Raw genomic sequence first — 72,089 nt, 5'->3', positions numbered from 1 at the left:
TATTAGCATCCACCTAAAAATGGTAGTTTCTTATCTTATGGAACTTATACCTCTGTTGAGGATGCAACATATATATATATATATATATATATATATGGATAATTAAATTCAAGATAATTATAACTATTGACCAACCTGATATTCATGACTAAATTTTAGGGGATGATTATAAAGCAAATCAAAATTTAAAATATGAACTAAAATTCTCACACCCCACTTTAGGAGTAATCAATATGAGTTTCAAATAAAATATATAGAAATATCTTTTCTAGATTCTAAGGTCAAGATGAATCAACTGTCTGGCATGGAAGCCAAAAGAATGAAAATGTGACTGTTAGGGAATATAAAGGGAGGAATTATATGAGAAAAAAAAGAGATGATAGTATCATTTTCCTCAGCCGTGATTAAGTCACATCAGTCTGAATATCAAGTAAGAGATATTTATGAAGCACTTATCATATACCCAGAATTCTGCTAACTTCTTATAATCCAAGAAAGGTAAAAATTACTCTTGTCCCGAAGAAGCTAACATTTCAATGGAAAACACCACAGGAAAATAAATAGTGTAAATACATACCCAATATATGAAGGAATTAAAATTTTCTTTTTAAAAATAAATTTGAGATTATGTGTTGATACAGTTTTCAATAGTTATTGTGTAGTATTTTCTGAGCCATGTTCTTTCCCTACACCACAAACTCCTCCCCCTTCCTCAAGACTGTAGCTATTATGATATGGATCATACATGTATTATCATACAATATATATTTCGGTGCTTGTCAAGTGTATAATAGAGAAAAATTATGGAAGAAATAAAGGGAAGAATGACATTCACTTTGCATTCAGATGTCATCAGTTCTTTCTATATCAATAGACAGTCTTTTTTGTCATGACTTCCTTGGATCTTGGCATTGCTGAAAACAGGCCAATCATAAGTAATCATTACACTTTATTGCTATTGGTTATATAATGTTTTCCTGGTCCTGATCATTTTATTTTGCATTGCTTCATATACATCTCTATGTTTATGTTTGTTTGATTTTTTTCTGTTCATCATGTCTTTCTTTTCTTATGGCACAATAGTATTCCATTACAATCATATATCACAGCTTGTTCATAGACCCCTCTGGGGTGTTAGGGATCACTGTATTCCCACTAATGGAGAAATCCATTACATTCAATTGTAACACAGTGTATCAGTCTCTGTGTACAATGTTCTCCGGGTTCTGCTCCTTTCGCTCTGTATCACTTCCTGGAGGTTATTCCATTTCCCATGGAATTCCTCCATTTTATTATACCTTTGAGCACAATAATATTCCATCACCAACATATACTACAATTTGTTCAGCCATTCCCCAATTGAAGGGCATCCCCTCATTTTCCAATTTTTTGCCACCACAAAGAGTGCAGCCATGAATATTCTTGTACAGGTCTTTTCCCTTAGTATCTCTTTGAGGTACAAACCCAGCAGTGCTATGGCTGGAACAAAGGGAAAATGGTCTTTTAGCACCCTTTGGCCATAGTTCCAAATTGCCCTCCAGAATGGTTGGATCAATTCACAACTCCACCAAAAATGCATTAATATCCCAACTTTGCCATATCTCAACCAGAATTGATTATGTTCCATTGCTATCATGTGAGCCAATTTTTTTTCCACCAGAAAGGGAGCAGCTATGAATATTTTTTGTACATGTCTTTTTCCTTATTATCTCTTTGGGGTATAAACCCAACAGTGCTATGGCTGGATCAGAGGGCAGGCAGTCTTTTAGTGTCCTTTGAGCATAGTTCCAAATTGCCCTCCAGAATGGTTCCATTAATTCACAACTCCACCAGCAATGAATTAATTTCCTAATTTTGCCACATCCACTCCAGCATACATTATTTATCATTGCTGCCATGTTAGCCAATCTGCTAGGTGTGAGGTGAAACCTCAGAGTTGTTTTGATCTGTATCTCTCTGATTATCAGAGATTTAGAACACTTTTTCATGTGCTTACTAATACTTTTGCTTTCTTTAACTGAAAATTGCCTGTTCATGTCCCTTGCCCATTTATCAATTGGAGAATGGCTTATTTTTGTACAATTGATTAAGGTCTTTATAAATTTGAATAATTAGGCCTTTGTCAGAGGTTTTTGTTATGAAGATTGTTTCCCAATTTGTTGTTTCCCTTCTAATTTTGGTTGCATTGTTTATGTGTATACAAAAATTTTTAATTTGATGTAATCAAAATTATTTATTTTATATTTTGTGATTTTTTTCTAACTCTTGCTTGGTCTTAAAGTCTTTCCTTTCCAAAAGATCTGACATGTATACTATTCTGTGTTCACCTGATTTACTTCTAGTTTCCTTCTTTATATTCAAGTCATTCACCCATTATGAGTTTATCTTGGTGTAGGATATGAGATATTGATCCAAACCTAATTTCTCCCATACTTCCTTCTAATTTTCCCTGCAGTTTATATCAAATAGTGGATTTTGCTCCAAAAAGCTGGGATCTTTGGGCTTATCATAGACTGTTGAGGTCACTTACCCAAAGTCTATTCCACTGATCCTCCTTTCTGCCTCTTAGCCAGTACCATACTGTTTTGATGACCACTGCTTTATAGTATAGTTTAAGATAAGGTATTGCAAGGCCAACTTCCTTCTCTTTTTTTTCATTATTTCCCTGGATATTCTTGATTTTTTTTCTTCCAAATGAAATTTGTTATGGTTTTCTCTAATTCAGGAAAAAAGGTTTTTGGTTGTTCAATGGGTATGGCACTAAATAAGTAAATTAATTTGTGTAGGATTGTCATTTTTATTATGTTAGCTCATCCTAACCACAAGCAGTCAATATTTTTCCAATTGTTTAGATCTAGTTTTAATTGTGTGGAGAGTATTTTGTAGTTGTGTTCATATAATTCCTATATTTTTCTCAGCATATAGATTCCTAAGTATTTAATATTTTCTAGGGTGATTTTAAATGCTGAGATATCTTGGAAATATATAGAAATGCTGATGACTTATGTGGGTTTATTTTGTATCCTGCAACTTTGCTATAGTTGTTGATTATTTCGACTAGATTTTTAGTTTATTCCTTAGGATTCTTTAAGTAGACCATCATATTATCTGCCAAGAGTGATAGCTTGGTGTCCTCATTGCCTATTTTAATAATTTCAATTTCTTTTTCTTCTCTAATTGCTACTGCTAGTGTTTCTAGTACAATGTTAAATAATAGAAATGATAATGGGCATACTTGTTTCACTCCTGATCTTATTGGGAAGGCTTCTAGTTTATCTCCATTGCAGATGATGTTTGTTGATGGTTTTGGATAGATAATGTTAAATATTTTTAGGAAAGGCCCATCTATTCCTATACTTTCTAGTGTTTTCAATAGGAATGGGTGTTGTATTTCGTCAAAGGCTTTTTCTGCATCTATTGAGATAATCATGTGATTTTTGTTGGTTTGCTTATTAATATAGTCAATTATGTGGATGGTTTTCCTAATATTGAACCATCCTTGTATTCCTGGAATGAATCCTACCTGATCATAGTGCGTAACCCTCATGATCACTTGCTGGAGTCTTTTTGCTAGTATCCTATTTAAGATTTTTGTATCTATATTCATTAAGGAGATTGGTCTATATATTTTTTCTCTGTTTTTGACCTACCTGTCTTTGTAAACAGTACCATATTTGTTTCCTAAAAGGAATTTGGTAGATTCCTTCTTTGCATATTCTGTGAAATAATTTGTATAACATTGGGATTAGTTGTTCTTTGAATGTTCGATAGAAATCATTTGTGAATCCATCTGCTTCTGGGGTTTTTTCTTAGGGAGTTCTTTGATGGCTTGTTCAATTTCCTTTTCTGAAATGGGGTTGTTTAGGTATTCTATTTCTTCCTCTGTTAGTCAAGGCAATTTATATTTTTGTAATTATTCCTCCATGTCACCTAAATTGACATATTTATTGCCATATAATTGGGCATAATTTTTTTTAATGATTGCCTTAAATTTCATCTTCATTAGAGATGAGGTATCCCTTTTTTATCTTGGATACTGTCAATTTAGTTTTCTTCTTTCCTTTTTTAATTTAATTGACCAATACTTTGTCTATTTTATCTGTATTTTTCAAAGTACCAAAATCTAGTATTAATTATTAAATCAATAGTTCTTTGACTTTCAATTTATTAATTTCTCCTTTGATTTTTAGGATTTCTAATTTAGTCTTCATCTGATGATTTTTAATTTGCTAACTTACAAGTTTTTCTTTTTAATTTGCATGCCCAATTGATTGATCTCTTCCCTCCCTAATTTATTAGTATATGAACTCAAGGATATGAATTTCTCCCCAAGTACTGCATTGACTGCATCCCATTGATGTTGAAAGTATGTCTCATCATTGTCATTTTCTTCAATGAAATTATTAATTATTTCTATGATTTGTTCTTTAACCAATTGATTTTAGAAAAACATATTGTTTAATTATCAATTAATTTTTCATTTGCCTCTCCATTAACCATTACTAATTTCTTATTTTCATTACTTTCTGCTCTTAGAAGGTTGCATTTATTATTTCTCCTTTTTGTACTTGTTTGCAATGTTTTTATGCCCTAATACATTGTCAATTTTTGTGAATGTGCCATGTGCTGCTGAAAAGGATGTATATTTCTTTTTTGTCCCTATTTATTTTTCTCCACATATCTACTAACTCTAATTTTTCTAAGATTTCATTCACTTCTCATCTCTTTCTCATTTATTTTTTTTATTTGATTCATCTAGTTCTGATAGAGGAAGGTTCAGGTCTCCCATTTGTACAGTTTTTCTATCTATTTCATTCTTGAGTTCCACTAGTTTCTCCTTTAGAAATTTGGATGCTATGCCATTTGGTGCATACATGTTGAATACTGATATTTCCTCATTGTCCATACTACCTTTTATCAGAATGTAATTACCTTCTCTGTCTCTTTTAACTAGATCTATTTTTACTTTGGCTTTGTCAGATATCATCATTGCAACTCCTGCCTTCTTTTTCTCCATTGATTCTCAATGGTTTTGGCTCCATCCCCTTACTTTTATCCTATGTGTGTCTACCTTTCTCATGTGTGTTTCTTGTAGACAGCATATGGTAGGGCTTTGGCTTCTAATAAACTCTCCTATTTGCTTGTGTTGTATGGGTAAGTTCATTCCATTCACATCCTGATTCCTGTGCCCCAGCCCCCCCCCCCCGGGCACCATCATTGTGTTTGGGATATTCCTTGGGCATCCCCCTGAAGGGCACCTTTATGAGGGTCATTAGTACCTCGAGTATTTTTTGGACGAGCGCCATTTCTCATATATTATTGTTGTTCATTATCATTATAATTTTCTTCATTTGGAGCATTGTCATTATTTTCCCAATTCCTATTTCTATAATTCTGGTTTCTAAAGTTCTTATTTCTATATTCATTATAGTTATTTTCATAGTCATTATCATAATTTCTAGAATTCTGGTTTCTATGACCATTATCATTATTTCTATAGTTATTATTTCTAAAGCTATTATTAAACTGTGTGTTCCTTCCAATCATCTTAAGAAAGGTTCTACATTCCATCATTTTGTGGCTCTTCTTCTAACAGAAGTGGCAAGTAATGGATTGATAATTGGATTTCTGAAGAGGGGCAATTGTCGTTGGTTCATTATCATGCCCACTTTCTAATTTAGTTATCCTATCTATTAAATATCTCATTTTTTTCTTCATTTCCTCCATGTCATCATTATTTTCTTCCTCCTTTTCTTTGTTTCCCTTTAAAACATATATAGCTGTTTTTTGCAATTCTTCAAGGCCATATCTAACCATCTTGGGCATGTGTTCTAAAATAATTCTTAATTGCTTTGCAAGAGTTATTTACAAAGATCCTTCTAACTTGTCTTAAGCTACTCTCTTTAGTTAGGTCCCAATCTAAGTATCTGTCCCCAGACTCGTTTATTCTATCCATGAATCTGGAGGGTGTTTCTTCCTCATTTTGCTTAATTTTTTCAAGTTCCATCCACTTATCTGTACTGTCTGCACATTCCTTCATTGCCGTGAGGATGGCCTCTCTACAAAGGTATAGTTGTAGATAATCCTCAGGATTGTTATAGTCCCATTAGGGATCCTGAGTTGGCCAATGTACTGCATTACTCCCCCGGGTTTTGTTGACATGAGCAATTATTTTATTTTTTTGACGTTCAGTTAAAAAAGCCTGTAGCAAGTTCTCAACGTCCTTGTAAGACGGATTATACTGAAAAAATATATCTCCCATCTTTTTTGCTACTAGAAAAGGATCTTGTTCATATGTGGAGATATTTCGTGTAAATTCATTTATTTCTTGGGGAGTAAACGGTATCCTATGTCTTAAAGTCACCACATCCCCATTCCATCCTATTTCAGGTACTTCTCTTAGAGGAAACAGGCCTCTAGTTGAATTTTGTACCTGTGGGTCAGTTTGACAAGGACAGGTTTCTCTAGGAGTACAAGATCTCCTTTGCGTTGGAATTTGGTTTTCTATAGGAGAGGGAACATGAGAAACTGGGATTGCAGGGGAAGGGTTTTGGGGATTAAATTCAGTCAACATTTGCACTACACAAGAGAAGCAGTCTGTTGACTGGGCTATAGGGAAGGTGTTTTCCATCTCTATTTCAGGGAAGGAAATTTCCTCATTCAAAGGTTCAGAAACAGGTCTGTTTCTGGTAGAGTGGGTGTTTGCCAATTGATCCTGTAAGAAACATTTTAGATCTTCTAATTGGGCTTGCATTTTATCCTCAATTTTTTTCTATTTTATGCTCAATATTTTTTATTTTAGCATCTCTAAATATAGTATTGAGTAGTACAAAAATGACAGTACCTATTAATATAAAAATTTGGAGGTATCCTGCATTCCTCAATGCCCCTAATTCTTCAGCTGCCATATAAATGTCAAAGAATGTAGTACTCATTTATATATATATATATATATATATATATATATATATATATATATATTAATTATTTCTCTAACAGTCTTCACAAAACATGTGGGGAGCAGGGCAAAGCAACAAACTTTCCACAGGGTTTTTTCTTTTTTTGTTTTGTTTTGTTTTTGTTTCTAATCTAGAAAGTTGTACCTTAAGGGAAAGGATATTTAGAAACAGCTCTTCCAGCCAGGACTTTAGGGTCCTGTTGCTGAGATTTAAAACAGCTGTTTTCTATCAAACTAACAGAGTCACACAGCTGGGAAGTATCTGAGGTCCAATTTGGACCTAGGACCTTCTGTCTCCAGGCCTGGCTCTCAATCCAATGAGCTACCCAGCTGTCCCTTAAGATTTAAGGGAAGAAAAAGAAAAACTGCTGATTCCAATTTAACTTAAAGAGAAAAGAGAAGAGAGAAAAAGTTTTTTATACTCACGTGTTCTAGCAGCCTTGTCTTTAAGCCAAGTTTGCTGTTAAAAGGGACTAAGTGGTGAGAAGGTAAAGTAAAAATGCAAGGAAATTCAGAAGTTTATTGAGAGAATTCTTTAGACTCCCATGTGGTCAGCCACAATGTGATATGGAAATCACTTTAAAAGACTGATATATATTAATTTAAGGTCACCAAGGAATTCAGCTATGTAATTCCTAAATGAAAACTCAAGTCAGCAGTCAATCTTTTATAGAGTTTTTAATTACAAACAGGAAGAAGAAAGGTGAGAGAGAGAGAGAGAGAGAGAGAGAGAGAGAGAGAGAGAGAGAGAGAGAGAGAGAGAGAGAGAGAGAGAGAGAGAGAGAGAGAGAGAGAGAGAGAGAGAGAGAGAGAGAGAGAGAGAGAGAAAGGAGAGAGAAGGGAATAGGGCTTAAATACCCCCTCTGCTTAGGCTGGGACAAAGGCCCAAAGCCCTTAGATAGCTGAGGCAAAGAAAAGAGATCAGTCCCTATCACTCACGTGGCCAAAATGGAGAAACAGTCTCAGGGGCCTCCACCTCCAGCCTCCTTCAGAGCAAGCCCTCCTCTCAGACCTCTCCAGGAGCTCTCCCTTCAGGACCTCTCTCCTCTCAGACTCCTTCAGAGCAAAACCTCCCAGAGCAAAACCTCCCAGTGCCAAACCTCCTCCTCTGTGCCAATGGTGGCTCTAGCTTGACCCAGGACCTCCCAGAGGTCTGTTTCCTTTGCACATGTCTGTTGAAGGTCATATTCTCAAATAATTAAATCTTGATCTTTGCTGCAGCCCTTCCTAAATCTTGTTACTCTGAGTAGGGTGGAGATTGTAAGTTCCAAGACCTGGTTCTGTCATTCCAAGTATCTCTATTGTATCAATTCTAAAATCAATCATGACTCAAAGAACTTCCTGTTCTATGCTTAAGCATAGGTCAAAGCCCTTTCCATTGTTTAGCAAAAGGTTTCTGTCCTAAAGTAGTCTTAAGTAGGGAGGAGAAGGATCCTCCCATGCCAAGGAGTTTCACATTCCAATAGAGTTCTTACTATCAGCAGGAAATTTTTCAAGTATGAAATTTTCCAATGGTGAAATATCCAACATTCATAAGTCTAAGAAATTTTAAGGTTGACACTCTTTACCCTTCCAGTGTATTGATGTCCTCCTACCCTGGCACCGTGCGCTGTTGTGACATATAAATTTATCCCATTTTGTTTTTTTTCCTAATTTCTCTTTGTATTAACCTCTTTTTAAAAAAATTTAGTTGTATATATATGTACATATATATATTATTTATGCATACATATATCTATATACATACTTATGTTTTGGCATTTCATCGTATACAATTTGTCACTGTTCCCTCTAAGTATAATTCTTCTAGCTACTCAGGTGATAATAACCATTTTTAAGAGTTATCAATATCCTCTTTTCTTGCAAGGATACATATCATTTTATTTAATTGAGTCCCTTTGGAAAAGTTTGTTTGTTTTTTGTTTTGTTTTGTTTTGTTTTGTTTTTCCCCCTTATTATTTATTTTTTGATGATTCTTTTGAGTTCTGTGCTTGAACATCAAATTTTCTGTTCAGGTCTGGTCATTTCTTTACAAATGCTTGGAATTCTTTGATTTTGTTAAATAACCATACTTTCCCCTGTAAGAATAGAGTCAGTTTTGCTGGGTAATTGATTCTTGGTTGTAGACCTAGTTTCCTTGCTTTCCAGAATATCATATTCGATACCTTTCAGTCCTTCAGTGTAGATGCAGCCAGATCCTGTGTTATCCTCACTGTGGTTCCATGGTATCTGCATGACTTCTTCTAAGCAGCTTGTAATATTTTTTTCCTTGGTCTGATAGTTCTTGATTTTGGCTATAACATTCCTGGGTATTGTCAGTTGGGGATTAAGTACAGGAGATGATGTGTGGATTTTTTCAATCTCTACTTTCCCCTCTTGTACTAGAATGTCAGGGCAGTTTTCTTGGGTAATTTCCTGTAAGATGATGTCCAGGCTTTTTCGTTTGTCGTGATCTTCAGGTAAACCAATGATTCTTAAGTCATCTTTCCTGGAACAATTTTCTAAATCTTCTGTTTTGTGAATGAGATATTTCTTATTTTCCTCATTTTTTTTATTCTTTTGGTTATGTTTTATAGTTTCCTGCTGTCTTGTGAAGTCACTTGCTTCTAATTGTTGTATTCTGGTTTTTAAAGACTGAATTTCATCCCTAGCTTTTTGATCATTCTTCTTATTCTAGTCTGATTTTCTTTGGAGGTCATCTTTCATTTTATTTGCCTCATTTTTCATCTCCTTTGCCTCATCTTTCATTTTCGTTGCCTCACCCTTCATCTCCTTTGCCTCATTTTCAAGCTGATTAATTTTAATTTTCAAGACACTATTTTCTCATTTTAGTTCAGGTGCCTCTGTTTCCACATGACTTATCTTGCTTTTTAAGTTCTTTTCCCACTTGTCGTCAGCCTCTCTTAATTGTGTTTTAAATTGTATTTTGAGTTCTTCCAAATTCTGTGTCCAATTTGCTGGAGTTTCTATATTTTTGCTTGATGTTCCTTGATCCTCCTCTGTTACATTTGCTCTTTGTTTATTGCCTGGGTAGAAGCTGTCAATTGGAATTTCTTTTTCCTTTTTCTATTGTTTGCTCCTATTTGCCCCTTCTTTTCCCTCTATATTTGCCTGTACTCTTGCTCCTCTCATTGTGTGCTGGATTTGTGGGTTTGGGTTTTTCTGTCAGCCTTCACCTTTGGAGCTTAGGAAGGCACTCAGAGCATTCTGTCCAGGAGGAGTACTGGAGCTTAAGCTTCCTGGTCCTCAGAAGGATTGATGAGATTAAGCCCAGATGAGTTGAACTTGCTGAGCTCAATGTGCCATGAGGCCAAAACCTAAGGAAGGTGGTGGTGCAATATGGAGTGTCTCCACTGCTGGGACTAGACTGCTTTCTCTGTGCTTCTAAAGCTGCCTCCCAGCTGCCCTTATTTGGATTCCTGCACCTCACATAGCTTTTCCCACAAGGTACTCCCTCCAGAGTAGCGCCCTTGCCTGCCCAGGGATTCTAGCCACTGCTAGATGCTCAGTAATGTGGGAGGGGTCCTGTTACCTTCCCACTTCCTTCCCTATGAACTTGAGTGTTCTCAAATTCAGGAATATCTTTTAGGTTGAGTCTAGTAGGAGGGTTCCTTAGCTGTGTCCTGTTGTTAGGTTTGTTTTTCAGTCCTCTAGGAGCATTTGATTTTTAATAAACATGTAAGGGTTTTCAGAGGTCTGAACTTTCACTGACTCTATGCCGCCATATTGACTTCACCCCCAAGTAAATTCAGTTTTATAGCATTTTTGTTATGTTTCTAGATTGTTCTACAACATGATTTATTCAGTTCTCAGCTTCACATCAGTGTGTTGGTGTCTTAAAATTACACTTCCTTCACCAACATTTATAATTTTCCTTTTTTTTTTCATTTTAATCAGTCTGAAAGGTGTGAGGTATGGAAAGTTAATTTATGCCCCTTTTTGGACCACCAAACAACCTTTGGATTTTAAGGGAAAAAATGTGTTTAATCTCAAGACTGAATCTATAAACTGGCTTCATCACACTTGCTGAAGTAAGTAGATTCAAGATCTTTATTTATCTGTAAATGAGTCCTTTAAGTGGTAAAGTAATTAAAAGGACCAAGTAGAATCATGTTAAGAAATGTATATGTACACAATGTGTTTCTTCTGAATGTTGTTTAGTTATTCCTAGCATCCAGAAGACTTATCTCTAGTCCTGAATGATTTCAAAATACTCTGATCAAAGATACTTAGAAAAGGAAGAGCATGAAGAGCATAAATTAATGGAGGGGATAGGAAATTGTTATTTTTCTCTGGGTTAGGTTAGTCTGCTTAGGAATGTGTGGAGTGAGAAATTAATGTGCTGTTCTCAAGTTATTAAGAGTTATTGATATCTCCAAAAATTTAGTAACACCCCCAATCCATTTCTCTTCAAACTCCCTTCAAGACAAGATTACTCTACAATTATCCCTGTAGGACAAAGTATTTTGAGTTTGTTTGGGAACTTGCCTGAAGTAGGAGTCCCAGGCTAGACTGTTCTTAGACCCTGAAGTACCCAATATCAAATCTTAAATGCCAATTTTGCATATCCTTTTGTCTTAAAAGTCTCTCCTATTGGATCTGAAGCTTCTTCCAGGAGATCAAGTCCAATGGTTGGACTGATCCTCACATCAGCCCCTTCCTGATATATCAGGTATTTGGATCCATCCTCTGATTATTTCTTTAAAATGTTAAAATACTTGAATATATCCACTTTAAAGCTATTCTCCAATTTCTTGAAAATGTTAATTAGCTTGAATATGTTCATTGTGAAGTCATGGTAAAGTTTTTCATCATTCTGTCTCCAATCATTGTAAAAATGTTATAATTCCTTGATTGTTTCCAGATTCTCTTATAAATGTTATTTTGCAGTTATTTGGGGGACAATTGTCTTAGATCAATGATTTGAGACACTGCCCTCACATTTCTCTCTCTCTCTCTCTCTTTTGTTTTCTCTCTAAAGCATTACATTTTAAGTGATGGTTTTTCCCTGTCATATTTTTTAATAGTGTTGTACTTTAAGAGGGTATACTTAGATATTTTCAAAGTCCCCTCAAGTTCCACTTCACATGGAGAGGAGGCAGCTCAAAGAGCTAGTTGGCCACATATGGATCAAACTTTTCCCTTTATTTTTTGGTCAGGTCTAAATTATTTAATTAATAATAATTCAAATATTAAAATATGATTTCCAGGATATATTAAACATAACAAATGACAACCAATGAATAAGGATTCTAAATTCCTTTTTTCCCTTTTCTGTTTTGTTTTTTTCCCACAAGGAGTGGCATCTATATAATAGAAATTTTCAAGTTCCATGTTCCTGAGAAGCTGAGATTGCCAAGGAGCAACTTTGGGTAAGATTTATGTTCCTTGTATCTTTTATGTGTTTATTTCTGGTGAATGGGTCTCCTGTATGCTTGTGTGTTATGTTTGCCAAATATATGGCTTTTCTTTATGGTTGGAAGAGAAAAGTGAGTAAAGTCATAAAGATAAAAGGGAAAATGACTGTAAATTCAGCAAGGGAATTAAAAACACTGGAGTTTTAAAGGCAAAAGGAAATACAAGAGTGTTACTTTATTTTTAAAAACAGAGGAGTAAGAAAGAGATTTTCAGGTTTTTTGGACCCCAATTTTTAAAAACACAATCTAAGCTGTGTATAGACAGTTTTGCCAATCCACATGAGACCCCCAGAAAAGAGATTTCAAAGCCTTAGGAAAAAAGACTTGTGGAGGCAGTAAATCAATGGGGAAAAATTGTTTATGTTGTTTGAGAAATGAAAAATGTATGCTTTAAGAACCCTAGCCAATGAGATTCTCCTTTACATATGTTGCTAATCTCATGAGAACAAGAGCTATTCCCAAAAGAGCCTAGAATGACAAAAAAAGAAAGCCATCCATTTTAAAAAATAAGAAATGGCTTATAACTATAACTACACTAACTGGGGGTCTCCCTTTGGTCCCATTTTGTGTCTTTCAAATCTAAGATATTGAAAGTGTTTATATATATATGTATATATATATAGTATATACATATATATATGTATATAGTGTGTATGTATACCAAGTCATGTCAAATATTAATAAATTGTAAGAGAAAGAATCAGGAGTTTAGAAACAGAAACTGGAATAATAATAGAGGCTCTAGTAGAGCTTGCACTTCTCACAATAATGACCGTAGTGGTCATATAAGGGGAACTGTAGTCATTGCACGGGATGCTCAGGGAATCACTATTTATGATGGTGTGAGTGATGGAAGGGGCTTTGATATCTGAATGTAATGACTTTTCTTTTCTAAACCCTGATGCTTTAATACCACTTGTTCTAGTTTGTTACCCTGACCCTAGAAAAGAGTCTCATGTAACCCTTAAGGGTGGGGACATATACTCTGACTATTTGTTGGATACTCCTGCTTCCATATCTTTCTTAAGCAGCAAATCCATTCTAAATATTTCTCCATTGGGTTTTTAATCTGGTTGTGTGTCAGAGAAGCCTTACAATGTCTGTAAGCATTTCCTCATCTTGTGTCCATTCTTACCTTTGATGATAGAACACTTATTCCTTTTAATGTCTGTAGAGATAGAATTATTAAAAAAAAAAGATAAGAATGAGTTAAGTGAAGTAGAAGGTTGTTTTGCAAAGACTAGCATGGGCACATGCTAGGAATTCTGAAGAGATGATTCTGGAATGCAGGAGAGGGAGGAGAGAGAGTTTTGAAGGTACAACAGTTGACTTTTTTTCTCTTCCTGTTCTGAAACCTAAGAGGAAGGAGCTCCTTACTGCTGAGCCTTTCTAACCAAGCCTGTTGATGAGAGAAGGGAAACCTTTTGAATTTCTTTGGGAGTCCCTTTTCTCACAGAAGAAACCTACTTAAAGAAGATCTCTATACTATCAACCCTGACTGAAAAGAAGCATTATCCAGAGTCTGTTGGTGTGTGATGGCTGAAGTGTTCACCTCAGGTCCCTTCCAGCCTGGGGTTGGACTCAGTCCATTTGAGATCTCCCTTATCCAACTTGGAGACACTATTAACAACCAGATATACCAACAAGGGAGGATTTTAGTGTCAGGTAGTATAGAAAAGGTTTGGGAATAATTAGCCAGACTCAGGGAGTGATGGGGAGCATCAAGATCTCAGAGACTCCATCTTGCAGTGAACTTAGTGGGAAGAGGGAAGTAATAGAATTTAGAGATTAGGGCATCCTCATTACTATATCCTCCCTCCTTACCCTTTCTAACTAATAAATCTGTCACTGTTACATCAAGGAGTTTTGGAAAACAGGTTTGAATTTTGACCCTAGTGTGGTAAGGCCCAATCTGCCTTAGGAGCAACTGTATTTATAACCAGTTCCCTAGTTGGATAACAACATCCACCCACCTCAATTAACCATAATACTTTATGTCTGAATCCCCTAAAAATCTTTTAAGAAAAGATCTCTTATGTAAACTCAAAGCCAAAATATCTTGTTCTTCAGAATATTCTTTGTTTATATAATTACCTGAGGGTTATCTGTCTTTATTCCTAGTCCTTATTCCTGACAAGAGGGGTAAGCAGTCTATGAAATTCCACAGACCTCTCTAGGACTCCTAGGACTCCTAGACTTGTTTAAAGCTTTTGTTACTCTTCCTATTGTGAAGATTAAATTTAACTCTCCCCTGATTGTGAAGATTAAATTGTAACTCCTGCCCATTTTTAGATTGAATCACCAAAGGTGTAAATACTCCATTCACATTTGAGTGGGGGAGGTCTGTGATCCACCTGTGTAATAGTGGGTGATGAATCAGAATTGACTGACTGCCTCCTGGGCAGTTCTAAGCAAGTCTTTCAATTATGATTTATCCATGTAAAAAGTGGAGGAAGACACAGGAAGTAATGCAAAAGAAAGTGACTTTAAAAGGGAGGGACAACTTCCTGAGTTCAGTTCTACTGACAGTTCTTTCTTTTGAATGGTGGCTGGTAGGGAATCTGCTGACTGAACCTGAGATGTGGTAAGTGAAACACTGACTCTTTTTATATTGGATTTTCTGAAGATACTAAACTCAGGAGAGACTTCCCCAGGTCCTCGGCTTTCCTGAGGCCTAAGGACTAACTCTCCCTGCCTGGTGTTGAGCCAGATTTATCTTCCATTTGTCTAATTCTAAATTTTAGGAAGCCTCTTCCTTTTTTGAAGCTTTGTACTTAATTTCTTAGTAAATGATTTTCCTGTTTGAGGCATTGTCTTCCATTTTTAGAGAGCCATTCTTTTTCTGATTCATGGACTATTTAATTGTAGAAAATTATGTGCATTTTTAAAATAGGGAATGGGAAAATCTTTTACAATAAAATAGTACTCTTATCAAACTTAAAAATTTCTTGCTATGAAGAAATCAATACATAGCATGTATAAGATTAAAATTAATCTCCAATAATCCCAAGTACTATATTTTATAAGATTTATTAGTAATCACTTGAAGAAGGAGAAATAAAAGGACAAAAGTAAAAGCCTGAGTAAAGAAAAGTTTTCCCAGTCATGTTTGAAGGGAAAAAAGAGTGGGGCAGGGTCACACACAAATTTTATCTCCAAAACATAAGGACATAACGTGAAAGAAAGTGGCATGCTGGGATTTAGAGTCCTGAGGAGCAGATTCTAATTATACATATATTATATACTATATTTATAAGTGAAAATAAATTTAATATTCAACTGAATATGAGTATTACCCACAAATAAAATAATTTGTATTTTATATTAATTTATATTTAATATCAGAACTTATTTCTTTATCAATTTTTAAAGATAAACATTTTATATTTGTCTCTCTTAAGGATGCAGAAATTCAGTGTCTATGAAGACAAATAAAATATTAGAATAAATGTACTGCCTAATGATTCCTTAAATGTAATACAGAGTAAGTAAATTAAAAGCTTTATTATTACTCACTTCTTATACTGAAGTAGATAGATGGACTACATATAGCATTCTCCAGCCCAAAATCATATAATCCATTGATTGTCATAGATAATTTACAGAGAGTAAATTAATAGCTCTGTATTTTAGGAGAAAGGAGACTGAGCAAGATGTAGTGAAATTTAGGTACATTATAAAATATTGCTTTTTATGTTTTAAGATTCAGTTCCTTCATCCTCACTCTCATTATTTCTTCATCCTCCTAATCATCATCATCATCTTCTTCTCTCTTCTCTTCTTTAAAAAGATTAAGTTACTTGCAGGCTAAAATCTCCTTTGTTAATATATCTGCAAAAAATTGAAAAAATTCCAACTCTTCTTCAGTATTTGATAAATCACTATAAATATGTGCTTTGTTTACTTTTCCACTGATCTTTACTTAAATAAGTAACTAGATGGTAAACAAAGGGTTCCTTGGCCTTAAGCATGAGCATCACTATTCCTTGACTGAAATGGGACACTTCAGGGGAACATTTCATAATCATCTGGATGCAGGACAAGGGCAGCAAAATCAGCTGCAGTTAAATGCATTTCTGTATGCCACGGAAATATTCCACCATTTTCCTATTCCTGCCCTACCATTGTGGGCCAAAATTGCTGACTTCCACTGTTAATGCTGCCACCACCATGGCCCTACCCTCCCTGAGCTATCTGCAAGGTAGTTTGACCAAATTTTTTTTCAATATATATTTTGTTCCAAATTGTTGGGTTTTTTCCATCATTTTCTTTTCCATTTTTTTCTTCTATTTTTATTTCTTTTATCCTTTTATGGACCTCTTCCATAAGTTCTTTTGGGCCTGACATTTCTTCAAATTTTACATTGAGGCTTTACATATTTTCATTTTTATATTGACATCATATTCTGAGCTTTCATTTTGGTCATCTCTTTTGGTGAAATATTTTTTTTCCAGGGTCAAGCATTTTCTTTGATTTTGTTCCTTTTGGGGGTTATTTTTTCCCCTTTAATTTTGCCTATATGCTAAAGCTTAGCTCTGTCCCTGAGGTAGAGATAGTACTGTATCATGTTTGCATTGTAGTCTACTCCTGTGCTTGGGGTCAGCTCAGCTGTCTCTGTCCCAGTTTGATTACTCTCCAGACACAGCCTGCTTTCCTGCTGTGACATTTATAACTGTTCAATTCAGATGCCTTTCACACTAAGTCAAGTTGGGTTTTGCTCACTTCAATTGAGGCTGGACCTTATTAGATGATTTCCTCCTCCTGCCATTTGTTCCGTACTGCATTGCTTTCTGTTCTTTCCCTGCTAAAGCCATACTGAGCCAGCTATGGCCTTTCTACTATAACTTGCTCACTGGTCTCTCCTCCTATTCTTGTATAATGAATCCCATTTGCTATCACCCCATGTTATTCTGGGCTTCAGCACTGATTCACCCCCTCTTCTATTAGTTCTGCTACTTCAGGATTTCTTTTGGGGAGTTTTTATTCTAATATGGTCATTTAGCAGGAGTTTGTTAGGTTTCAACTATTTCTTATTCCAATGTCTTGGAAACTGTAATTCAATCTGTATATTTAGCTTTAAAAGGAGAAAATTAAGAAGGATTCATGAATATGTCTTCAAATACTTGAAGACATAATATAAAGAGCATGATCCTGGAAGGCAGAACAAATAATGTAATACCCTTTACAAAAAAAAAAAAAAGCTAATTTTTAGTCTACATGCAATGTATTGGACTATATGGACAATGTAGTTACTGCCTTCATGGATTATGGAAATTTGTTTTAAATAAGAAAATATGGTGTAAACTTAGAAAACTTATGTGTAAATTTGTTACTGGAATAAAATAAAGAAAAACACTTAAAAAAAGTATGATTTTGTCATAATTTTTCCCAACTCAGTTAAGGAATTTCTAGAATCTAAACAGATCTTGGTCTTCCTGATTATATTTAATTTTATATCTATCTTTAATTAGACCTTGGTCTCTTTATGGTTGAGTTAAAATTTAGTTTACTTTGAGTTGTGTAATGTAAGGAATAATCTGGCAAAGGGAGGGGAATTTAAAGAAAAAAACTTTCCTTAGTATTTTGCTCGGTCATCTAGCAGATAGATAGATTGCTGCCTGAACTTGTATCCTAATATTCCTGTCCTGTCTCTAACCCTCCTCAATATGTGCATTTTCTGAGACAGCTTAATCCTGCCTTCTTTTTCTCCTTTTATTGGGTGTTTTATGATTTTTAGTTTTCAGCGTAAATCTATATTATCTCTTCTTCATCTCAGTTCTATAAGGGGAGGGGAGGGTTAATTTTAAAGGGGTTGGACTGGATTATTTGAGAATGTGGTCACCAGGAATTTAATTTATTCCAAAGATATTTTATTTAGTATTTGTTTACAAAATGTACAAAGAGTGAAGTAAGAAAATCAGAGAGAGGATAAGGTGAGATATCTAAGTCTCTCTTGAGAGATAAGTCTCTCCTGAGGTTAGTTTTTTCAGAAAATCCATCAGTTAAGAGTCAGCTCTTCACTTGTCAGTTCAAAGGAAGAGATTTTAGAACAGCCTCACCAGGAACAAGGTCTCGGGTCCAGCCTACACTTTCAAAGAATGAAGTACTGCCAGTCAAACTCCACTCAGGAAGTTGTCCCTCCCTTTTAAAGACACTTTCTCTTGTGTCACTTCCTGAGCCTTCCCCTAATTCTACATCTACCAATCACAGTTGAAGCCCTGATTTAGGACTGCCCAGGAGGCAATCGGCTGATTCTGATTTGTCACCAACTATTGCACACATGGGTCACATACCTCCCCCATTCAAGTGTGAATGGGCTGTTTACACCTTTGGTGATTAAGTCTAAAAATAGGCAGGGATTACAATTTAATCATCACAATCACGGGAGAGTTAATTATTTTCATTTTCACTATCAGGGTGAGTTAAATTTAATCCTCACAGTTCCTATACCAGTAGAATTTCTGTCTGGTTCAGAGATAGTGTTTTAAAAAATTCTTTAGAGTATGGCAACATTTTTCACATCAGGATATGATTGATTCAAGTTGGTACACATGCTCTGTTCACATTATGCTCAGATTGATTTACTCAACAAGTTTTCTCACTTGACAAAGGCAACTAGTTTTAAGTAGTTGATATAATAATAACTAACTATAAATATATAGGACATCCAGATTTACAAAGAGTTTTATGAATGTCTCATTTAATCCTCACAACAAATCTGAAGTTGTTAAAAAGTGCTAGTACTATCCCAATTTTATAAATAAACTGAAGCAGACATATTAAATAACTTGTCTTATAACTATCTAAGGTTAGGTTTCAAAATGAGATTTTTTGGTTTCAGGTCCAACTTTTTCATACACTGAGCTATCTCCATAACCAATAGGAACCTATTGTCATAGCAGAAATGTGTCAGAATTGCAGGAAGACATACATCTTTGGAAGAAGGGGAAAGATTTCTTCAAATTGAGAGACAACCAGAGTAGATGAAGATGCCTCTTATTTAGGCAGCTCTCAGTTAATGGAGATCTTTAAGCAGAGGATAATTACATGTTCATGAGTTGAGGGAGGTATAGAAATAACTTCTGTTTAAACTGTGGTTTTGTTTAGATGATATTAATGTATCATTAACTCTTGAGATTCTGTGATTCTTTGACTCACCAGTGCTTTATTTCCTAAGACATGAAACAGATTTAGTAATCTTGCTATAAGTATCTCATGGATTCTTGCAAAAGTTGTACTTTATAAACATTATATTAATTTTGAATATTATCCTTAATTCAGGAATATTTCATGACATCACTTGATTTAGAGTTTTGAGATCTTATTTAGAAGTATTGTGGTGGCACTTACTGGCTATGATACACTGGGTAAATCATTTTGAGCTACCTTTCAATAATCTCTAAGAGAGTTTATCTACAAAATAGAGATTTAAATACTCACTTGACCAACTTGACAATATTTTTTGAAAGTTCTTTGTAAATCTGAAAGCACCACAAAATCATTATTTTAGTATATTTAGTTAAGTTATAGCAAAGACTTCATGTTAGGTACTCAGGGAGATATAAATTTTAGTATTAAACCTCAAAAAATATATACTCTAGTTGTGGATACAAAGATGGCTGACAGTTAGGATATGTGTGTGTATTTCCCTAATCAAACTATTATTTTGAATCCAAGAGATTAGAAGAGGAGAAATTTGCTAGCCACTGTTAATGTAAAGTTAGCTACAAGCCCAAAGAAGCTAAATGCCTTCTTTTAGTCTGTGAAGAAAGAATTAGACTCTCTTAGTTTATATTTTAATCAATCAGCAAACTTTAATTTAATAAAATCAAGGACTTAAAGTACCCCTCCTTAGTATCTAGCTAACCATTAAGTAAGAGAGCTCACAAGTCACTTACTAATTCATATCCCCAAAGGCCATAAGCACTGCCCGACATTGGACAATGCTAGGCAAATTGAAAGACTGTTTTTGGTTCCTATGAAGAGGAGGAGAGATAAGAAGTAATATGAAAAAGGGGTATAAAAGGCAAAATTGAACATGGTCTGGCACTCTTTTTTCTGGACTCTGTGTCATTGAGCCTGGCTGAAGGGAGATTCTTCTTGGATTCATTCTGTATTGGTGAGCTAGGCTTGGAGAAAGACTCTTAGAAACAGTAATGGTGTCTTAGACTTGTCGTTGATTTGAGCTTTTTACCCTGGAGAGGCTTGCTGGGTGAGTGACTAGGGCTGAAGGAGGAGGCTTGTATTGATTGGTTTCTGGCTGAAGATGCCACCAGGACTTCCATGTGGAAATCAGGACTTGAGGTAGCCCTTGCTGGAGGCTGAACCAGATTTCACAGGATCAGCACTTAGGCTAGCCAATGCTCTGTCTCCTTTCTACATTTCCCACTTTCAATATCTCTATCTTGTAAACAAAAGCTAACTGTCATTTTTACTTAAAAGCTAATAGTTTATAAATGGCAACCACAATCTCACTTTTATAACTCTCATATTGAGTCAAACCTAATTTTAAATCTTATGTTAATTTGTGACCATGAAGATTTGATGAGGACCCTCAATCTTTTGATAATTTTCTTCACTTTTTACTTTCTTTAAAACTATTCCTCTGTCAGTTCTGAGTTGCTCATTCTGCGGTTAGGAACCTACAGCTATTGATCTGTTTGCTGTGTGGAAGGGTAAGTTCATTAAAATAGCTGAATGGCTGTTTTCTTTTTACTACAATCAGCCTCTCAGGGCTTTCACTTGGGGGTGGGATTCCTTGGAGGGCAGGGAGGGAGGGGACAGGGAGAGAAGAAACTTCTTCCTGTCCCCACAAGCTTCCATCTGGCAGCCCAGAATTTTCTAAGGTCTTTCATGATACCCCATGTGTCTCTAGGATTAGGTTAAGTGAGAGGGACAGCAGTCAGATGAAGCAGCAGCAAAAATAACTTAAACTGCTCCTTTGACTCCAAAAGGCTTTCAGAACCAACTAAGGGCAAAATCCCAGCAATCCACCAAAGCCTTCCCCCCACCCCCAGGCCAGGTCAGAGAAGTGGTTTCCTGCTCATGTTCTCTGCAGATGCTGGCTGGGATGGAGCCCATCTGTTACTTATAGTGTGGATTATGGAAATAGTAGTTGATTATTTGTTTGATAAGAAATATTTACATCAGAATCATCAATAAACATTGATTAGATTGATTATTCTGTGCAGGGCACTATACTCAATGTTAGAATAGCAAAAGGAAAAACAGGACAGAGATTCATTAAATCGACTTGGCTATGAAATGGAGAGGACATTAATGCCGCCACATTTTATCCATAACATCGATATGAAGCACTCTGAATATGAATCCCTAAAGCTGATGGATTTTAAGGTAAATTTTCCTGATGGAAGGTAAGCCTCATAAAATGAGTATCAGTTCCACAGATCTCTAGAAGGGGTTCGGGGCATCAAGAAAGAATAAAGGTTGCTTAATCTGGTTGGTATTTTCTTGAAGAAGAAAATTCATGGATTATCACATACATTCACCACACAAACAGAAACCAGAAACACACACCCATATATATATAAATATAAATATAAATATATATATAGTAGTAGTAGTAGTCTTTCGGTAACCGAGGATAACAATTGTCTTTGTGCGTTTTTGTGCACAAAGACACTTGTGCATGAAGATTTAAGTGGAAAAGTTGTTGGAAGCCTGGGTCCATTGGCACGAAAAGTCATTACACCTGGAGACTTCCTCAGCTGCATTGGATGGCCGTGTTGTCCTTTGTGCTCCAACACGCCCTAAGCACTCCACAGCGCCTTGCTGTGTTGCCATCTCAGCCACTGAACCTTCTTATTGGTTTCTTCCGCCTGTTCCATCGAAACAGTCTTCACATGCTGGGTGATCAAAGCCCTAGTTTTTATATATATATAAATAAAATTCCCACTCCCAATAAACATGGACCAAAGCCTCAGTTACCACTTGATAGGTGCCACTATTATTTAAACTTTTCTATTATTGCGTATCATGATGTAAGTGTATATAAGTCAGTTTTCCATTTCTAAGTTAGAATGTTTAAAATTTTAATGTTTAATCCAGCCCTACAATTATGTGATTCAAAGTGAACCTCTTCTACTGCCAACACCTATTGGTTATCCTGTTAGCTCTAAAAAGGAAACCCATTAAAAACTGGAACACAGGAGGCAGAATGAGATAATTAGATGAGCAAACACAACAGGGAAGAGTTAATAGGAAACACCATGAGTCAGAAACTTGCAATTTAAAACCATTAATTGAGGAGTAGCTCCCAAGGAAACTGAAATGCCTGTACTATGATAGCAAAGGGAAAAAACAAAAAACAAAAAAACAAGCATTTCTCTGGCTGACAGGTGACTCTTAATTGAGCAAAGATAATTTCACTGGAGCTGAATTATTTTTTCTGATTAAGTTCCTCTTCCCAAACTCACCAGTAATTTTTTAAAAAACTTTGATGTTGGAATATGAATATTAATTACTCTGAAAATCACACTTGATTTACTGCTTATATCCCTTCTATCATTTTCTAATTGAATAATATTTTTCTCAGTTTTTTTCTAAATTTGATATGACTTCCACTCTTCAGTCCTTGGTTTCTTTATCTGTTAAGTTAGAGTATCATAAGACCAGAGATCTAGAGATGACTACAGCTGTTTAAATTGAGTTGCAAGAGGATGAAATGCTAAGTGGTACAAAGGTAGAATTTGAATTCACATCCTCTGAATGATGACTGATTTGTTTTATGTTAAAAATTCTATTATATTTGATGATCTCTACATTTAATCTGTTTATTGCTTTCTGAGATTGTATTCAAATTTTGCTATTAGATAACTTTGATCCTCCTTTCAGAACACCTTCTATAATATTTTCACATTTTCCTAAAATGCTAATGAAGTTCTAGCATAGTTGACTTAATAACAGAAATCCTAAAATTACTGCCCAGAGAAAAGCAATTTGAGTTGTATGTGGAGTTTTAGTATCAGTAAACATGAGTTTTTCCTCTTTTTCCTGTGTATATTTTTAGTCAGGTCCAATTCTTTATAAACCTATTTGGGATTTTCTTGGCAAAGATAGTATAGGAATTTGCTCTTTCCTTCTCCAGTTCATTTTACAGATGAGGAATCTAAGGCAAACAGGGTTAAATGACTTGCCCAGGGTTATATAGCTGGTAAGTGTCTGATTTATAGTTAGGAAGCTGATTCTCCCTAACTCCAGACCCAGTACTCTAGCCACTATGGCAACTATCTGATTTTCTTCCTCTATCTCTTAACATTCACATGAGGATTTCATAATCTATATATTTTAACCTGATAACTATATTAAAATTTTGGTTGGAGTCAAAATTCTTCTTTCATTTTGTAGTCAGTAACCATTCCTTTCTTGAAGACTAGCAAGGGGAAGTGAGGTGGTACAACAAATAGACTATTGGGTCTACAGTTCAAATTGTGGGAAGGAAATCACTTAAAAGACTGATATATATTAATTTAAGGTTGCCAAGGAATTCAGCTATGTAATTCCTTAATGAAAACTCAAGTCAGCAGTCAACCTTTTATGGAGTTTAATTACAAACAGGAGGAAAAAAGGTATTAGAGAGAGAGAAAGAGAGAGAGAGAGAGAGAGAGAGAGAGAGAGAGAGAGAGAGAGAGAGAGAGAGAGAGAGAGAGAGAGAGAGAGAGAGAGAGGGAGAGAAAGGGGAGAGAAGAGAATAGGGCTTAAATACCCCTTCTGTTTAGGCTGGGCCAAAAGGCCCAAGCCCTTAGATAGCTGAGGCAAAGAAAAGAGATCAGTCCCTATCACTCACATGACCAAAATGGAGAAACAGTCTCAGGGGCCTCCACCTCCAGCTTTCTTCAGAGCAAGCTTCTCAGAGCACAACCTCTCAGAGAGAAACACTCTCTACCCCCCCCCCCCCCAGTCCTCAGACCCTGCTATCTTTAAGGAAACCATCCAAGTTCCCTCCCTTCAGTTCTCACATCTACCAATCACCGTCCATGTCTTCCCTGTGCCAATGGTGGCTCTAGCTTAACCCAGGACTGCCCAGAGGTCTGTGGCTTTGCACATGTCTGTTGAAGGTCATATTCTCAAATAATTAAATCTTGATCCTTTGCTACAGCCCTTCCTAAATCCTGTTACCCTGAGTAGGGTGGAGATTGGAATAATTAAATTTTGATCTATGCTGCAGCCCTTTCCATTGTTCAGCAAAAGGTTTCTGTCCTAAGTAATCTTAAGAAGGGAGGAGGAGGAACCTCCCTTGCCAATGGGGTTCACATTCCAACAGAGTTCCCACTATCAGTAGGAAATTCCCTACAAGCATGAAACCTTCCAATGGTGAAATTTCCAACATTCACAAGTCTAAGAAATTTTAAGGTTTACAAAATCCACTTTCAGACCTTAACTAGGTTTGGGTGGCCTGGTTCTGATTGATAAGGAAATTGGCATTTATTGCTTAATTAATTGATACTCTCATCAAATAAAACCTTTGTCTCCTCAATCATTTCATTTTCTACCTTCAACAGATCATGAAGTAAGTCATGTTGTGCCTTTCCTGCCATTGGCATTTCAATTTGATCCATATTTTGCCTTCAATCATCATTTCTTTGCCTCTGATCCTCCATTCACTGAATCAAATAGGTCTCAACATTGTTCTCATTCTTTACCTTAAATGGGTTAAAATAAGCCAAGTAATGAATGCATACATGATGCTTTTAGAGTCACTTCTTTTATGAAATTCTGTGTGAAATGAATATGCAAAATGTACAAAATATACATTTGAAAACAAATTAGAAAATAAATAAAGGTTTTGGTAACCTTAAAATAGTATATGTCCATGACCAAATCATGCTAATTATTATTATTTTGAGTATATAACTTACTGAATATTATAATCTCAGAATTAAGAGGGACCTTGAAGTCTATTGAGTACAAATAGTAACCAAATAAAAATTTGGCTACTCTCACTGCCATGGAAGTGAGAAATATGTGGTTCATGCACTATGAGGGCAACAAAATCATTTGAAAATATAATTTAGGAATATTTTAAAAATAAACAAGATACAATGGAACATATGTAATGTTAATATATGGTTTTCCAAGTGAATATGCTACCAGTAGATATTTTTATTTTAGCAATAGTGGTCCTGTTTCTATTTGAGTCTGTCACAACTAGCAGCTGGATATCTAGCCTCTTCTTGAAGAGGCCTACTGAAATAGAACCAACTATATTCCAAATGTGTGAAGTGGAAGTTTAAAGGGATCTTGTAATAATAAGATATACTCTTTTTAGACACTGTTCAAAATGAGAGAATGGGGAAACCCATCTTTAAAATGGAATATGTTTATTGAGATAAAGAGAAAATGTGAAGCAATGACTCACATCATATCATGAACCTGAGACAATGTTCCCCAGATTTACAGAGAGAGAGATGTGTGGCTATGTCTCTAGTCACTGGCCTGAGACAACAATGACGCCAGATTAACAGAAAAACCACAACTACTTATTTTTAAGAAAATGCAAGCCTCAATTTAAATGACACATTCAAGCCTTCCTACAAATTAACATTTTTTTAAGAAAATGGTCAAGGACTGGGGACAGAGGTTTTAATTCAGAAATAAAGGACAGGAATGTAAATTGATTAGCTTTACAGTGGGTACAAAGAGAGGAGGAGTTCAGGGCTGGATTACCTGGGAGAGCCTGATGTTTTACAGTGGACAAAAGAGGATGATTCTAGACATAGGGCTTGACCACCTAGAAGAGACTGCCGACACAATGTGAGAAATTCCCAAGACTGTTCAGTCGGTGTACTTCCTTAAGACAAGTTCTCAGAGGATAGGGGTGGACTTATTAACATCTTAGAGTACAAACTCCAAAGACCCAAACCAAAACACTTAAGACTTTTGATCTCCTGGGATAAGGATGGGTGGAGGGATCATCTTTATACTGGGGTCTTAGAAGTATTGATCTTGGAAATATTAATTATTATTACCCTTATAATATTAAATTTATAAGCCAAAATGTTGTTTTGATAATTATACATTCATTCCACGTCACACACAAGGAATCCAATAATACTTTTGCAGAGTTCTCATTCTTAAAAAGCTTTTCCTCATATCAAACATTGTTCTGTTTTTGTTTTGGTTGATATTCTCTTTGATTGTTTTTCAGTCATTCCTCTCCTCCCTAAACTGCCTTCACAATTGAAATTTAATAAATTAGTTCCATCTGCATACCCCTAATTTCATTCATTCTTTTATTCATTCATTCAGGACTTGTTCTTTGTTGGCAAAGCTTTGAATAACTCCTCTCCTTATCATGTATGAGGGAAAGAAGAAAAAAAAAGACTGTCATAGGTCCTGGATTATATATAGATGCACAGGTGTGTATGTATGACTTTATATTGAGGTATAACCTTCTGTATATTAATATAATAAGTTTAGAGGCATTAGCACAAAAATTATTATTGCCTATTTATAATGGAGAAATTGAGAATCAGAGAGGTTAAATAACTGCTCTAGTACTGAATGGCTATGCAGAAAAAAAAGCTTGGAATGTAATTCTAGTCTTTGGTCAGTTTCTCCTGCAGTTCAACATGATTTGGACATTAGACTACATTAAATATGAATGATAAAGAGGTCAAAAGAATGACTTTTTTTTTCTAGTGGAGTTTTGACATCATCTAGCACAATTGTTACCTTCTCTCATAAATTGTTCTCTGTCACATTTTTGTCATAATACTTGTTATATCTTTAACAAGGTTTAATTAATTAATTAATGAAGAAGTTCTAATTCCTAGATAATGAGATTCCTCCTGGCCCAAGACCACATATAATCCAATACCATGGAAGAGGCTACAACTGAGTGGCACATTAGATAATATTGGAAGTTGAGTTAAGAGCCTAGGACCAAATTTCACCTCCAGAATTAATAGTCATGTGACAATGATTAAGTCTTTTAAAGTGTTTCAGACTCAGTTTCCTAAAGTATAAATGAGAGATAGTAATAGGATCTAACTCAGAAGGTTATTATGAGGATCAAATGAGTTACACAAACCTTAAAGCACTTTACAAAAGCTAGCTAATATTAGATTCATTGTGTTTTGCCACAGGGACAGGCAAATTTAGGTTTGGAGTAAAAAAAAAAAACAACTTCCAGATAAGAAACCTACTAACAATGCTGCTTAACAATATTAAGGTGAAGTGAGATGACTGGTAAGGTGGTACATTTCCTTTCTTTTGGAAGTCTTCAGGCAAAAGGTGAATAATTATTCACTGGGGAAGAACAGTGGGAATTATTCTTTTTTATGTGTGAGTTGGACAAGATTGTTACTGAAATCCCTTTAAACTCTCAAATAATTGATTTGATGAATTTGAAACCTCAGTTTCCACATATGTTAAATCAGGAAATTGTTAAGGAAGCATTATGTAGTAGAAAGAGAACTGGATTTTGAGTTACAACAATCTTGTTCTAGCCTGGTCCCTGACACATTTTGGATGAATAACCATAAATAAATCACTCTTCACCGGGTACTTCAGTTTCCTCATCTGTCAGATGAAAGGAAATTCTGGAAACATTGACCTGAGATTGCTTCCAGCTCCAACATCCTATGTACTAAAATCCTTTCTATTTTTTGAATCTATTTTTTAATCTGAGAAACCAATGTTATAAAGTCCATTCTAGCTCTGTGATTTTATAAGAAGCCTTCCAATTCTGCCCACGAGCATAAATAGTCACAAAAAATGAAAGACATGTTTCTTTCTTTACAAGGTTAATCATTGCAAACTGAGTTTCCTCCATTGAACATTTTGTATCAGGTCCTTATGGTCTCCATGTCCCTCAAGTACTACAGAGAAAATTAGTACCAAGGATCTTGCACTGCCATTTGTCAAAAGAGCTGTCCTTTTTGTTATCTTTGAAACCAGCCCTGACATTTTAATGGGATGTAATTATTCTAATAAGAACCCATTATAAGGGCAGTGTAGAGGTCATTTTGGGAAAACATTTTCCTTCCTCTTCATGCACTTGTAATGAAGTCTGTTGATCTTTGAAAATACAGTAAGCATTCATTTTCCACATCTATAAAATGAGGGGGTTGGGCTAGATGACCTCTGAGGTCCATTCCCAGTCTGACATTCTATTATTTGATAAATAAAATGAAACAGTTTATTCAAGAAGAGGGATGGGGGAGCTTCCTAGAATATATATGCATTTATATATCAAAGACCAAAATAATAACTAGAGTTTTCAGACATTTAAATTGTGTTCTTGAATAAATCTTCATAAAACCTTTCAGAATTTTCAATCCCCTAACCCATAATAATGGAGTCCATGAGTTGCACTTCTAATCTTTTCTGTTCTTTGCCCTTTTAAAAACCTCACCTAATTATGCTGATGTAAAATTGACAATGTAATGATGACCTATGGAAAGCATTGTTTTTCCTCTATGCTGTGATTTCAATTCCTGATCACTAAAACAAAGGTTGGCTGTTGCCTCCCACCCCCCAAGCTAATGTTATGTATGGGTTGTTTCTGTGCCTTCACAACTTACAAGGAAAATGTAACTGTCCTCCAAAGCCATTAGTATTCAGCAGGGAGAATTTGTGTTTTGTGTTGGAGGCAGTTCACATTAAGCTCAAGGTCTTAATACTCTTTTGAGCCTCTGGAGGTCCCATGGCAACTCTGGAAAAGACTTTTATTTCTTCAACATATGTAAATTGGAAGGGGTGAAGTCAGTGTGATTTAAAGCTAACATCTCCTAGAGAGCTCAGATGAGACAGAGGTTTTATTAAATGAAATGGAAGAGGAAATTGAAATCCCAACATTTCAGTGTAATGTGATCATGACGAAGGAAAATAATATTTAGCGAAATTAAAAGATCAGCCTTGGAATTTACATTGCTCTTAATCTACATCTGTTCCTTGAATTGATCTGACACGCCTCACTTCTTTTCAGGGTGATTCTTCTATGAGATCTATTGGCTGAAGGGATATTAGGGAAACAGCATGGGGGTCACACACATGGTGATTTATGCCATGTTCTTTTGACTATGTTAATCAGGTCAAGATGAGCCTATATTTTAAAGAAGGAAGTTATTACCTAGCAGATAGACACCTTTACTATAGTTAAACTATCATCTGATACAATATCATTTCTTGAAATGCTATTCTCCATTTTAATATCATAAATTTCTTCACATTTAAATATGATTTTTCTTCATGTTCTTTTTATCTAGAATATATGTATATGTAGCTATCTACCTACCTAAAACATGTATACATATACATTTATATGTATATTTGCATGTATTATACATAGATTGGTTATATTAATCTAGATACAAATATCCATATGTACATATTTGTATGTGTGCATACCTATTAATTTTTATGTCTATATCCAAATACTTATATCTATAACCTACTCATGAATTATTCTCATTTTGAAGAGCCATTGCATTTAAAATTCAATGGGAGACTCACTAGGTTAAAATGGGCTTTTGTTAGGCTTAATGAGATACTCATGTTGATATATCACCTGTACACTGGCATTGGTGTCACACAGCTTGCTATTTTGTCCTGATTTTGTAACAAGGAATCTCAAGCTCACAGCTGGCCCCAGTTCACATTACTATGGTGTTTGTTAACAAGGGAGACAGGCTTCTTTATTTCTCCCTAAAAAAGAACAAAGAGATAAGAGAGTATGTTTATGCATAACGTCCTACATGACTCAAATGAGCTGCAAATGAATACAAATGTTGTCAGGGAAATGGTGGAGGGTGGAATGAAGAATGCTGAGGTTGGGAGTCCTACATGGTGTTGAATCACCTTATGTAGCAGAATTCTAACTAGTATTTTTTATATACCTGGGGAAGCAGAAATAGAACCCAGACAAATGTCATAAAAACATTACCACCAGACAACATAAAGTTTGCCCAAGACACAGTATGGCTCTCACAGGGGGAGGAGAGGATGGCTGGAATAGTTTGAGAATGCCTTGGGGAAGAATCAAGACATCTGGTAGCTTTCTTCTATAACTTGCTCTTTTTGCTAACTAGGAGCTAATCTTCATTGTTTTATATGTGAAAAGATTAAAAGGATTTTCATCTAAATTTATCCCTCTAGCACCAAGCTTCCCCTGTTCTTTCATGGTAGCCAGTCTGCTGAATAACCAGAAGTTTGGTTTATGCATCTGACTGCTTAAAATTGCCACTATGAAAACATTTTGGACCTGGAAACATTTCATATAAATAGTTGAATGCAATGTAACATATATTGGACTAACAGTAAAAATATTGACTGTGTATCACAGTTCTTACACTTATTGATAATATAACCTTAGCCACATAATTGTTTTCAAAACTTATTTTCTATAGCTATTTAAGGCATAAATAGGCCTGAAGGGACATATATTACATAGGAAATCATAGCTTACTATTTGGATTTATAAGAATTCTTGAAGCATTTATACTTAAAAAAATAAAGTTGGTCTAATTTAGAACTATTCCATTTCTTTTAAAGGATGATTTGTTCTCCTTGTTTCTATATTTAAATTATCCACTACAAAACAGGAAAGAAGTTCATCTGTTGGGCATCATATTTGTTTGCTATTCAGATATTTGGATGGGTCAGTGATTTCTTTGGTGTCCTCCATAAATTCAGATTACCACCTCTCCATTTCACCTAGTCTAATGGTCATAAGTTCTTGATGAAAGCCTTTAGAGATATTTATTGACAGCCTATTCTGTGCTTTCTTTAACTTCTTGGTATATATACAAGAAGAATATTGCTTAGAATCCTTGAATGATAGAATTACAAAGTCCTTTACATAGTCCCCCACCCCAAGTTGTTTTATTTTACAGAGATGGAAACAGATATATAGGGAAATGGAACTATCCAAGGTCAAAAAGCAAACCATTAATAGAGTTAAGACTATAAATAAGATCACAGAGACTTCCAAAGATCACGAAGACTTCCTTTGCTTTACCAGTTGCCCCTTCCCACTTAAGGGAGAGAAACAATCAACTGAAACCATGCTGAGTAGCATTTACTAGTAGAACAAAGGAATGCATAACACAATGATACTTTACTCTTACCTTCAGTTTCTTTACTGTTAAAACAATGAACTGCTTTACAAATAGAATATAAAATAAGCTAAAATGTCAAAATAAAGATAGGGAGAACCAAAATGATCAAAAAGCTGGTGTGGAACAGAGGCTAGAGGAGGGCATTGACCTTGAATGACAAAATTCATATTTACCTCTTTAGAAACCTCTTAAAATAATTTCATTGGAATGTGCATTTCATTCTCATTTTGAACACTGTATATAATCATATGTCACTTCATAGAGTCATGCCATTATTTCTCAATTACTCATGTTGCTGTTATTGTTATAGAGGCATAGAAATGGAGACAAATGATATGTCTTCCCTGTTCAGAGTCTAGGATCTGGTCCTGCCTTTTAGTATCTATGTATCCTGGAACAAATCACTTTCTTATGTACAAAATAAAGATCATACTATATTCTCTTCCTAATTATGTGAGAAATGCACTTTGTAATACCCTCACCATAAATGAATACTCAAATGGATTTGTGATCCCAATTCCATCAATGTAGATTTTGCCTCTAGTGATATACATATCTACCCATCCAGGTCCACCAGTAATGTGTATAGCCTCTCTATGATCTATCATATGTCCCTGGTCTTTGAGTATCACAGTGGAAAACTGGGCCTGGAACCAGAAAGAATTGAGTTCAAATCCAGATTCAGATTTACTATTCATATGACCCTGGGCAAATCAGATAAAATCTTTCTACTTCAGTTTCTTCAATTATATATTTTTAAAAAAAGGAAATAATAATATCTCAACCTCAGGTTGTTGTATCAAGTGAGATAATCTTTGCAAATTTCTAAGTACTATGTCTGACACACAGTAGGTATATAATACTTGTCCATTTTCTTATTCACCCATTGTGCTGAAAACATTCCTTGAAATCTGTTCACCTCATGAAGACACAAACTGAGGAAAGGACATACCATTTAGTGATCCTTTGCTCATCTCAGGAAAACATCCAATTTTCTTTTTGTGCTAAACCCAAGATAGTATTGTTTGTCCTATCACAAGTACTTGAGAAATATTTGTTCATGGAGCAACACTCTTTACTCCACTTTTTTTTCCATTTTTAGTTTCTTATTTATGCATTGACTTCACCCCTAGCTTTCTTAGCCTGTAAAAAAAGACTAAAGGGTTTCATAGCCCAAAGACAATATGAATAGAAGAGTAACAATGGATAATCAAATCCAGTAAGCATTTATTAAGCACTTACAAAGTACAAAGATACAAAGTTAAAAAAAAAATTCCTGTCCTAAAACTCTTAGGGAGGATGCAACACACTGAAAAGTAAAGAATAAACATGTTGATTTTAGAAAAGAAAAAAAATCTAGCAATTAAGATTGTAAAGTGTTTCTCAAAGGAAATGCTACATGTCTGAATCTTAAATGAAGGTAGGGATTTTGAAAAGTAAAGGTAAGAAGATGTCCTCAAGTCACAAGTCTATGTAGAGGCACAGAGTTGGGATTTCTGAGTAGCAGAATAGAGTTCATAAAAGAATAATGCCTAGGAAGGTAAGTAACTTTAAGTAACAAACTGAGGAGTTTATATTTTATCTTAGAGGCAATGGGAAATGACAGAAAATGAAATTAATTGGTCTGTGCTATCACAGAAAATCTGTATATCTATGTTCTTTTTTGTTGGACCAATTCCTAAGCAAGCAAGTAAAATGTTAAGGCTTGCGCTTCAAGAAAGTCATTTTTGTACCTGTATATAGTGGCAAATATAATGGGAGTCAATAAGCATTTATTAGGAGACTACCATTTATAACGGGTTGTATTAAGCACTGGAGATACAAAGAAAGGAATAAGACAGTCCTTACACTCAAAAAGGTAACAGTTTAATGGAAGAGAACACAAAAATGGTGAAAAGGAGGAAGGGAGATTACTCAGCTCAAGAGCATGACAAAGTCATGCAGCCAAGGTGGTAAATTACCTGTGGAGGTTAGAATTTCATAGTTGATTTCACCTTGAAGAATCATGAATTTCTGGAGTTGATGAAGCCCAGGAAAGTAGATTGCTGGGGCATGATTACAGACAGGAGAAACTCAGAAGAGGGAAATCCATTTATGAGGGAAGTGAAACACTCTTGCCTTGACAAAATGGGTCTTTACTGAAACGAGGGGTGTCCTATTGTAATTCAACTTCTTTAAATATATATTCTATCTACTTAGTTATTTGCATATAGAATTCCCATTTGAGTTAAGATTCTTGAGGATACAGATCTTTTTTTTTCTTGCTTTGTACCTCTAGGATTTCATACACATGTACAATGGTTGAATGGTTATCTTAAGATTCTACTTATATACAATTAGTATGCAGAATTCTAGAGTTACAAGAAAGAAAAGAAGGAAGGAAAGAAAATTGGAAGAAAGGAAGAAAAAGTCCATGTCTTATAGGAATTTGTTTTCTTATTGGGCAAGAGGAAGGGAAAGCAACTATATAACTTTTAAAAAATGAATTGAATCCCAAAAAATTCCAGCATGTATTATTGATTTGTAATATAAAAGAGAAGACAATATATATCTTTTACATATATATGATTTATAACATAGAATAGAAGATGGGAGATGAATGTCCTAAATGAGTATTAGATGAGTCCATGTTGGAATCTGGCCTAACCTCCAAGGCCCATTTCCAAATTTAGTTCTACCATAAAATATTCCTTGATTATACTGCTTCCAATTGGGAGAGATGTCACCATTATCATTTCTCTCACCAGAACTTTACTTCCTCTTATAGATCAATTATATTCTCATTTTATTTAGGCAGTAATATTTGTATACCTCTATTATCTCTTTTATTAGACTGCAAGCACCTTGAAGTTTAAATAAAATGAATCTATTTTAACATAACAGCGAACATGTCTTTTTAATAATTTGAAGTTCTTATGTTCAATCATATAAATAGACTACTGCATTACTTTAAAAAACAAATTATTTGGCCAAGTGTCTTATATAGCTTGTGTATAGAAGCTTGCTATATTAAAGGGAGGCTTTAGAAGTAGTTGAATGATGGATGCAAAAGTAGTAAGATATGGGTCAATGTCTATATGAAGAAAATCTTTAGTAGACAATACCAGATTGTAACTTTGCCTTATTCTGTTTAACATTTTTATCACTGATATTGATTAAAACATATATGATATTCTCATTGTACACATTTAGGACACAGAATTGAGAGTGAAACATAGCTATTATTTTATATGTACTGACAAAGTGAGTACAACATAGTTATCACTGCATGAAATAATTTGAGTCCAGAAAGAAATGAACAAGTTTGAATGATTGAAAGTGATAAGATGAAAATTTATGTAATCAATAATTTAACAAGCTTTCATTGATTGTTTGTTATATGCCAAGTATAATGTTAGGGGTCAGAATACAGAAGTGATGGAAAAAAAGAGTGCTTAATCATCAGAGGATTATAGTCAGAACAAATTCTTTGAATAAGTAAAAGATTGAAGAGTCATTACTAGATAACTGTTCAAATGAAAATTACCCATGTTTTTTAATAGAGATATCATTATTTCAAATATAATAGGTATGGGAATTTTACTTAATCTTTGGTGAATCGAGAGGTATACTGTCCAGAAACAGGAAATTTCTAGTACTTCTATATTCTGCCATTGGCCAGAAAGACAAACACAGTATATTTAGATCTGTGTGATTTTTTTAATTCTATTTTTATAATTTATTTATTTATTTAGAATATTATTCCATGGTTAGATGTGTAAGAATTTAAATTTAGGTTTTATGCTAAATATGAGAATTCCAAAGTAATATTGTGGTTGCCAATTTAAAAATATTACAGCTTAAGTCAAAATGACTTTTAGAAGCTTTATTTACAAAGAGGTGGAAAGAGTGAAAGTGGAACAATGTAGATTAAAGAGAGTACTGTCTAGCTACAAATACCCTAAATTTAATCATAATGTCTCCAGACCACTAATGAGAATCTGAATGTGAATCTCATTATAATCCAAAATCCAAATTAGAAAGCCAAAAACTGAAGAACCAGGAGATGCTAAAAAAAATCTACCAAGAACCTTCAGTGCACATAATGCTAAGACCACCAAGAATCTCACCAGAATTCATGCTGAAGGGAGTGTCCCACCGAAGTGCCAATGAGTAGAGAGGGTCTCCTCACAAACAAGAAATCACGCTACTCACCACCACAAGTCCATGCAGATTCCAGGGAAAAAGTTTCCTCCAGTACTGCTCACCAATGTGTAAAGAATGACTGAATCCCTGACATGACCTTTTGAAAGCAGTTTTCTCACATCACTTCTGGTTGCTCCCCACTGTGAATTTACTCTAGTAAGTGACTTTCAAACTCTCTTACTTAGTGTCAAATAGGGGTATTTTAAGTTCTTGATTTGTTTAGTTTAAAATAGACAAGGAGAGAGTTAATACAATCTTCACAATCTTCCTTATGATTCTTTGGGAGACTAGTCTCCTCAATTAATCATTTAATAATACTAGCTTATACTCTAAAAATCTTCCAGCTAAAGGTTCATACAATATTGCATTTTCTAAGAGGAAACTACAATATTTGGAGATTAGAGGAAAATAGAAGAAACAAAGCAAAACCAATGTTTGCTAGGCACATTGACAGAAAGTCAATTATGGGGCAGTCCCCTTTGGCATAAGAGTTTACATTCAGAATAAATGTGTTCAACCCTCTTCAGTTCCATCAATTACATCCCATAGTTCATTCTGGATCTTCTGATGCGGTGTAGATTTCTTTATGGAACTTTCTCCAAACTGTTCACTTTCTTTGGATTCCTATTCTGTAAAATTAAGAGAATTTCCTTTATTGCCCTATCCAGTCCTCATCATAATAAAAATATGAACCTAGTTCTCTAATCACATCAATGGTTCATACATTTTGGCAGTTCATACCAAACTAGAAAAGATTAGACTCTAGCCCAAGGAAAGATTGATTCTATGCTTTCTGGTCAAGGATAAGACTGAGTAACTTTGGAGAGTCTCATAGTCTTATAGTTACCTACACATAAAGTCAGAAATTACCTTCATATTTGGTATTGTGCCTGGCATATTGTAGGTGCTTAATAAATTCTTGTTGACATGTCGACTTAAACTTATGGTTCATTTATAGATGGAACTGAAAAACATGAATGTGAAATTGATATGCCAAAAATACATCTAGGAAGGAACTGACCTAAGATTTGAACCAAGGTCCTCTGACTCTCTATACCTTTCTATGATACCATCATCATAATTTGGGCTATGAAGTGATAAATTTTTCAGCCACAGTAAATATGGAAAAAATATCTTTTGAATTTTAAACAGCTATGATCTGATCTTCAAAGAGGGAGAAAAAAACAGTGGCAATTTAATTTAATAAGTCCTTGACATTTTGCATTAAGTAAATAGAGAAACAGCTAGGTCATCCCTACAAAATGCCAGGATCAATGCCAAATGCTGACCATGTCTGGCTTTAAATGTAGGTTAATTAAAATCCTGTGAGAATCTCGAATATTACCAAGCAAGTAGGGATAAGAGAGTTGCTCAAGCTCATCTAGTGAATGTATGTCTGAGTTCTGATTGCTGGTCTTGGAGTTAGGAAGACCTAAGTTCATTTGTGTAAAAATGGAGATTTTGAACCCTAGACTTCAATCCCCAGAAGTCCTTGGTATTTCCCAGAATTCCCTATAATCTCACCTGAGAATTCATGTTGGCAAGATCACAATTAGCATTTAACTAACAGTAATGCCTCCCACATGCTCTTCTCTGCCTTCCATTGCAATGATGTAGTAAGTTAGTGGTAAACTAAGCACGGGAAATTTGAATGGGATGATTAGCCATGGGCATGTGGTTTTTATTTTGTATTTTCTTTATTCCTTGATTTCTAATAATGCTTTATAAGCCTCATAAAATATAATATTTTTATTACTAGATACTAATTTAATTTTAGCATTTGGAAATAAGACACTTACTAGGTATGTGGCCCTTTGCAACTCATTTAACCTTGCTTCCCTCAGTTTCTTAATCTATAAAATGAGCTGGAGAAGGAAATGTACATCTACTCCAGTATCTTTGCCCAGGAAACCTCAAAAGAGGTTATGAAAAGTTGGACATGCCTGAAAATAACTAAATAACAAGATAGGGATAATAAATCTTATACTATCTACCTCAAAATACTCTTGTGCAGTTTGTAATTTATTTCATGAAGTAAAATAGAAATTAAAGCTTTAATTAAACACATTTTATTGTATGAGGAGTTGTTATGCCAATAAAATATATTTTTGCAGTATATCACATTATTAAGCACACAAGGACCCTAACACATAATGTACAATAGAGAGACGATGCAGAAAACAAGCAATAAAGCTGCAAAATGAATAATTTCTACTCTGTTGCTGGTAGTCATATTTCTAAAGCCTAATTCTGACTGGTCTCCTGAGTACTTTGACTCCTCTCTAGCCAATCACAAATGATATTAGCGATTTAATTTTTGTATTATAAGATGATGTCTTCTGAAGGCATGTTTCAGAATTACCAGTTAATAAAGGTCAGTCATCCAAGAATTTGATTGGATACAACTGATTTCATTAGGTATAATATGGTAATACAGAAGATGGAAGAAGCACATCTTATTAAGATCAGCAATTTGGTAGCTGGGAAAGATTCCTAGATAATAGCATGCAAAGTTCTTTAAGCTATTCAAGTGTATAGGAGATGTGAAATTTTAGCACTCAAAATGGGGATTGTTCTTGATAGAAGATAGATGAATTTATGCTAATTGTCCACTTATAAGGGGCAAGATTGCCTTCTGCTTTAAAAATTGTCACCCTTATCAGAATGAAGAGTTAATAAGTTGGGGAAAGAGAAAAAAATGACAATTCTATTTCCAGAATAGAATACTATACGAAGAAATATAATTCATCAATGATCAAGCCTGGAGGATTCAGATACAACTTTTGAAAACTATGCTTAAGCAATGCAAATAAAGAGACCACCGTCAAGAGAATTATAGTTTCACATTACATTACAGTCAGAGAGTTTTCCATTTTCAATGTGTTTGTTCTTTTATAACCGTCAGAATATGAGAAGATTCACAGTAAAAGCTTTCAAATCATGTTAGCAGTTTAGCTAATTTGGCTGGCACCTGGACAATCTTGACAATAATAGTTTTATAACATAAGATTTCATGATAATTTTATATGTACATATATATACATGTATACAACTACAGATATATTTAAATGTGTATATATAATATGTATATAATATCTATTTCTGGAGAGCTCTTGGGTAATGAAATACTTCCTTCTCATCCACCTTCCTTGAAAGTTAAAGAAAACAGGTGTTACCATTCTTATCTTAGAGAGGAATAAACTTAGGCACAAAATGTGCCAGATTGCAAAGCCAATAAATGTTAGAAGTGAAATTCTGATGTAGGCAACCTGGCCCCAAATCCAGGATTCTTTCCATTATAATTTTGTATTTTCATTTACCTTTTGTCAAGGCAGCAATTGTCCTTCTAGAAATGGATGAAAGAGGATGTAGTGATCTGCTAAGTCAGGAAATAAAATTTTATAGTAGTCACTTAATCAGTCAATACTCATTTATAAAGAACCCAATGCATGCCAGGCACTGTGTTAAGCACTGGGGATACAGAGACAAGCTTAAAGCAACACAGGAGTTTAAAATGTAATGGGGTAAAGAAAAAGGAAAATAAAATAAGCTAGAAAGGTGACAGGTAATGATGAGAAGTGAAAACATTGAAGGGGGGAGGAAATACCCTCTATTTATGGGTATAAATAATGAATTGAAAAAGCAATGTAGCTGGCAGGAAATGGAGCAAAGATTGTCCTAAGACCCTTTCTTAGGGCCTGGAGCTTATGGTTCTGTCCTCCAGTCAAATGTTAGAGTTACAGGGTCCTGATGAAATGTTGGTTTCTAGTAAATAAGAAACCAGAGTAGAACCCATAAATTGGAGTTTCTAACTCATGGTTTATGAGAACAGCTTTTGATACTGGAGGATACTCTCAAAATTTCACTGATAATATTGACTTATATTGTGTCCACAAAAATTTCTTTTGAGTAATCTAATACAAATCAGGCAAATGTAGCAAGCCCTCTTGGACCATATTATTTCAACTGAAGTATGGATGAAATCTCACTATTAAACTTTATTTTCATAATTATGGATAGCTGCAACTGCATAAGCACTTAGGGTAGCAAAGGCATTCATTGGGCATAGGACATGTTATATTTCAGTCAAAAAATACTGTCATTTTTGTAACATATAATTTATATATGACAATAAAATAGATATTTAAAATATATGGGATTTAATTAATACAAGGTAGCCCTAACATAATGTACTGTAGAGACAATGTGCAGAAAATAATAAAGCTACAAAATGTATGCTCTATACTATCAGGCTGGTGGTCATATTTCCAAAGTTTGATTTTGACCAATCTCTTGAGAACTGGGTGTGTGTCCACACATGCATACACACACAAAGACATATTTTGTTATTATTGCGGTTCAGCCATTCAATCATATATGACTTTTTATGAGTCAATGAACCGTAGCTATTCATGAATTTTTTTTTTGTAAACATACTGGAGTGGTTTGCCATTTCCTCTCATGTAAGACCACTTGCCAGAAATAAGAGGTTAACTGACTTGCCCAGGATCACAGAACTATAAGCACCTGATGTTGGTTTTGAATTCAGTTCTTCCTGACTCTAAGCCAAGTGCTCTTAACCACTGAGCTGCCTTGGTGTATACCTACACATGTATACTAGCATGTATAAATAGATAGATAGGTACAACATTATGTGGAATTATAATATCTAATATAAAAGTACATTTATTTAGAAAATAGACTTCATCAAGATAATTAATAAATTTAGAGAGTTAATTGATCAGATTACTTCCCTTGACCAATCCCCAGAAATGACTTCTTATCATCCCGGAGCTGGAAGAGACATCACAGATTACACAGTAAAGCTTGCATCTGAATAAAAGATCAGTGTATAAATTATATATCTTAATAAATGCCATAATTTTCACACACAAAGGTAATTTTGCATATACATATCTAGGTATATCTATTATTATATAAAATTGTGCATGTATTTGTCTCTATTTGTAAAAAAAAACAATGGAAACAGATTTTAATGTAATACTTGGGAGAAATTATGCACTACTTGAGTGCTTATTTCATACCCTATTTGCAAGTAGTAACTTATAGAAACCTAATTTTCCATATTGATAAATGAGGACAATACAAGTTAAAATTATTTTTGAATGGTTTGCCGTGATGAAAAAATATTTTTGCAAAATTTTAAAGTACCATAAAGTATGATATATGTACTTGTGTACCTATATGTTTATATTCTTATATACATGCATGACTATACATTAACATCTATATCTTTGTTTGTACATATATATATAATATTCATACATACTTACATGAAGATATCTATTTTGAATGCTCCTAATTTTTAGAGCATTCATCTCCCACCCCCTTACATGGTTCAAAACTCTGGTTCTTTTCAAATTCTGCTTCTTCCCATTCCCTCCATCTATAGTCAAGAAAAAGAAAACTAATCTTCTATCCTTATGTCAGCTCTTCAAATATTGAAAAATAGTGGCTAAATCTTTCCTGAATTAGGCTCAAAATTTGCAGTTACTTCAGCTGCTCTATACACCACATGGTTCCCAAATTACTTGTCATATTGACTACACTCCTCTAATTGTGCTTCAGCTGACCAATGTTTTTCTTAAATGTAGGATACAGAATTGTATGCCAGAATCCAAATATAGCAATGTCAGAGAAAAGAACATCAATGTTTTTATCTCCGTCATTTTGTATATTATGATTGAATTAAATTACTATTCCTTTTTGTGGCTACTAATGCAATTTCTTAAGTAAAGCTTATACTTTTATAACACTTTCAATTTTCAAAGTAATTTCTTCTTTGCAACCAAACATTAATTATTATACATTCTATTTATAAGTCAGCATCTCTATTGAAATAAGGATTTTGAAAAGTATAGATCCATGTATCTGAATCCAGATCTATTTATCTAAATATAGTATTTAAATATAAATGGAGGGATAATTTGTATTTAAGAATGAATAAATCTAGACTCAAAAGAACCAACTTCTTAGTGTTTACACAACTAGTCTGGCAGAGGTAAAATGTGAACAGACCTTAATATCACTTCAAAACAGCTTTCCATTTTAGAATACCACCTCCTCTTTAAAAAATCAAATATTCATTGATACCTTTTTCTTCTATATCAAGAATTTCTACATACTGAGCCTTCAGTGAGGTTTCCCATATAATAAAGGAAAAAATAAGCCCCCTCCAAAATAACCCAAAGTAATATATGCCAAAATATATTATTAACTCCCAAAGTCTCTATGAAAAGTCAAGCTATATATGTCTTTTCCTGTTCTCCAGTATTATTTCATTTATTGCAGGGAGAGTTAATTGTTATTTGCTATGAAGATTAGAAATATAAATAGTAGTATTTTTATCAGGTTGGGAAATGCGCTTGGTCTCTATTTGTATATTTGAATTAATTTCTTTTTTTTTTCCTTTTTTTTATTATTATTTTTTTAATATATTTTATTTGATCATTTCCAAGCATTATTCGTTAAAGACATAGATCATTTTCTTTTCCTCCCCCCCACCCCCCATAGCCGACGCGTAAGTCCACTGGGCATTAGATGTTTTCTTGATTTGAACCCATTGCTTTGTTGATAGTATTTGCATTAGAGTGTTCATTTAAAGTCTATCCTCTGTCATGTCCCCTCAACCTCTGTATTCAGGCAGTTGCTTTTTCTCGGTGTTTCCACTCCCATAGTTTATCCTTTGCTTATGAATGGTGTTTTTTTTTTCTCCTGGATCCCTGAAAGTTGTTCAGGGACATTACACCGCCCCTAATGGAGAAGTCCATTACGTTCGATTATACCACAGTGTATTAGTCTCTGTGTACAATGTTCTCCTGGTTCTGCTCCTCTCGCTCTGCATCACTTCCTGGAGGTTGTTCCAGTCTCCATGGAACTTCTCCACTTTATTATTCCTTTGAGCGCAATAGTATTCCATCACCAACATATATCACAGTTTGTTCAGCCATTCCCCAATTGATGGGCATCCCCTCGTTTTCCAGTTTTGGGCCACCACAAAGAGCGCAGCTATGAATATTTTTGTACAAGTCTTTGTGTCCATTATCTCTTTGGGGTACAGACCCAGCAGTGCTATGGCTGGGTCAAAGGGTAGATATTCTTTTGTCGCCCTTTGGGCATAGTTCCAAATTGCCCTCCAAAATGGTTGGATCAGTTCACAACTCCACCAGCAATGAATTAATGTCCCTACTTTGCCACATCCCCTCCAGCATTCATTACTTTCCTTTGCTGTTATGTTAGCCAATCTGCTAGGTGTGAGGTGATACCTCAGAGTTGTTTTGATTTGCATCTCTCTGATTATAAGAGATGTAGAACACTTCTTCATGTGCTTGTTAATAGTTTTGATTTCTTTATCTGAGAACTGCCTATCCATTTCCCTTGCCCATTTATCAATTGGAGAATGGCTTGATTTTTTGTACAATTGATTTAGCTCATTATAAATATGAGTAATTAAACCTTTGTCAGAGGTTTCTATGAAGATTTTTTCCCAATTTGTTGTTTCCCTTCTGATTTTAGTTATATTGGTTTTGTTTGTACAAAAGCTTTTTAGTTTGATGTAGTCAAAATTATTTATTTTACATTTTGTGATTCTTTCTATATCTTGCTTGGTTTTAAAGCCTTTCCCCTCCCAAAGGTCTGACATGTATACTATTCTGTGTTTACCCAATTTACTTATGGTTTCCTTCTTTATGTTTAAGTCACTCACCCATTTTGAATTTATCTTGGTGTAGGGTGTGAGGTGTTGATCTATTCCTAGTCTCTCCCACACTGTCTTCCAATTTTCCCAGCAGTTTTTATCGAATAGTGGATTTTTGTCCCAAAAGCTGGGATCTTTGGGTTTATCGTATACTGTCTTGCTGAGGTCGTTTTCCCCCAGTCTATTCCACTGATCTTCCTTTCTGTTTCTTAGCCAGTACCAAATTGTTTTGATGACTGCTGCTTTGTAATATAGTTTGAGGTCTGGGACTGCAAGGCCCCCATCATATGTGTTTTTTTTCATTATTTCCCTGGATATCCTTGATCTTTTGTTCTTCCAAATGAACTTTGTTATGGTTTTTTCTAAATCAGTGAAGAAGTATTTTGGTAGTTCAATGGGTATGGCACTAAATAGATAAATAAGTTTGGGTAGGATGGTCATTTTTATTATATTGGCTCGTCCTATCCATGAGCAGTTAATGTTTTTCCAATTGTTCAAGTCTAGTTTTAGTTGTGTGGCGAGTGTTTTGTAGTTGTGTTCATATAGTTCCTGTGTTTGTCTTGGGAGATAGATTCCTAGGTATTTTATTTTGTCTAAGGTGATTTTGAATGGGATTTCTCTTTCTAGTTCTTGCTGCTGAGCTGTGTTGGAGATATATAGAAAAGCTGATGATTTATGTGGGTTTATTTTGTATCCTGCAACTTTGCTAAAGTTGTTGATTATTTCAATTAGCTTTTTGGTTGAATCTCTAGGATTCTTTAAGTAGACCATCATGTCATCCGCAAAGAGTGATAACTTGGTCTCCTCCTTGCCTATTCTGATACCTTCAATTTCTTTATCTTCTCTAATTGCTACTGCTAGTGTTTCTAGTACAATGTCAAATAGTAGAGGTGATAATGGGCATCCTTGTTTCACTCCTGATCTTATTGGGAATGCATCTAGTTTATCCCCATTGCAGATGATATTAGCTGTTGGTTTTAGATATATACTGTTTATTATTTTTAGGAATGACCCTTCTATTCCTATGCTTTCTAGTGTTTTTAATAGGAATGGGTGTTGTATTTTATCAAAGGCTTTTTCTGCATCTATTGAGATAATTATGTGGTTCTTGCTAGTTTGCTTGTTGATGTGGTCAATTATGTGGATGGTTTTCCTAATGTTGAACCAGCCCTGCATCCCTGGTATGAATCCTACTTGATCATGGTGAATGATCCTTCTGATCACTTGCTGGAGTCTTTTTGCTAGTATCCTATTTAAAATTTTTGCATCTATATTCATTAGGGAGATTGGTCTATAGTTTTCTTTCTCTGTTTTTGACCTGCCTGGTTTTGGAATCAGTACCATGTTTGTGTCGTAAAAGGAGTTTGGTAGAACTCCCTCTTTGCTTATTATGTCAAATAGTTTGTATAGTATTGGGGTTAACTGTTCTCTGAATGTTTGATAGAATTCACAGGTGAATCCATCAGGCCCTGGGGATTTTTTCTTAGGAAGTTCTTTGATGGCTTGATGGATTTCAATTTCTGATATGGGATTATTTAAGAATTCTATTTCCTCTTCTGTTAGTCTAGGCAGTTTGTATTTTTGTATATATTCATCCATTTCTCCTAAATTGGTGTATTTATTGCCATATAATTGGGCAAAGTAATTTCTAATGATTGCCTTAATTTCCTCCTCATTGGAGGTGCTGTCCCCCTTTTCATCTTTAATGCTGTGAATTTGCTTTTCTTCCTTCCTTTTTTTAATTAGATTGACCAGTACTTTGTCTATTTTGTTTGTTTTTTCAAAGTACCAGCTTCTTGTCTTATTTATTAAATCAATAGTTCTATCACTTTCGATTTTATTAATTTCTCCCTTAATTTTTAGGATTTCTAATTTGGTTTTCTGCTGGGGGTTTTTAATTTGATCGCTTTCGAGTTTTTTCAATTGCATTTCCAATTGATTGATCTCTGCTCTCCCTTGTTTGTTAATATGAGCTTTCAGGGATATGAATTTGCCTCTGATTACCGCTTTGGCTGCATCCCAAAAGGTTTGAAAGGATGTTTCGCCATTGTCATTTTCCTTGATGAAATTATTAATTGTTTCTATGATTTCTTCTTTAGCTAAACGGTTTTGGAGTATCATATTGTTTAATTTCCAATTGGTTTTAGATTTGGTTTTCCATGTACCATTACTAATCATTATTTTTATTGCCTTGTGATCTGAGAAGGCTGCATTCATTATTTCTGCTTTTTTGCATTTGTGTGCTATGTTTCTGTGACCTAATGTATGGTCAATTTTTGTGAATGTGCCATGTGGTGCTGAGAAGAAGGTGTATTCCTTTTTATCCCTATTTATTTTTCTCCATATGTCTATTAATTCTAATTTTTCTAAGATTTCATTCACTTCTTTTACCTCTTTCTTATTTATTTTTTGATTTGATTTATCTAAATTTGATAATGGTTGGTTTAAGTCTCCCACTAGTATGGTTTTATTGTCTATTTCTTCCTTCAATTCTCCTAGTTTCTCCATTAGAAATTTGGGTGCTATATTATTTGGTGCATACATGTTGATTAATGATATTTCCTCATTGTCTAGAGTCCCTTTTAACAAAATATAATTACCTTCCCTATCCCTTTTGATCAGGTCTATTTTTGCATTGGCTTTATCAGATATCATGATTACCACTCCTGCCTTCTTTCTATCAGTTGAGGCCCAGAAGGTCTTACTCCATCCTTTAATTCTGACCTTGTGGGTGTCAACCCGCCTCATGTGTGTTTCTTGAAGACAACATATGGTAGGGTTTTGGATTCTAATCCATTCTGCTATTCGTCTACGTTTTATGGGTGAGTTCATCCCATTCACATTCAAAGTTATGATTGTCATTTGTGGACTCCCTGGCATTTTGATTGCCTTCCCTAATTCTAACCTTTTCTTCTTCGGCTCTACCTTTTAGTCCAGTGATTTACTTTGAATCAGTCCCCCTTGTCCCCTCCCTTGATGTTTCCCTTTTTAGTCCCTCCCTTTTTGTTCCCTCCCCCTCCCCCCTCTCTTTCCCTCCCTTTTTGTTCTCCCTCTCCCCCTGCCCCCCTTGGTTTTCCCTTCTCCTTACCCTTGTTGGGTAAGATAGAATTCAAGATCCCAATGGATCTGGATGTTTTTCCCTCTCAGAGTTGATTTCCCTGAGATTGAGGTTTAAGTAACCCCCCCCCCTCTCTTCCTCTCCTTCTTATATGAGTTTTCTTCCCCTCCCCTTCCCCTGTGAATCTTTGTGTGAGAACCATTATTCTATTTGGTCTTTCTTTACCCCCTATTTATACATTACATTTTCCCCACATATTAGTATACATAGGTTGATATAAATGTAGTCCTTATAGAAGAGAGTTTGAGTAAAAGAAGATAACATTTTTCCCCTTTCCTTAATATTTACCTTTTCAGGTATTCCTTGCTCTTTGATTTTCGGTATCAAACTTTCCACAGAGCTCTGGTCTTTTCTTTGCAAAAAGTTGGAAGTCTTCTATTTTGTTGAATGCCCATACTTTCCCTTGGAAGTATATAGTCAGTTTTGCTGGGTAGCTGATTCTTGGTTGGAGACCCAGCTCTCTGGCCTTTCTGAAGATCATGTTCCATGCCTTACGATCATTCAGAGTAGAACTTGCAAGGTCTTGTGTGACCCTGATTGGCATTCCTTTATATCTAAATTGTCTTTTTCTGGCTTCCTGTAGGATTTTTTCTTTTGTTTGATAGCTTTGGAATTTGGCAATTACATTCCTGGGAGTTGTCTTTTGGGGGTTTAGTGTAGAAGGTGTTCTGTGAGCTCTGTCAGTGGATGTATTGCCCCCTTGTTCTAGAATCTCTGGGCAATTTTCTTTGATTATATCTTGTATCACCATGTCCAGTTTGGTGTTTATTTCTGGCTTTTCTGGGAGTCCAATTATTCTTAAATTTTCTCTTCTCCCCCTGTTTTCCAGATCTATCACCTTGTCGGTGAGATATTTTATGTTCTCTTCTAATTTCTTGGTGTTTTGGCTTTGCTTTATTAGTTCTTGCTTTAAAGCCTGGTTTTCTTTTACAGTTTGGTCAAACTGGTTTTGTAGATGCGTGAATTTCTTTTGCATCATTTCCCACTTTTCCTCCCAGAGGGCTTCCATCTTTTTGGTCCTTTCTGATTCAAATTCTTCATGGGTTTGTGGAGAGTTTCTATTTCCTTTGGAGGATTTTGGAGAATTTTCTTGTATATCTTCTTCTATCTGCTCTGTATTTTGTATTTTGGCTCCATAGAATGTGTCCAGAGTCGCCCCTTTCTTCTTATTTTTCTTGGTATTTTGGGGCTTCGGTGCTTCTGTGGAGTTTGTCATCTCTGAACGTGGAGGATTGGCTTTTCTTGTCTTTGTCTGGTGATCAGAGGCTTTAGTCCTGGGCAGATGTTGGTTCTATGAGCGTTCCCTGGGTTAAACTGAATATGCCTCACTGGAACTGGAATGGAAGGGTCGGACCACGAGGCCACACTCTCCCCCTGGCTCGATTTCCGGAAGTTGCCTTCAGAATCGCTGGCCATGAGGCTGTTTCGTCGGCCTGCGGGGGGATGGGCTGCCGCTTCCCCAAGCTCCGAGAGCACAGACTTTCACTGAGACTTGGATAGCAGGATCCAGCCCGTGAGGCTGTCTTGCCCGCCCTGAGGGTTGCTGTTGTTTTGAACAGCTCTCTGCAGCGGAGGCCCCAGGCAGTAACTTTCACCCGGACCGACCAGCTCTTTGCAGCGGAGGCCCCGGGCAGTAACTTTCACCCAGACCGCCTGGCTCTCTGCAGCGGAAGCCCCAGGCAGTAACTTTCACCCGGACTGGGACTTGGGTAGAAGACCCTGAGGGTTGTTGTTCCTCAGACCCTGCTCTCTGAGCCCGGCGCGGCTGCCGCTTCCGGGAGCCTTGGACTCTGCGCTCCTACCCCTGAGGTCCGAGGGATCTCGGGTTCTGGCTTTTAAGGGGAGCCGTACCTTTTGAACCGGGTCTAGGTCCAGGAGGAGGGTTCCCAGGGTCTGTGCTGTTGATCGTTTTGAATTTCGGCGCCTTAGGAGCTTCTAGTTTGAGATTGGTCGGGAAGGGTTTTCCGGAGATCTGAACTTCAGCTTTCTCTAAGCCGCCATCTTAACCGGAAGTCCCCTTGAATTAATTTCAAATATGCAAATTGTTAAGATTATGTATAAATACACAAATGTTTTATAGGCATATATGTAAATCAATAGGTTTTTGATATGGTTTGATTGAAATGGTTTCACACAGCAAAACGTAAGTATCTTGAAAATAAAACTGGGTCTTTTCACTCCCTTTCCTGAGAATTGTGTCTGTTACATACTAGGCTTTCCTTCATTAAGTATTCATTCAATTAACATTTATTAAGCACCTATAATGTTCTAGGCACTATGCAAAGTACTGAGGATACAAAAAGAAAATGCAAAACACAGTCCCTGTTCTAAAGGAGCTTACAATCTAATGGAGGAGACAATCTAAAAGGAGAAGGGAGACATATAGAGGATAAATAGGAAATAATGAAAAGAGGAAATTGCTGGAACTAAGAGGAGTAGGGGAAATATTCCTGTAACAAGTGAGATTTTCTTTGGCATTTTAAGGAAGCTTTAGAGATGATTCATCAAACCAGAGGTAGGCAAATGCTAGGCTTAAGGAACAGGTAGAGAAAATATCTAGAACCAAGACATGGAGTATCTTATTTGAAGAATAGCTAGGAAGGGAAAGTTATTTGAATGAAGAGTTCATAACAGAGAATAATGTATAGGAAAATTGGAATGGCAAGAGGAGGTTGGGTTATTAAGGGCTTTGAATACCAAAGATCATTTTGTGTTTGCTCCTGGAAACACTGCAGTTTTTCAAGTATGAAAGTGACATGATCAGAAAGACATTATAGGGAAAATGCCTTTAGTAGTGAATGGAAAATGGATTAGAATGGGGGAAGGCAAACAGAATCAGCAGCAGCAGGCTATTGCAATAATCAAGGTGCAAAGTGGTGAGTACTTGCACTGTAGTGATAGCAGTGTCAAAGGACAGAAAATTATATATTTGAGTGATGTTGCAAAGGTAAAATGGAAAGTCCTTGGCTATAGCTTGGGTATGGGGAATGATGAGAGCTAATAAATAGGAATCCCGGATTACTACTAAATTGTGAGTCTGAGAGACTGAGAGGATAATGTTGCTCACTATGAATTAGGAAAGGTAGGAAGAGGAATATTTGTTTATTCTTGTTGTTGTTTTAAATTGAAAATTTTTACTTTTATTTTAAAATATTTTTTGATGTTGCATGATTTTTTATGCCCCTCTTCCCTGGAGGAGTATTTGGGGGAAAGACAATGAATTCTATCTTGGACATATTGAGTTTAAGATGTCTATTGATTTATAATTTGAAATGTTTAAAAGGCTGGATGTCATCAAAGAGATTGAAGTAGGACAGCTATAACTAAGAATCATCACCATAGAGATTCCAATTAAACTCATTGGAGTTGATAAGATTACCAAGTGAAATAGTATAAAAGGAGAAGAGAACAGGAACAAGGATAACACCCTGAGGTACAACTAATGATCAGAAGGTGTAATATAGATGAACATCTAGTCAATGTTAGGTAAGGAAGAGTGGTCAAATAAGTAGGAGGAAAATCAGGAGAGAATTATATCCTGAATATCTAAGTGATCAATGGCCTCAAAGACTGCAGAGGGGTAAAGATAATGAGGATTGGGAAAAGATTATTGGATTTGGCAATTGAAAAATCAGTAACTTTGGCAAGAGTAATTTTGATGGAGTAATTATGTCAGAACTCAACTGTAAGCATTAAGAGGAAGGTGAGAGTAGAGAAAGTCAAAGTGGATATGTTAGACAGTCTTTTTGAAAAATTTAGCAACAAAGGTCAGAAGAAAAGTGGAATGATAATAAAGATGCAAAGATCAAGTGAGGGTTTTCTTTTGAGAGAAAGAGAGAGAGAGAGAGAGAGAGAGAGAGAGAGAGAGAGAGAGAGAGAGAGAGAGAGAGAGAGAGAGAGAGAGAGAGAGAGAGAGAGAGAGAGAGAGAGAGAGAGAGAGAGAGAGAGAGAGAGAGAGAGAGAGAGAGAGAGAGAGAGAGAGAGAGAGAGAGAATATATGAAAGAGTGATAATGACAAAAAGGGGAAAACTTCTACAGGAGATGGGATCACTTGAACAAGTAAAGGTGTTAGCCTTAGTAAGAAGTAAGGCCATTTCATAATATACTGGTGAAAGAGGAAAAAGTGGCATAGGGTAGTTGAATGATAGGAAATGAATAAAAGGGAAGAGGAGGAAGTTCACTGGCAATAGCATAAAGTTTTTCCATAAAATTATCACCAAAGTTCTCTACTGAGAGAGTGGAGGGAAGGGGGAGTCATTGAAGGTTTGAAGAAAGAAGAAAAATTTGGAAGAGCCATTATGGAAAGGGAATAAGTTGATAAGTAAGGTACAATACAATTGCCTAGCAATCCAGGGAAAGACAGGTTTTAGTTCAGTAAGAATTAGCAGTTGCAAATAGTAGAAATGAATATATTGATTATGAAGGCCACTTTGTTGCCTCTAAAAAAGGAATGCCAAAAAGCATATTCATAGGTTTGGGAGGAATTAGAATCAAACTTTGAAATGAGAATGGTGAGGGAGATGGTATTAAAGAATGGAGTTGTATGGAGGTGTTCAGTCTGATTTGGATAGTGATCTACAAGAGTTCAGGGTTTTCATCATTCAATTGAAGGTAGCATTCCTCTATTTTCAAAGGTCAATTGCAGTGCAGCAGGAAATGGGAGGCCTGCAATCTAAAGGAAGATTACTCTTCTTGACACCAAAAGTTCTCCATATTCAAGATATGGAATTGGACTTTTAGCAAGAGGAAGATGCCTTGTGCTATGGAACTTGGGACAAGCCATTTAATCCCTGCATTTCTGTTTTTATTTTCTTCTCTTGTAAAATGATGGTATTATTAAAACCTACTTCTCAGGGTTGCTATGAAGATAAATTTTGATATTTGTAAAGTATTTCATAAAACTTGAAGGATTTATAAGTTCTAGGTGCTTATTATATTATTATCTTATGCCTAGTAAAATATTAAATGTCACATTGTTGATTGGATTGAGTATCAAAAACACTTTTAATGCCTCTAGGGCCAAGGTTCAATAAGGCTTAGAATTAAGTAGAAATGATGGAAATCAAGTCAGAGGAGGAACAGTAAACCTAGGAGAAACCCAGGAATAATCTCCAGACACATCTCCTCACTAATCTTCTCATGCTCTGAGCTGTGGCACAGAGGGGGGAAACAAAAACAAACAAACAAACAAAAACTATAGGGAAATAATATAGAGAAAGGGTTGGTATAAGGTGATTTGGTAATAATTGCTATTCAACAATTATTCAATCAATGGATTAGGATAATAATTACACATGTGGATGAGATATATCCATTTGCACCAGTAAATGTCATGAAGCTATAGTAATTAAATTGCCAAATTTCAGGCCCTTAACAAACTCTCATTCTTTGCATTGAACTGAACTCCAGTGCTTAAATAATGTGCATAGAGACATTCCAATCCTTTTTTTTTCCTTTCATTTGTACCATAAATCACATAAATAATTCAGGATAATCAATAAAAGGTATCACATATCTGATTAAAAGAAACGAAGCCCTGCAACTGCCTGATCTTGAACCAAACCACTGAACAAATTTTGGTCAAAGTATTTTATAGTGGTTTGTGTGGAAGCCCATAAGTTGTACCATTTAAAATGCAGCTAAAGCTTGACCTTCAATACTTGCATGACATTAACCTTTGAATATCAAATTGCAGCACTATCTGGCAGCACAAAACAGTAATATTAAATCAGACATAGGAGTTGTGTACTGCACAACATATCTCAGAGAAACTCAAATTGCTAAAGCTACATATTTAATTATGCATGCCTTTAATACCTTTAGAGCAAATTTAATATGTTCCTAGAAGCAGTCCATCAAAAGAGGTCTAGTAAACACGGATGTAGGGTGGCATTTCTTTTTGTAACTTACTAGCTTGGTGATCAGAACTTCTCTCATGAAAGGAACATGAAAAAAGCACTTTTACTAGGTCAGCATTGTTAGAAGGAAATTCAAATGAATGGAACCAAAACACAAATCCTGGAGCTTACATTCCTGGGTATTATTCAGGGCTTAGTTTAATGTTTTCCTAACATTTTAAGTGTTCTTTTCCACCAATTAAATATTAATATGTTCCTTAAAGAGAAACAAAGATTTAATATCCTAAATAGAGGGCAGAGAGAAGGCATACTGATTTAATTTGGTGGGGGCAATGAGAAAGGGGATGAGTTACTTTATTTAAGAAATAACAGAAGCTCTCATTTATTTGGTAAATTTTACTCAATAGGAAAGGGGGAAAAAAAGAAAAACACTTTGCAAATGGAAGTGCTTAGATAATATGGGGTAGGAAAAATAATTATATTCTCATAATATATGAATTAGGAGGGATTTTTAAAATTTTAGGGAGCTTGATATACAGTCACAAGGACATTATGAACTTCATATATATTATTATTATCCTCTGTTTAAAATGCCCAAATTTGGTCCACATATTGTCTTTTCACATACAATGAAAGGAAGGAAAGCAGGAAAAAAAGAAAGGAAGAACAGACAAAGGGAAAAAAAGACATTAAGTGCTTATAAGGAACTGAGTTAAGTGCTAGGATAGAATATCAGGACAGACCCTACTTTTAAGATCACACTCTAATAAAGGGAGACAAATGCTAGGTCAACAGAAAATACCTATGGTCTGTTGGGTATAATGGTAAAACAGACATTTGTCCAATCTGTAATTAACTGAGTCAGAGCTCTGAGCCAATAAGTATTTATTAAAGCAACCTGATCCCCTTCAACAAATAGGATCCCAGACCTTCTTCAGAGTCTGAGACCCCCTACTTTCTCCAAAGTAAAACTTTTTATCAACTTCAGAGCCCAATCCATTCTTTATGTGCTTGGACAGCCTAGGAAGCATTAGTACAAAGTATGTAATTTCATTGGTGGATTCAAACTCTTAGTATGTCCCTAAATCATGTTGCCATAAAACAAGGTGGGCACATGGCAATCAGTCATTTTTTTTCCCTTTCCACATGACATTGCCAGTGAAGTAACTGCGATTTGGGTCTAATCCTTGTCCAGGCCTTCCTTGAATGAGTCATAGGAAGGAAGTGACAGAGGGAGGGGTTCTTAATATATTGAGCTGTTACCCTGAAATGAGTTAAATCTAAATGTTCAGGCATAGGGTGTGGGCTTATTTCTATAATTTTGCAAGTCATGTGGACAAGTTAAAGTTAAACATTAAGTAACATGAGAGGAAATATCCTATTCAACTATATTACCTATGAGGAATTTTTACTAATTATGTTATGCTTTAAGATTAGTTGATTATCCTTAAAAGAAAAATCTAGGAATTATTCAAAACCTCTATGGAAGCATATTAAAATGGACAGTACTGAAAAAAATGATCCTGGATGGATGAGTCTACTAAAATATGGGAGGTTTCAAGTTATTTCTCACAAGAGTAATGTACCTTCTTTAATATTATTTTTGATAATTAAATCTTAATCATTTTTTATTTTGAATTATTTCATAAGACCAAGAACATTTATGGGAGGAGCTTTCCCTCCCTATCATCTTCAGTCGCCATTATTTGTGGATGCAAGGATTTTTGACTTTGTAGCATGAGATTATATGTCATAACTCCATAAAAATAAATCTCTGAAACATGGCTCTTGAAGATGACCTGGAGACTAGGCTGACCATCTTAGGGATCCTATGTGCAGGAATCTTTGGCTCAAGGTGCTAGATTGTTTCTATCTGTGCCTGAAGTGAGGGAGTGAGGGGGTGATTTCTCTCTCTCTCTCTCTCTCTGTCTCTCTCTCTCTCTCTCTCTTCATCTTTCTGTCTCTGTTTCTGCTTCTCTGTGTCTCTGTCTCTCAGACCCACACACAGTATCTAATAAATCTATATAACATAGATATAGATATTTATACACCCAAATATGTGTGCATAATTTTATACTTTTTCAATCATTTAGATAACTTGTAGCATTTAGATATCTAGTAGCATGAAAAATCATTACGCCTGGAGACTTCCTCAGCTGCATTGGGTGGCCATGTTGTCTTTTGTGCTCCAACACGCCCTGAGCACTCCACAGTGCTTTGCTGCGTCGCCCTCTCAGCCGTTGAACTTTCTTATTGGTTTCTTCCATCTGTTCACATGCTGGGTGAGCAAAGCCCTGGTTCACCAGGGGTCGACGACCCGATGGCTACCCTCACAAGGTTTGGCTGGCCTATCAAAGCCGTTGCCTGGGGTATGGCTACTGCTGCATGCTAGCAGCTACTAGGAGCCACAAGTGAGAGCTGGGTGTCAGGTGGGGGTCAGAGGCTAGAGAGCTGTCCTAGGAGGACATGATAAACCCTCCATACCAAGGGTGCTACCCCTCCCTGAACACCCCATACACCCCACTTCAGGCATTCTGTATAGTAACGACCAGCATATGGGAAGAGGAAGACATGCGCCCAAAACTCAGAGATGCCTCCATCTTAGCCCTATACAAGAACAAAGGCTCATGAGCAGCCTGTGACAACTACAGAGGCATCTCACTACTCTCCACTGCCGGAAAGATCCTCACCTGTGTTATACTCAACAGTCATCTGTTTCAGAGCAGAACCTGTCTGAATCACAATGTGGCTTCCGACCAGATCGCAGCACCATCAACATGGTCTTCAAGGTGAGGCAAATGCAAGAAAAATGCCTTGAGCAGAACCTGATTCTCTACATTGTCTTCATAGATCTTATGAAGGCGTTCGACACAGTGAACAGGGACACATTGTGGGTGATCCTCAGTAAGCTCGGTTGCCCAGCAAAATTTGTCAAACTGATCCAGCTCTTCCATGTCGACATGACAGGGGAAGTCCTATCTGGTAGAGAGACTTCCTATCGCTTCGACATCTCCAATGGTGTGAAACAAGGCTGCATCCTTGCTCTGGTACTATTCAACCTATACTTCACCCAAGTATTATGACATGCTGTGATGGATCTAGACCTGGGCGTCTACATCAAATACCTACTGGATGGCTCACTATTTGACCTTAGTGACCTGACTGCAAAAACAAAGAAAACAGAGAGACTCATCCTGGAAGCTCTCTTTGCAGATGACTGTGCTCTCTTGGCCCACCAAGAAAATCATCTCCAAACCATTGTGGACAGGTTCTCCACCGCAACAAAACTGTTTGGCCTGACTATCAGCCTCAGCAAAACAGAGCTGCTGTTCCAACCTGCACCAGGGAGGCCAATGAACCAGCCGTGCATTACAGTCTATGGCACACAGCTTTCTAATGTCAATACTTTCAAGTACCTGGGCAGCACCATCGCCAACAACGGGTCCCTATACCACGAGATTAATGCCAGGATCCAAAAGGCCAGCCAGGCACTCGGGCGGCTGTGCTGCAAAGTCCTCCAACACAGAGGTGTAAGCACAGCAACGAAGCTCAAAGTGTACAATGCAGTGGTCCTCAGCTGGCTCCTGTACGGTTGCAAGACATGGACACTGTACCGGAAGCACATGAAGCTGTTGGAGCAATTCCACCAACGCTCCCTCCGGTCAATCATGAGGATCTGATGGCAGGACAGAATCACCAACCAGGAAGTCCTCGACAGAGCCAACTCCACCAGCATTGAAGTCATGGTCCTCCTAACCCAGCTACGATGGTCTGGATACGTCATCCGCATGGACCCACAGCGAATACCAAGACATGTATTCTATGGTGAACTGTCAGCTGGACTCAGGAAACAAGGCCGACCAAAGAAAAGATTCAAGGATCAGCTAAAGTCCAACTTGAAGTGGGCTGGCATTACACCAAAGCAACTAGAACTCGCTGCCTCTGACAGAAACAGCTGGCGAACCCACATTAACCAGGCTGCCACCACCTTTGAAGATGAGCAACGTCGACATCTTGCTGCTGCGCGTGAACGCCGACACCAGGCTACAACCGCACCTCCCATAACAACTGGCATCCCATGCCCCATGTGCCACAAACTGTGTGCCTCAGCCTTTGGACTCCAAAGCCACATGAGGGTACACCGTAGATGAAACTGCACAGATAATAGTCATTCTTGGTCACTGAGAGACTACTACTGTAGATATCTTGACCCTTGTGTTCCTACTTACCAAATTATTTGTGCTCTCCCTCAATCTCTAAATTCCTTTTTATTTCCTCACCTGTGTATAAATTGCCACCACCTCACCAGAAAAATATGACCTTCTTTGAAGCCAGGTTTGTTTTAGGTTTGCCTCTGTATCCTCCTTAATATGCCACTACAGTTTCTTGAACATACTAAATCCAATGTATGCAAAATTGAATGCTTTTAAAGATGAATTAACTTTGATTCCTTGAGTTGAATCTCTTCTGAGAAATGACTCTCCTCTCTTAATAATAAAGCATTAGGTGAGTTCTTAAGCTGAGAAGGTGAAGGAGAGGTATTGTGAAGGGTCTGAGAAGAGAATAGAAGGTTTGCAACAACTACTGTGTTGAACAATATAGTGACTCAAAGACATGCAAACTCATGATCTTGTTGCTCTAGACACCTAATCTAGAAAATAAACAAATATAATAAAAATTAGGGGACTCAGCTTGGCTGAGTGGGTTATTCTATAACTTAGTGAGAAGGGAAAAATGCGGGAGAGAGAAAGAAATTAAAGGAGTAATCCATATTTGGAGTTTAGAATAGGGTGTGATCAGCAGCAGGATAAGGTGCAAGGGGTCCAAATGTTGACAATAATGAAGATTTGAATTGGCTCATCAGGGGTTGAGATTATGGATATAGGAAAGAATAATCAGAGTAGGCTTGACTGATTGGTTGATTGGTTGGCTGATAATAGCCTACTCCTAAAATCAGTTTCGTTTCTCCTTTCTCTATGTAATGTATTGTTGCATATATAAAACCCCATGATTGCACCATAATTTCTGGAAAGACAGGGATGTATAGTCTAACCAATGTAACTCTCATTACCCAGTATGATATTTGTTATAAGTGAAAACTAAATGTTTATTTAATCAAATTCAATTTAAAATGTGGGCTCATGATGAAGGGCATGAAATAATGGACAGCATTCAACAACATAAACAAACTTCATCCTATTCCCAAATACAAGAGTGTGATGGTGGATGTGTCCTTCCATTTCAGAAATTTAATTGTTTATCTTTAAAATAAATGCAAGCATACCTAGAAATATTGAAGGCCTGGTTCCATACCATCACAATAATGCAAATATTGTTATAAAGCCAGTCACAAAAATATTTTGGTTACCCAGTTATATAAAAGTTATGTTTATAGTATAATTTAGTTTAAGTGTGCAATAGTATGATGTCTAAAAATAATGTGTATACCTTAATTTTGAAATTATTTTGTTGTTAAAAGATGCTAACCATCATCTGGGCATTTAACTAATCATTATCCTTTTGCTAATTACCTTGATTTTGATGACTGACAACTAACCAAGTAATGGTTGTTGAGGGATGAGGTGGCTATGCCCATTTCTTAAAATAAAATAACAATGAGGTTTGTGGTATTGATTAATCCTTCTTTAAATAGAATACTTAGAGGACATTGTAGATTAATTTTAATATTGTTATGTCTCCTGGGAATAGGGAGGCAACAAGGAAAAGGGGAGTGATAGAGAAATGGCATTACATAGAACAATCCAAACACATCGAGAATGTATTGAAGAATTTTGCAGTTTTACATGGGTGCCGTTAGTGGTGCTCCAAAATAACTATAATATTTAATTATTATATATTGTATACATGTATATAGACTTCAAAGATTACCAACTAGAGATCACCTAACAGATAATAAGGAATAATTAAAAATATTGTGATAATTTTTAAAATGTGATACCAAAAACTAACTATATGAACCCATATGACCAATGAATGACCAATCAGCTTATTTGAAGGGTTGCCACATTCAATTTGTAAAAAATCCATTATCTGTAAAGCACAGAAAAGTGAAATGCAATAAAATGACATATGCCATTATAATCATGTCTACACTACCTTGCAGTGGAAAATATGAGAGCAGAGTTTTATATTTTGCTTTCATAGACAAGAGCTATGCTATTGTTTCATTTTTTTCCTAAAATTCTTCCAAAATATTTATATTGTATGGTCCCACCTTTCATTTCTTTAAACATTTGTAAGAACAATTCAATTATAAACTTACAAGTGAAAAACCACCACATTTTTCCTAGTGCTTTTAAAATTCAGCTTGGGTTGAATTTGCTTAAGCATCAAGGAAAAGAAAAGAGAGCTGCTCTTGCCACCAGCAAAAATTGGCCTGGTCCATGTCTGATTCATAAGCTCCAGACAAGATTAACTTATGTATTTGGAATAGACTATAAAGTTTTCAAACTGGCTTTAGGGAAGGAAAAAAAAAAGTTTAAGATTCTTTATACCTAAACAAATTTGGATTCAGAGGAGAATTGATAAAATTACTATCTTTCCTTTATGAAAAGGTAGTGGATTATGGTTGTAGATTATTCTATACATATAAATATACATGTATCTTCACATGCATGTATGTACACATGTTTATACATGCAAATAATGTATAGATGCATGGTATGTATACATACCTACCAATTCTATTAGTTGTGGTCAATTGTTTGGCTAGTTTTGCTGATTTTATTTTTTATCCTTTGTAAAATGTGATTCAATGAATTCAATGAATGGATCACTTATTGGGTAGGAGTACATAAAAGAATTGAATGTCATTAAAAAGAGAAACCAATAGCCTTAATTTCTTTCAGGGATCTACTCCTCACTTTCCTCACTCTCCTCTCTCTCTGTCTCTCTCTGTCTCTCTGTCTCTCTCTCTCTCTCTCTCTTATGTTTTTAACAATATCCCTACGGGCTTTTCACCCTGGAACTTCTCTTCACATTTGAAGCAATTCTTACCCTGCAAGATCCTTCTTTTCTACAGTCCCTTCCTTTAATTTGTCAGTTCCTCTTGAAACTCCCATATTAAGGATATGTTCAAACAAGACATATTTCATCCTACTATAAAGTCTCCTCCTGGGACTCTGGACTTTTTAATTCATGTTATCACATGGAGTGCCTACTATCTTCCAAAAAAACCCTTACCCCCAGTTTCCTTTTAAGAGTCATCTCTCCCCCCACACACTTTAGAATATAACCAACCATCTTCAGAGTGCAGGGTATCTTTCTTGTGGAATTTATGATCATTACTTAGAACAGTTTGGCAAATAGTCAGCACTTGTTACCTATTTACTGACAACTTGCTTTCCTTTCTTCCCTATTTCTTCAGCCTTTTTATCTCCCTTTCCTGTGTTATCCCCAACTATTTTAATTCAAAGACTGAGGTGCTCAGATAAAAATTCTCTGGAGACTATCAATCTATAATTATTATTTAAATAATAAAAAGTGGTTCAGAGAAAGAAATGGCCAAATGTGGATGGTCATTCCCTTATCAAGCCTCATAAAAGAGCTGGGCTGAAAGGCTGAGAGTCTGGGAGCTGGACCCATACACACTTTCTGACTCTGCATTCTGAGCAAAAAGCCTTTTCCTCCTCTTGGACTCAATTCTATGCTCTTAGTGACACCCCTTTCCAAAGCAACTCAAATGGAAAGAGTCTGACTTCACTCTGAGCAAAAGGTGCATCTTCTAGTTACCAGGAATCAGGAGATCTTTATGATGGCAGCAGAGTGTGCATACCTACCACTATCCTTGATCCCACTATCTTAAGTAGTTTGTTTACTGATAAGCAAAAGGGGTTGTAATGTTCTTGACTCAATCTGAAGGTTGGGTAAATTGCAATTTCTAACTTAATATTTAAACTTTCTATTTTTGAATTCCAAAATTGATCTTGTGGTACCAAAATAAAGGGCATAAGCTAGTGTTAATTTTCACAGTGGTGAGGGACTATCTTTTTACTTGTTTTAGTATTCCATGCACTTAGCGTATTGCCTAGCATTTATTAAATGGTGAATAAATATGTATTTACTTCTTTCTTTCCCTGGCAAGTAAGTGGCTATGTGAGTAAGATGAGAGAGAGAATATTTGGTAATCACTCCAAAATTACCAATTTGGGCAACTATGTAGATAATAGTGCCTGTTAAAGAAACTGGGAAGTTGGAAAGAGGGGTAATTTGGGAAGAAAAGACAATAGATTTAATTTCATTTTTATATGTTGAGTTTAAGAGGCATATAAATCATCTATTAAAATATGTATAGCAGATAGCTAACTGGTAATATAGGAACAGAGCTCAGGAGATAAACAAAAGTCAGATAAATAGTTTGTCTGTGAAAAGGCAAAGAGATATTAGATGAGAGCTGGAATGTTTTATATCCTACTATGTGCTAAGTACTGTACTAGGAGCTAGAAATACAAAGGAAAAAAGATAGTCCTTGATCAGGAAATTGTAATCTAATTGGAAAAGACAAAATACAAAAGGAAATATGAATGTGGAGAGACAATAGGGAGCATCTTGTTTCATGGAGTTGTGAGGCAGTCTCTGCGAATGCCTCAAGGAGAAAGAAAGAAAGGATAGTAGATTGGATTCTGTGGGGGGCATGATGGAGCCAGGTAGGAGATGGCAGAAATGAGTCAGATACCAGGCCGTATTGATTACAATGGAGCCACAGCAGAACTCCAATCTCTGGACCACACAAAGGCATGAACCATCCAGTGATCCAAAATTAATACCACGTAGGTCGGAGACATGATAGAGAACTTAACTGAGAGAATTAGCCTACATTATTTAAGCCAGTTGCCAAGCACGAACCTTAAGGCTGAGAAAATTGGGTGCAGGTAATAGGATGAATTAGAAAGAGCTAGGTATTAGCATTGGAAAAGAAAGTGCCTGGCCCAAGGCCAGGTCCCAGGTGAAAGAGATAGAGAAGGAAAGGAATTAAAGATGGAGCTTGGCCAGAGGCCAAACTCCAGCAAAGACAGACATAGGTGAGAGGTAAGATTTGAGAGAGGGAGGTGACTGCTGTGGCTGCTTTTAATGTCTTTGACATGCAAATGTACCCAATACATATTGATGAATTACATAGTGTATTGCCATTGGGTAACTGTAAATTACGACAAGGTATAGGTGTGGTTTTTCTTAGCCAGGTGAACACAAAGAAACCTAATTTCTCACCTAACCTGGGGGAAGCTGGGATCAAGGGTCAGAGGCTTTACTAGCCATGCGCAAGACTGAGCATGCTCTCTTCTAAGCCACTCTGTACATTCTAATTGTCTTTCTTGTCCATAGCTAGGTGTGGACTGCTACAAGTTGAAATCAAGCAAAGATGCAGATGGAAAGTAGAATGAAAGAGGTGTTGGATTTCTCTGCCTCCTACAAAGGACTGCTTTGGAAAGAGTTCAATGCTTTATACTCCAGGTTTCCAATCAGAGGAAAGAAGAGACTGAGGGAGATGAGAATGTGTCTGAGAATACATGGTGTTGAGTTATTAGCATGGTGATGAGGTTGGAAGGGATCAACTTATTCTGGAAGGGGTGTCTTTTCTTGGAGTTCAAACAGAAATTAACCACAAATGTTAAAATTTATATAGATAAATAAATGAACTATACTTATGATTTTATTGATAAAGGGAACTCCTAGATGGAAAAAAAAAAACATCATTTCAGGTTGGCATAATTTTATTCATTTATTTATTTTCCCAAATGCTGATAGGGATTGAAGACTCAGGGGAGATTAATACCTCAATGACCTAGGAATTTTTGCCCTTAATAGATGGGAAAGAGGGCAAGTCAGAAACAATCCAATTATGAAGTACTAAAGGCTTGTTTTGTTCTTTAACTCATTTAATAATTGATTATCTGGCAAAAAAAATGTTGTTTACATCTTTGTACCTGTTTGCTCTGCTATGAGATATAGTAAAATCTATTTTGATTCTTTCCATCTTCACTCCTAACTGACCAACTGGTATCAATACTCTTGGGACATTATCATTTTGTTCAAACTTTATTTGCAGAACAAAAAAAAAATGTTCTTGGAACAATTGCTTAGATTCAATTGTGAGTGCCTTTTAAGTATACTTTCTGGCTATACAAAGAGAAGTTTCAACTGTAATTCATAATCTTGGGAAGTTGACTAGAGCAGATATATCTAATTGGATGCTCCTAAAATACCTGAGTGGCCCCATCCAAAATAAATTAAAATTTAATTGTGAAATTCTTTACAAATTAAATAAAAATACAAAACAGTTTAGATAAGGTTAACTTTTGATTTTCTAAGACAATGGAGTCCAACAGGGAACTGTTTCTTCTAAATTCAATGATTTGGCACCATTAAACTAAAGCACTGAAAAGGTAAATTATGTACCCAGGGTGATATAGACATTGTGAATCTAGAGGTGGGTTCATTGGCTCCTTAGCCAGCTCTCCATACACTGTAGCTAATTGCTTCTTAAATGCTATATGTAAAATATAAGTTGTTTTTATTATTTATCAGAGGCTGTTCTAGGATATAAAATTGTATGCTTCTAATAATTTCTCCTAAAGTGCCTCTGTGCACACATAATTCTAATGTGATAAGGAATGACCTGATATAATGACTGAGCCTTTATATGCAAATTTCTTAAATTACTGATGAACTAAAAGAGTCACTTAGTGCTTGCTCATCTGAATAAGAAAACATAGATTTCTGCTTCCTCTACCTGTAAGGTCAGATGGCACAGACTGTGTAACAATTGTTATATAATTCCAAGACTGAAGTAATCTGCTGGTCCCAGTCATAAATATTTAAGAGAAGATACTACCAGTTCTTCTTCTTCCTTGGATGCTAATATTATATTAGCATATGAATATTTTACATAACATGATAATTTGAATGTCTCCACTAAAGGACTAAATAAAAAGGTCAACAGTTTGCTTTCCTTTTCCCTAAACTGCATTTCTTGAAAGAAAAAAAGCAAAACAAAACAAAAATAAGACCAATAGGAATAATATTTTAATTGAGAAACCAGTGCTAATATTTTTTATAAGCATAGATTTTTATCCTTGAATAGGAACCCAGGTGGGTTGTTTTTTTTTTTTACTTCAAATTGTCATTATACAGATAGCTTATTACTGCCCACATAAAACAGAATATCCTCTTGCAGAAATGCTCAGTGCTGTGAATTTTTATTCATGCCAACTCATGAAGACTGTCTGCTTAGTTTTAGGATGAAGAAGAGGTTTCATACTATCTAGGGAGGAGTATTGAATAATATCATGAACAAAATTACACACTTTTCCAAGAAAAAAGTTAATTCTGGGCACTTCTGAGTCACATGATCAACAAAATGTCGAATGATATGTGTCTAATCTCACAAATTATTCTAGCAACTTCATCTGTTTCTATGGTCTAAGACATGCAAAATTCAAAGCAATGTAAAAATAACAACCCCTAAACCCAGGAACTGACCCCGACCTGTGTAAAGAAACCCCTTCTTCCCAGGGTCATGAACTTTCTGCTTGACAGAACCAGCCCATTAGCTTGGCTAGAATGCTCCAAACCGAGAGATTTTGATTGGTTCCTGAGATGAGGTAGATGAGAAAGGAAGTGACATGGAGAAGGAGGATTTGAGGAATGAGACCTTAGAGGAGAGGTTGTTTTTTCTCTGAAGGTTGGTGGCTCAGGTGGAAGACACTCTCCTGGGCTGGTAAGATTAGGATGGTAAGCTAGGAAATAGATATATTTTTTATTTCCTCCCTTCCTTATTTCTTTCTTAGACTATATTTGTATTAATATTTTATTGTTAAAAGTTACTATCATCCTCATGACTTAAGGGTTAATTATTTTAAAAATGGTGACCACAAAAATCTTTTCTTTTTTTAAACTATTACATTTCAAGTCCATTTCTAAACATTACATTTAGCATATTACATTTGGTATAATATTAATTTTTCAATATTACACACCAATCCTCAGCTCACTCAGTACCCCTTTCCTACATTCCATGCTATTAGCATGAAAGTTAGAGTAGCAAATCCAAGGATACCTGCTCTCTGATTTTATGCACCATGACTTCAGCTTCCCCTTTCAAATGCCACCAAGACCTCAAGTGCACAAGTTTGCTCAGAAATTGACAGCTAGTTTAACCATTACCCTTCAGGAGTTTCAGGAGTTCATTCTTCTTTTGGACATATGCCCATTCTACGGAAAACAGATTGTGAACTGCCAGTATTGACACAGACAACTGTGGAACATAAAAAGCGGGACAGATTACCAGGATGGGATATGGTTCCTGTGAGGAACGGCATAGTACTCAACCAAATATGAAACACTTAGCTGAGGCTGGTTCTAAACATTCTCAAGTCAAATGGGACAGAGACTGTGGGAAGAGGCTGAGACACTTTGAAATAAAATCCCTAAATAAAACACAATGAGAAAGGAAAGAGACAGTCAGGGAGGGATAGGGAAAGTAAGAAGAGATATTGAATATAGCAAAAAATTTTAGGAAGAAAACTCAAAGACTTTGAATATAAATAGAAAACACAAACATAAGGAAATATGGTCTCCCAGGGTTTAGGTCCCCTTCAAAACACCCCCCCCCTACTATGGAGCGGTGTCCTCTCTGACACCTGCAATAAGTGATGTTTTATTCTGATAGTGAGGCACAAAAGGGAAAAAGGGAATCAGTGACCAAAAAAAAATATGCCTAGACCAGAGACCTTAGAATAAAAACTATGGAAGCTTTGAGTTCATGATGAACATAGACAGAAGAAAGAGATAAGATAATTATAGTGGTCCTAAATCAGAGAATGAGGATGGTAATCAGAAAGAGAATGTTGGGAGGCAGCTGGGTGGGCTCAGTAGACTGAGAGTCAGGCCCAGAGACAGGAGGTCCTGGGTTCAAATGTGGCCTCAGACACTTCCTAGCTGTGTGACCCTGATCAAGTCACTTAATGCCCATTACCTTGCCCTTACCTCTCTTCTGCCTAAGAACCAATAGAGAGTATGGATTCTAAGAAGGAATGTAACGGTTTTTAAAAAAGAAGAGAAGATTGACATTGAAGAATGAGAGAAATCATTTTAGAAAATGTGAGCCAAAAATAAAAAAAAACCCAAATTAGCAATAATAGCTGAAGGGGAGATTTAATTGAGGAAGAAGAAGAAGAAGAGAGAGAGAGAGAGAGAGAAAGAGGGAGGGAGAGAGAGAGAGAGAGAGAGAGAGAGAGAGAGAGAGAGAGAGAGAGAGAGAGAGAGAGAAAGAGAGAGAGAAAGTATATAATCAGATAAAAGAGAGAAAAAGGAATTAATAAAAAGGTTCTAAAGGTAAAAGGACATCAAATCAGAAGAGAGGACCTAGGGTAAGGTGAAAAGAACCAGTAGGAACAGAACCACATTAAAATATAATAAATAAAAGAAGTAACTGCGAGAAAATAGTGCTGTGCTCATAGTCCAAGAGGGAACTTGAAACTGAAAAGTGTTTTCTCAGAACCAATATTAATGTACCAAAGATAATAAAGGAAATGGTGAAATGGGAAAAAAATAAAGACTTATATAAAAGTTCTTTAATAAAAAGTTTATATCAGAGACATCTAAATAATTATCAATGTCTATATAACCATATTATAAATATATTTATAATAACCATTCTTCAATAAATAAGTTGTCAAAAATTATGAATAGGTCTCAAAGTAACTACAAAGTTTTCACAATCATATGAACAAATGAGCAAATCAGTAATAAGAAAAATGTAAATAAAAACAAATCTGAAATTTTTCCTCAAGTACTACCAGTGGGAAAAGATGTCAACAAAAATTCATAACAGTCCATATTGGAAAAGTTGTGGAAAAATAGGCCCATTGAAACATTTTTGGTAGAGCTGTGGAATGATAAAGCAAGTTCAAATTATTCAAATAAAATAACTAAAATATCCATAGCCATTGAAACTGAGATTTCCTTCCTCAGCTTATACCACAAGGAAGCCATTGATAAGAAAACAAGAATTGGAAACAAAGATGTCCATGAATGGGTAATCACTAAACAAATTGTACTACTTTAAATGTAATTGTGCTATGAAAAAATGATGTGTACAAAGAATTCCCAAAAAGTATCAAAAAATTTCTATAAAATGATGCAAAAATAAAGAAAACAGAATCTAGAAAACAATATACCCTGTAATTATAATAATGTAAATGGAAATAACAATGATTGGCATGCAAATATGAAATCAAAATTAAATGTAATAAAATGAAAATCAAGGAGGACTCACATAAATAGTTAAAAACACTTCTAATCCACTCCTTTATGCAGGTGAGATACACAGGTCTTATACATCATCTGTTTTCAGATTTTCAAAAAGTATTTATTACTTAGTAAACTTTTATTTCCTGCTCAAAAACACTATTTGCTATATAGGATGGTTTTCTTAGAGAGGAAGAAGGAAGGATACCTGGGATATATTTGCAATGTAAGAATTATAAGATATCAATAAAACATTTTAATTTTTTATGTAACATATTGTCTTATCCAAACCATAATTAAATAAAAATTAAACACTAAACAATGCAGATGTATTTTACCTTGTCTTCACCCCAGCTAACATTGTTTGTAACGCAACTATATTCAAAAAACATCATAATGTCTAGTGTATGAATGAAAAAAATATAATAATTTAGGCACATGAAGATTAAAGGAAATAGAATCTTCCTTCTACAATTTACATTCCAGTTTGGGAAAGGAATAACTTACAGAGATAAGTATAAAGGAGGTTGTTTGAAGAATAAAAGCACATTAATAACTTGGGTTAAAGACTAGGGGTAAGAAAGGCTTACCTTAGGAAGTGGCAATTAGATGAGTTGATAATTGAATTAGTCACATTTAAAATTTCACTACAATGCATATTGGTACTTTAAATACCTCATAGTTATTTACTCAACTACAGCTTTGTGCTTAGTAACAATGAAGGGATAAGAAAAGATAACTCAAAACACTTGTTTACAGAGGTAAAGAACAGAGATGATAGGTGTGAAATAATGTATATGTAAGATTATGTTAAAATGTTATTTATTTTGCTATTTTTTTCTTATTTTTCATTAAAATATACTTAGATTTCAGTAAGTACGCTCAGGGAGGCATATGTGAAGGGATACAGGGAGAAATCTAAGCATTTTAAACAGAATATATCAATAAAAGTCCAAAGGACTGATTAAAAGTTGTGTTAGTATAGCTATTAGTGTACTAATTGATTAATTCTTAAAATATTTCTGACTACCTACTGATCTTATATTGTGGGCTCACTTCTAGGAAAAAGAAACTATGAGTCACAGTTATTGTCTTATGGAGCATCAGCCGAGTAGGGATATAAAATGACCAGGCAGGTTAAATTGAACGCATAATTCAACTTAGTAGGAATAAACTTCCTTATCTTAAAATAAAACAGTAAATATAAGCAAACAAGAAAATGTTATTATTATTAATATTCATTATAATTGATATTACTGAGAATAATCTTGGCTTAATTGCTACTAGACTAGCCTTTGAATCAGAAAAACAAAATTGTTCAAAAACTGACTTAAATATGTTAGATAAATGATTATAGATAAATCACAACTTTCAGCAAGGCAAGCAACTTGATAAGATTGTATGATGCAAAGGAGATTCTGATTCATAATAATTGAGAGGATTTTCACAAATTGAGGCAAGAAGTTCCCATTTTTTCATATAGATTTGAAAAGAATATGCTATTCTACCCTCACCAACTTCAATGTCTAATTCACATTTAAAAGGATATATTTTTGATACTTTTTTTATTAATTTGGAAATTCTATTTTATATCCACACATACAAGATAATATTTTAAGTCCTTAAAAAATACAAAGTAGTTTCAAAACCCATTATCTTTTACATAAAGCTTAATAATTATGACTATGACTCATACAAATCCACTTTTCAAATATCTTATTATAAAATAAAGGTCAAATCATAGGATGCCTTAAAACAAAGTTAGTAAAGAATATAACTGGATAATGTTGTACTTTTCATTAGGATTAAGTTTAAGGTATTCTAAACTTATCATTAAAGCTAATTTCTGGTACCATTTTTTCCAGGTGAAACTTCAACTGGATTTTAGCTCAGAGCTCTGGTTAAGTACTGAATATCCTTTATAGCATATATAAACCTTTTATGATGCAGTAGTAATTTTAGACTCAGTGTTCACTCAGCAATCAGAGAGGTAGTCGCTGGTGGTTTTATACAAGGCTATTTAATTACCCAGGGATATAGTTTCAGGCAAGACATATCCCTGTACAGTGGAAAAATGACATGATCTTGAAAGGGATGACACACAATGTAACTTTAATAATCTGCTCATCACCAATTAGCTTTGTGAATAAATTACCCTATTAACTGAGAAATTATAGAGAGCCATACATAGCTGTACCAAACTTGACGTTAGAAATCTTTTGCAATTAAGAGAAAAAGAATATACTTAATTAACATCAATTTTAGGAGCTATGGTAAAATTATATGTACATACATCATATGTAATATGGACATACATATACACAAAAGCTCATATTAAGCATTAAAAAGTCAAAAGATGATTAAGAGTTTATACATCACATTATATTAGATCACTAAAAAGAAAAGACAGCTTCAAATTTACTAAGAACTGTATATCACCTGAAAAGAAGGCCATGATTTCTAGTATACTGCTCAAGATGAATAAATAAATATTTATAAAGGGTTTACTATATGAGAGCTAACAGACTAGGCTATTGAGTTTCAAGTAGCATCCTGGGAAGTTTCTTGCTCTCAAGGAATTTGCAATGGTGTCATGGAAGACAAAATGTGCTTCATTACATACATTACAATTTAAATACAGGATAATTTGAAGGAGAGACTCCAGCAGGTAGGGAAATCAGAAAAGAATTCACATGAAGGTAAAGCTTGAGAAGAAACTTGGTGGAAAACAAAAGTTCTAAGAGTTCAAGATGAAAACAGAGTGCATTTTGGGCATGGGGATTGATTTTCAAGAAAATAGAGACTGTAAATGCAGTGACTTGCTTGAGAAACAGAAAGGTCAACTGTCTGATTCACATATATATATATTTTTTTTTTCCTATTTCTTTTCAGAGATTAAAAAATCTATACAAGTAACATCCAAAGACATATTGTTATTTATACTCTGCAAGTTTGCAGGAAAACACTTCATTACAAATACCTTAAGTAAAACTCTTATTTTTTATAAATTTACTTTTTTTTTGAAACTGTGCTGTGTGTTGGTGATACAAAAAAATGAAAAGGCTCTCCTTGTTCTCAAGGAGCTCAGAGTCTAGTAGGAAGAAGTAGAATTAAAAAAAAAAACTATGCATAAGATTAATTGGAAATAATCAACAGAAGGATAACATTAGGGGTGATTAAAAAAAAGCTTCTTATAGATGATAAAATTTTAGCTGGAACTTGAATGAAGTAAGGGATCCTGTTCCAAATATCCAATATCATTTTTAGTGGTAATATAGCTATGGGGTACACTTACTTTTCTGGTATTTATTGTCTTCTAGTATTATGTGTAGGATCAAACATAATCTATTATAGTGCAGTATTAAATAGTACAAACTTCTACCATTGTTTCAACAATAAGATACTGTGAGTAACAAAGCTTGAGTCTCTTAAAACTTGTCCTATCTCTTCTTGGTTACTGCCACCTTCATAATTCCTTTACTTTGGCCACCAGTTATCTAAGATGTTTATGAGGCAAAGAAAATTGAGTCAATACACCACAGTCACAATTCTTCATGACATATTGCTGATGGAAGTCCTAGACTCTTATCTGCACTTTTATATCATAAAAGACTACCTTATTTTATGTCTTGAACCAACTTCATCTACTTAGAGTCCAATATATGGGGTAAGGAGTCTCATTTTCATGAAATGCTCTATTCAAAAATACAATTTTATTTACGCATAACTCTCTTCAAAGAAAACTATGACTTACATCTTCTAGGCTAGGATCAGGGTATAGGTGAAAGTTTGCCTTTGTCTATGCAAACTAAAACTGATGTACACATATAATAGTTTACCAGATACATAAAAATATTTTTCATATATGATTTATAGTTGAAAAGATGGGGATTTTTTTTTGCTAATCTTTTTTTTTTTCCAATTACATGTATACTAGTGAAACCAATGGGGAGTTTATAGATGACTCATACATTTCCCACAACCACCCAATTGCAGAAAAGACTTTAGCTCATAGAGATTCTTCAGATATGGTCTAGTATTGAGCACCTATATCTTCTTCAGATAATTTTTTCTTCATTAACATAGTGATGAATATACTTAATTGTTGCTCTTCTGAAATGGTACTTATCAACTGAAGCTTCAGGCCAGATGATATTATGCATTCACTTGAGTTTTCCTATGAATCTATAATGTTTTCCCAAAGGAGATTATGCTATTTGTCTATATCAATACCTCCATCTGCCTCATGATTACTTAATAATTCACCATCCATGCTAATAAGAGAAATACAGACTATGTACTAATATTCAAGTCCTCATCACTTCTCATCTAAGTCAACTTAAAAACTGTTCTGTCTTTCATCTATTTCTCCATTCCCTAAGATATCCTAACTAGCTCTCATGCTTACAGTGATCTCCATCTTTAGGTCTGGCTCCCAAGGTCTTTGGTTTCATTTAAGATCCACATAAAATCTTACCTTATCATAATAAACATTTTTCAACTCCCTTAACATGAGGGGTTTCCCTCCATTGATTATTAACATTTTATCTTGTATATAGCTTGTTAGTATACAGTTATTTAACACTTTGTCTTCCCCTACTAGACAACTAGCTATTTAACAATAGGGGCAGCCTTTAGATTTCCTTATATTACCAAAGCTTAGCACAGTTCTACATTTTAAGTGTTTATTTGATTTTTTAATTCACGTTATTTTCATGTAAACACAGACTCCAATATGGCCATTGTTGTAAAAGCACACTCATACATTACCCAAATGCCAAAATAGAATCATAAATACACTGATATGAAATATAACTATTGTGAACTTTAGATTACTCCACCCTACTTAGTCTAAAAAATCAGGAAATTGTGAACTTTATATTACTCCACCCTACTTAGTCTAACAAAATCAGGAATGTCTACACCCATACTTAAGGATTAAGTATTTAGAAGAATGGCCTATAACATACATGTGCTAGCAAATGACAAATCAGAAACAACTGACAGACCCCTGGGATGTCCTAAGTCAAACCTAAGATGCCTTTGGTACATGTGAGAGGCAGGAAAGTGATATAAAACCATCTATATATTTCATGTCACTTCCTCTCTCGGGGCTTTTGGACAGTGGAGAGGTGGCTGGCAGCTGCTATTATCTGGGTTTAGGGGTGAGTTTTCCTTGATATCATACTGGAAGAAGCCGAGTAACCTAGTTTTGTGAGGTTCTTCTCTGTGATCACTTGGAGTTTAGGGTGATTTTTCTCTCCTTTTCCTTCCAAACACTATCCTTGTAGAGAAGCTTCTAACCTTCAAGGACCTCTTGGCTGTGACAAGGAAATCACTTTAAAAGACTGATATATATTAATTTAAGGTCGCCAAGGAATTCAGCTATGAAATTCCTAAATGAAAACTCAAGTCAGCAGTCAAACTTTTTATAGAGTTTAATTACAAACAGGAGGAAGAAAGGAATTAGAGATAGAGAGAGAGAG

The sequence above is a fragment of the Monodelphis domestica genome, chromosome 1 (assembly GCF_027887165.1).
Source record: "Monodelphis domestica isolate mMonDom1 chromosome 1, mMonDom1.pri, whole genome shotgun sequence".
NCBI lineage: Eukaryota > Metazoa > Chordata > Mammalia > Didelphimorphia > Didelphidae > Monodelphis > Monodelphis domestica.
The sequence above is the reverse complement of the archived record's forward strand: the minus strand, read 5'-3'. Positions refer to the sequence as shown.